The sequence below is a fragment of the Ochlerotatus camptorhynchus genome, unplaced genomic scaffold (genome assembly GCF_037179485.1).
Source record: "Ochlerotatus camptorhynchus isolate MF236.1 unplaced genomic scaffold, CSIRO-AGI_Acam_v1.1 ptg000248l, whole genome shotgun sequence".
Classification (NCBI taxonomy): Eukaryota; Metazoa; Arthropoda; class Insecta; order Diptera; family Culicidae; genus Ochlerotatus; species Ochlerotatus camptorhynchus.
Window position 1 is genome coordinate 499,411 of NW_027040738.1, and position 64,911 is coordinate 564,321.

General features: G+C 43.6%; 2 protein-coding genes across 2 annotated transcripts; one reads left to right on the forward strand and one right to left on the reverse strand.

The window, feature by feature from the left end:
- The first annotated feature begins 37,287 nt into the window (after positions 1–37,287).
- Positions 37,288–46,621, forward strand: LOC135704814 (UV excision repair protein RAD23 homolog B-like). Its single transcript, XM_065226332.1, has 3 exons — positions 37,288–37,413; positions 37,490–38,040; positions 45,531–46,621. The coding sequence occupies exons 2-3, from the start codon at positions 37,545–37,547 to the stop codon at positions 46,097–46,099; spliced, it is 1,065 nt and encodes a 354-aa protein (XP_065082404.1). The 5' UTR covers positions 37,288–37,413; positions 37,490–37,544; the 3' UTR covers positions 46,100–46,621.
- A 5,210-nt stretch (positions 46,622–51,831) lies between these two features.
- Positions 51,832–53,024, reverse strand: LOC135704799 (uncharacterized). The gene is made up of 2 exons (XM_065226298.1): positions 52,238–53,024; positions 51,832–52,169 (listed from the first exon to the last, which is right to left on the reverse strand). Exons 1-2 carry the CDS (start codon positions 53,022–53,024, stop codon positions 51,832–51,834), a joined length of 1,125 nt encoding a protein of 374 aa, XP_065082370.1.
- Between the last annotated feature and the right edge of the window lie 11,887 nt (positions 53,025–64,911).

The following is a 64,911-nucleotide window of genomic DNA, read 5'->3' on the forward strand; positions in this document are numbered from 1 at the left end:
GCAGATGAGTGTACTGGTCGAAAGATCATATATGATTACCTTTGTATGGGTCCCCTCACATTGCTCAATCCCAGGCAATGAGAAGGCGGACTCTCTCGCAAAGGTGGGCGCGCAGGAAGGCGAATTTTATGACAGGCAAATTTCACACGATGAATTTTACCATTTAGTGCGTCAGAGTACCCTTTCGAGTTGGCAAACCGATTGGGACAATGGAAATCTTGGACGGTGGTTACATTCAATTATTCCTAATGTTTCTTCGAGAGCGTGGTTTAAAGGCTTGGGCTTAAGTCGTGACTTTATTCGCGTGATGAGTAGACTTATGTCCAACCACTACTCGCTAGATGCGCATCTCAATAGAATAAACCTCGTGGACAGCAACATATGTCGGTGTGGAAACGGTTACGATGACATCGAACACGCAGTTTGGCAATGTACGGATAATGACGCCGCCAGAGAGCGACTTTTGAATACCCTCGAGGCCCAAGGAAGACAACCCTATGTTCCTATCAGAGACGTGTTGGCAACCCGTGATCTCTGCTATATGCAGTCCGTTTATGTTTTTCTTCAAATGTCTAGTATAAGAATTTAATTCCTTTTGTCTTTTGTCTCTCTTTATTAGTTTTTGTTTGTCTTGTCCCCCCGTCTCGATGAGTCTCATCGTCGCCCACTGGTCACCCACCATAGCCGGTCGAACTCCAGACGAAGCTAGAACAGCACTACCGTTCATACTGGCGACAACGCTCTGATGAGACAACGAAACCCTACCCCAAGCTCCTCCCCTGATCCTATCCTTCGAAAATGTACCCTTCTAACCTCGAGTAAGCCGCGAGTAATCGGCCCAACTCCTACTAGACATAGAATTAAGTGAATTTTGTTACAAACAAAGAACAATGAATTATCGGCTCCGTAAAGCTAACGCGATTGAGCCTTACAAATAAACGAACTAGATAAAAAAAAAAAAAACTAACTAACTCGTTCCAATCCGAAGGTGGTTCACTAAGAGAAAAGGGTCCATAAACGGGAAATTTACCCTACTTTACCTAGAAAAAAAACTGGAAGTCGAACAATACATTGCCAATTCAGAGAAAAATTAGCAGCATGCTACTTATTGACATCGCAACTTGGAAACCGTCCCAATTATCGAATGGCATTCGGTTGATGGGATGAAGTTGCGTCCCAACTAGTGACTGTAACACCAATTTCTATGATTTTCATCATTGTGTTAAAGCATTGCATGTTTAAATTCAAATTATATCCATCGAATACATCAGTTACATAACTCATTATACTACGATCCCTTTTCCATCCTAAAATTCCCACCAGAAAATCCTACAAAAGCTATCAAAGCAAATCAAAATCACTCACGGATAACTGACTGTTGGCAACTATCTTGGCCGAGGGTTCTGTGTGCACACAGTTGCCGGGTTGCCGTTTGCGAAATTCCTTCCGTGTACGAGCGCGCCCGGACAGGTACGCCGCAGCACCGTGGGATTCACAGAGACCTTCAAAGGCGGACTCCGTCCTGCTTCCTTGCCTTGCCCTGCCTTGCTGTGACCAATCGATCCGGTGGAATCCGTTGCCTGCACCGCACCGCACTGACTGGCTGCCGTTCAGCGTGCCTACTACCGATCGAATTACAACACTTCTTTTGCACCTTCTTCCTTCTCCCCCTTCGCGGCCTACTATACGTAATATGCCTACTTTGGCTTCGGCTTCAAACTTCTCAAATTTCGCACTGCTTCGCAGCTTCTTGATGGTTGCCGGTCGGTTTTGTGCAAATTGCAGTGCACTTTATATATTTTTTTTTCCGCTGCAATTCACGAACGCCACGAAATGCCACCGACTTGATGTGTTTGTTGTGTTTTCTAATTAAAATAACTCGCGGAAAGTGATCTCTTCTTTTTCCGAAATTCTTTCGTTGCTTTTTTTTATTTTGTTGCTGCTGTGAGTGTGTTGTTGGTTTAACGTTTCTTCTTCTGGCCTAAACACTGCACTGCCTGGCACTAATAAATTTTGACACTTTTTTCGTCGCCTACTGCTCGTTCACGGGATGACACTTGCGGAGCATTCCAAACTCTGCTCTGCTCCAGCGCGTTATTTATCTCTTTGAGTAGTTAAATATTTGAATAATTATAACATATTTTTGTTTTGCTCGCCCGGCACGTCACAGTGACTGCTGGCAGACACTCACCACTGGAGCGCGGAGATCTTCTTCATTCATGAAAACAATATTCACATGCACCAATTGAACCAGAGACCATGTGGTTGGTTATCGCAAGCTCTTAATTAAAAATAAGAAAACAATCTACCCTCTGTCACTCCCGCTTCGCTTGATCTCTCCCTCTCCGGACTGTGCGGTAAGAATTAACAATTTTTTATTTAGTTTTAATTGTACCCACTTGATAGATGGTAATTAATTAGACAGATTTGTGCTGGTTGTGTGTGATGTATTTACTTTTTGCGCTATCTCGCCCGCTGCTGGCGTTCTTTTGTTTACTCGCGAAATCACTTTCTGTCACTGATTGTCACTCAAAACAATAGAGAGGACACTACCGCAGCGTAATCTAAGCTACCTTGTTGCAGCCACCTGTTTCACAATACGTATGGTCGCCTACTGAGATCACAATTGCCCGCAACGGTAAATGATTCAAAGATGACACGTTTCGAATTCAAATAACCGGCTTCCGCTGAACGCGACGCTCAAACGTCAACTGCTTGTTATCGCCGCCTGCTTCTCTGCAACTATCACCGCACAGCAGACATTTCTCTCTCCCGAATCTCGGTCTATGTACTCTCTCACTCTCTCTCTCTCTCTGGCATATAAAAGCATGTTCTTCATATCGAGGAGAAAATTTCCCTCTGCCCCTATGTACTGCCCCCTGGAAAATGTTGCCTTTTGACACTTCACACCTTGCGCTCGCTTCGGATTTTCTCTCTCGCTTTCGCTCTCCGCAGCCTCCTTTGGGGGGTGGTAAATAAAGGTGTCGCTTGCTGCGATCGTGCGGTGTGGGAAAAGGACCAACAGCGTGGTTTCGGAAAATTCGACTATGTAAACAATTCGCGGGAGAGCAGCGCTGGATGCTCTGCGTGAGAAAAACCCGGAGGTGGGACAAATGCCGTAGAAGATGCTCTTCTGAGCTAGACAGAGCGCGAGGTTAGGTGACACGTGACATTGTCAGAACTCGCTCTATGCGATGCGACCATTATACCATTTACTTCGGAGGTGAAAAAAACAACGAAAACTTCGAGGAGGGATTGAAGGAGTAGGAGTAGTTGAAGCGACCAGCTGATGGTCGGAAGCGTGGGAAAGTGGGGTAATGCGAGATAGGACCGTGTCTGTTACATAGGTTGGATGTGTGTAGCCTGTATAAGTGGAGTCGATGATGGTTTCGTTTCGGTGAGATGAGATTTCGTATGGAGTGGCGTGGATTATTGGTTCTCATGGGTAATTAAGTTTCAAATTTGCAACATGCGTCCAATCTTGCGTGCTCAGTTTTTCGGGTGGATCGAGGTTTCATCATCGTACAACGGGTGATTGAAGGGAATCATTTCTGTTGAAAATCGAAAATTTGACAAAGTCTCGCACGGCATTTTGGCAAATTCCTGTTCATTATTTTCCTCGGGTACTAGCCTCAAAATGTATGGAATTCGATCTGTCAAAATGAGTTTGACAACGGTTTCGTATCCCGAATAAACAAGAAGCATTACAAAGTTATTACACTAAATTTTCGCTAACTGAAAAGGACAATTTGAATGTTTTAAAAATGGCATCGTATCGTAGCCAAATGATAACCACTGTCAAAGATTAGTCAACCGGCAACATTTGTCATTAAAGGGCTCAAACAGTCCCTTTCAGTTAGGTAATGTTTAGTGTATTGTTCTATCCAGCGTTTAACGCTAGTCTACTATAAAAACTGAATCACCCCCTTTTGACATTAGACGCTTACCGTTACAGCTCAAACAAAGTGACAGACGACTATCTGGCGAAGAAATCAATTAAAATAATTTGGTTCGCTGAAATAGAATTTTCTTAGAAGCTTGTGCCATCAACCGCCAGATGCGCTAGTATTTTTGTTCTGATTTGATCAAAGTTGGTTTTGTGTGCAATGATATTTGACAGTGTGCGAACAGTATTGCCAAATCAAAATAAGCTCCCGTGAAGAATAGCAGAACTATGAACGTGATGATGATTTCAACATTTTCCACGGGTGCAATAGGCCTGCACCACCAACGGAGAATGCGCTTCGTGAGTTCGAGAGGAAACGTCAACCAAACCGTTTGTTTACATCAGAATTTGAATTTTTCAACACGCAAATTAAAGCATTTTTCATTCAACATCTTGCCAATTTCCATCGGTGATTGTCTTATTGTAAAATTTTCCACTGATCTATACTAATTTGTAGTATAGATAGTAGATCAAGTTTTGGAGCATCTCTGATGAATCAATTTATCAGGAAAAATGAAAAAGTGTTCCGCTTCCTATGTCTCACGGCAGAAATTTCTGCTCACAACACTCTTTTTGACGTTCTCCTATTCACCACCAGAGGCTGAATCGATCGCATTCGGCTGAATTTAAAAAGGCGTATAGACGAATCCAATAGAAGCTAAGCGATCGTTTCAGCCTCTGGTGGTGAATAGGGGAACCCTCAGCCCATCATTATGATGTAAACAAATGGATTGGATGACATTTGCAATGCATTTTGAATTTTCTTCTGGATCAAATTCATTCTACAATGTGTAGTAAATTGCTATTCGTATAATTTTTTTTCCCGCTTAATAAACAGGGGAAGACAGTTCCCCAGAGTATTGCAGCTTTGAGACCGATCTATGTACATTGTATAGTTTCTGCGAGGTTTCCAGAGCAGAGCAGAGCGAGCAGATTCCAGAACCCTTATCCACCGTTCAACGGATAACACCAGATACTTCCGTCGAAGTACCCAATCCCTAATTCGATCATTCCATCGAAATCTGATGCTCGTTAGACCACCTAGACTTCTAGCAGCAGAACATCCCCGTTTCTAGCTGCTGGACTGCCCTTGACATGAGAAAGTGACGTAAGCGCCACCATGTTCAATTTTCGTTTTTCGCCATATTATTCATTCTACACATAAGGGACGTCCGTCATACATAAGTTCTGAAAAATTGAAAGTTTTTCTAAGCTTTAGCTTTAGATCATATTCCACAGGTCCAGTAATAATTTTAATAATCTTCGCAGTCATTGCGTGGTTAAACAAAAATATGTGTTTTTGCGAGGGGGGTGCCACATCTAAATCTCAAATCTAGATGCTCAACAAATTTCACACTAGCTTATCAATCTTCGAAAAATCTTCTTTAATTTCTCGCATCTACTTGCATCACGCATCATCTTTTTGCAGGAAATCTTCAGAATCTTCATCAATCTACTCAGCGTGCGGGCAGCTAACCACAGCAAAACACATTTTTTCCTGTTTCGTAGATAGAGTCACCTCCCTCGGATCATCCTTCAAGTAACTGGGACATCCCTAAGGACTTCCCTGAAGATTTCAGAACTGCAGTTTTTGGAAATTCCCGGAGTTTCTAAACTGAACTGAGATTCACTGACCATCTCTGATCATTCATTGGTCATCCCATGAAGTTCTCACCTGAAGATTTTCCCTGAACATTTCTTGACTTCTGTAACGTTCCCAATGTATGCATGAAGTTTTCTAAATTTCTCAGGAGTTGCCTGGACTTTCCTTAAATTTACAGAACTCTCAAAGTTTCTCAATTTTTTTCCTGGAATTCATGAAGCTGTCCAGAATTAATTGAAACAATCCCGTACAGATCTTCCCATACATGCTGCCCTGAAATTATTGGGACTGCCTTTAAGATCTCTGAGCTTGTCTGAAGATCTCTGGACCTAGTTTGAATTTTTATAAAGCATTCATTTGTGGATTGTTCTGTGGACTTCACTGAAGTTCTCATGACTTCCCTGAATTTATTAGAACTTCTCAAATGATCCAGCAGTTTTCTTGAAGCTGATTAAACCGCCTTGAAGTTCTCGAAGCTTCCCTAAAGTGGCCGAAGTTTTATAGAATCAGATCATACCTTATTATGCCGCTTATGAACAGACTCATGAATCTTCCCCGAAATCCTTAGTATTTGCTTTCATTCCTAGGATCTCATTTAAAGTTCCTAAGAAATGTGTGAAGCATTCTAATGTTCTTTAATCATTCTGAAGTTCTTGGAACATCCCTGAACTTTTAGTTATTCTTATGAGGATGTGTTTATTAGCCCTGAATTTAATGAACCTGCCCTGAAGATCTCTTAGCTTCCCAATTTTTTCCGCAGTTGGATTTATCAGACCTTCCGTGAAGTTTCCGAAAGTTTTTTTAACTCCTCTGATATTCTCTGGAGTATCTTTAATGTTTGAAACTTCTTGATATTTATCGCTGTTTTCCAGCGAAATTTATCTAAAGCTCTCAGAACTTTCCTGAAATTCCTGCAATTACCCTGTTAGTCATGGAACTATCACAGACAAACAGACATAACACTCGCAAGTTGTTCATCGAACAAGCATTTAACGGTCAATTTAAAAGTATCGTAGTTGGTAGTACCGCCACCTGTGGCGTGCATAGTCAATTCCCTTGCGTTTGACGTTTACACACTACCGCCCTCTGTTCAGCGTACTACCCACCACACTGTATTCAACAGATGGCGGTAATGTTTTAACGACGATGTTTTACAGTGAGAAATATTCAATGTGTTATGTCTGTTTGTCTGTGGAACTATGTTGAGGATTTCAGAACTACTTTCATGTTACATTCCTTAAAACCTTTTAACTCATTTGAAGTTTTGAAAACCTCTGTAAAGTTCCTGCAATTTTCCTAAATTGATTGGATTGCTTCTTGAAATCAGATCTTTAAACATCCCCGTAGTTTTGGACGTCCATTAAGGTCTCAGAACTACCTTGAAATTCTTGGAAGGTACATGCAATTCTCAGAATTTTGTAATGGCTCACACAATTTAAAAAAAGAGATAAAGCTTTCAATTTCAATTTTAATTTTTTTAAATTCTTGGAACTTCATTAAAGAATGTTCTCGAAACAAAAATGCAATAGACAAAAATGATCACCAAAAATTCATTTTGAGTTGGATATTTTGGAAACTCTCAGGGAATTCACAAACACATATTAGCTATGTTTTTGCAAAGTTGGCTTATGCACCCTCCTCTCCTAGGCGAAATGCCCGCACCTTGGACTAAACAATACCCATCAAATCTTGTGCAACACTTGCGCCATATTTCTTACACGCTTTAATCCACTCTTTCTTCAAATCCTTGTCGTTTTTGAAGACCTTCCCTGTTTTCCGGAGCTTGCCCTTCATAATCGCCCAGACTTTTTCTTTTGAGCGATGTTTTGGCACAAAAACAACATCGTTATCTTCGTACCACTTCATCACCGGTTTCGCGTAATGGCACGATGCCAGATCCGGCCAAAACAGAGTGTCACCTTCGTGGACCGGAGGAAGGACAGCAGGCGCTTCTAGAGGCATTCTTCTTTATATATTTGGCCGTTGATGGTGCCGGTCGTTATGTACGGCTTGCTGAATTTGCCGCACCCACAGATCGCCTGCGACACTAAGTACTTCTTGGCAAATTTGTCGACCTTCTTCTTCCGGAACTTCTCCTGAACATCTAGGCGGGACTTTCCCGTCGAAAAACTCCAGGCTTGGCGTCAGCTTTAATGTACGACTCGTCGTCCCTTACGATGCACGGCTGCACCAACCACTCGCCTTCCTTACCATGAAGACATTAAGTCCAGCCCGCTTCATTGTCTGCTGGACAAACCAGACGGAATAATTGACCTTCTTGGTCACGTCCCGAATCGAAAAGTTCGGATTGCGCTTGAAGTAATCCCTCACCTTCCTTGCGTTCACCGGATCGGTCATCTTATAGCGAATTTGTTTATTATTCAGTTCCAACCTGGATCGGGTATCAAGATTGGGCCGGCTTGTTTTCTGACAAACGTCAGTTCGATCGTTTGTTTCTAAAACCCAGCTAAGGTTGAGGTTCACACTGACAAAAAGTTCGGTTTCGCACTGGGTTGGAACTGGTTCCAACCCCGATAATAAACGAATTCGTTATTAGCTTTTCTTCCGCTGCCAGCTCGCCGCTCGGTCATCTGGGTGAACGATTGAACGATTTTACCACACGGCACATGATCGCATTGACGATTCCAAACTGTTTCGCGATCCACCTGAGGGACTGACCTGGATGTTCTACGACCACTCCCATAATTTTTTTGTCGAAGCCATCTCGATAACCACTTGACAGATTGTGACGAGAATTTGCACATGTAAACATTACACTCTAATCTAGTTTTACTAAATATTTTATCAATTTTTACCCATGTAATAAAACCAAAATAAAGTGTAGCATGGTCGAGTACAGTCTTTAAAGGCCTTGAAGCTTTCTGGACATTTTTCTTGAAGCATCTGTAAAGTTCCTACGATTTTTTTGAAATCTTCAAAATTGTCCTGAAGTTTTAGGGTTAAGTTTACACAATTTTTCGGATATTCATGGAACTGCACTGAACTTGCTCGATGCTTTTTGGACTTTTTCAAAGATCTTTAAAATTACGATAAGTTTTATTGGAGTTCTTTTAAAGTTCCTGAAATATTCTTGAAGTTATTGGAACTGTCGTGAGGTTCTGCAATCGTCATCAAGTTGACGAATTTTTCCGGGAGTTTATGGAACTACCCCAGACGTACTTAAAGGGTGATACGGTCAAAATTTGGTCAAGGGAAAACGCGTGTAAATCGGTGAAATCGTTTATTTAAAAAATCAAATTAAATTTCTTTTTCAAGTTCAATTAGTATAAAATTCAGGAAAAATATTCAGTTAGGCTTCCGCTTTTCCAAATCCGAATTGCCGGGCCTTACGCTTGACCCCTGCCATCAGATTTTGTACAGCCTTCTTCGCCGCAGAAAGCCAGTTTGCCTTGAACTGCTGCTCGCCCTTAGCAGTTTTTTTGGTCTTCTTTAGGTTCCGCTTGACAATAGCCCAGTATTTCTCAATTGGGCGGAGCTCTGGCGTGTTGGGAGGGTTCTTGTCCTTGGGAACCACCTGCACGTTGTTGGCGGCGTACCACTCCATGGCCTTTTTACCGTAATGGCAAGATGCCAAATCCGGCCAAAACAGTACGGAACAACCGTGTTTCTTCAGGAAAGGCAGCAGACGTTTATTCAAACACTCTTTCACGTAAATTTCTTGGTTGACAGTCCCGGAAGCTATGAAAATGCTGCTTTTCAAGCCACAGGTACAGATGGCTTGCCAAACCAGATATTTCTTTGCGAACTTTGACAGTTTCATGTGCTTGAAAACATCTGCTACCTTTCCCCTTCCTTTTGCCGTATAAAACTCCTGTCCCGGAAGCTGCTTGTAGTCGGCTTTGACGTAGGTTTCGTCGTCCATTACCACGCAGTCAAACTTCGTCAGCATCGTCGTGTACAGCCTCCGGGATCGCGCTTTGGCCGTCGTATTTTGTTTATCATCGCGATTTGGAGTCACTACCTTCTTGTAAGTCGATAGTCCGGCTCGTTTTTTGGCTCGATGCACGGTTGTAGACGATACACCCAGCTTATTTGCGGCATCTCGGAGAGAGAGGTTAGGGTTTCGCTTGAAACTACCGGCAACTCTCTTTGTCGTCTCAGCGGCTTCCGGTTTTCGATTTCCCCCCGATCCAGACTTCCTGGCTGTCGACAAACGTTCCCCAAACACTTTAATTACATTTGTAACGGTTGATTTGGCAACTTTTAGCGATTTTGCCAACTTTGCGTGCGAGTAGCTCGGATTTTCGCGATGCGCGAGCAAAATTTTGATACACTGCTCTTCTTGCTTGGACGGCATTTTGACAACTGAAGAGTGAATTCCAAAATCAAAATAGGAGCAACATTCTACACACACACACCTTCAAAATGAGGGGTGTTCAGGTTTTTTAAATGCAAAATTGAAAGAAATACGTCAAGTTGATATTGACCAAATTTTGACCGTATCACCCTTTCCCTAAGTTGTGGACTTCCTGTAGTCATTTTTTTCCGAAACTTCTCTAAAGAACACCACTCATCAGCTTCTGCATTCATTTGTCCACATTTTCTTAAAAGGTTCCACGTCTGTAGCTTGTTTTCCTTTCTTCTTCAAGTGACGCTTCATAATTGCCCAGTATCGTTCGATCGGACGAAGCTCTAGGCAATTTGGTGGATTGTCTTCTTTCTTGTTCAGTGATTGGTACAGCTTCAAGGTTGTGAACACGTAATGAGCGGACGAAAAGTCAGGCCACGATAGAGCCGAGTCAGGTGCTTCCTAATGCATTCTTCTCTATGCACTTCTCCTGATATTGTTCCTCTAGTAAAAAACGACTGGCTTTTACTACCAAACGTACAAATTGCTTGCCAAACAAGAACTTTTTGCCGGAACTTCTCAATTTGAACTGTGCGGATGTTGACAGGAACCGTCTTACCAATAATACCATTATAAAACTGCGGTCCTGGAAGCCAGCTGGGTGGCATCCCTATCTTGTTTGCCTTGCCTTGAAAAGAGCTAACATCGCTGCGGACCCGCGAATTGCGGGCCCCACTGACAGCTCATAATTTAAACAAATAGAAGATTCAAGCCAGAATTTCAAAAAAGGCGTGACTGATATTATGGATATTCTTAATATTTTTGCTTACATTTTGTGAAAAATAAACTTAGGACTCATAAAATTTTATTTTCTGATTTTCTACCATGAAGTCAACCATTTATATGGCATAAAAGGGAAAATAATTTCATTTGATAAAAATAAGACAATTCAGTCACGCCATTTTTGCAGTTCACACTGGAATTGTGACGTTTCAGATGTTGGTTTCAATAACATGGCGGCATGTCACCCAGCTGCTGGAAGCGCTCTTGTGTCCAATTTAACATAGGTTGCATCATCCATAAGCACACAACTGAATTTCTTCTCAAGCAGCTGATTATACAACCATAGAGGTAACTCTAAGACAAGAAGGTCCCGAAATAACGTGCTCAACTTTTTGGCTCAGCTCTGGTACTCTCTTCGGTCCCAAGCTAATCGATTCACCCCTCGAAACATAGGAAAAACCAATAACCCCTCATTTTATCTGTCAAACTTTCATAGCGAATCAAAACAAACATTGCGTAGTACTAGAATTTCGACTAGAATAGGGTACGTTAATCGTTTGCTTGGGACCAATAGGCTACTAAAGTGGTGAGCCAATTTAAAATCGTTAGTTTCGTATTGATTGTTGATACAACCTTGGGGAGCGTTTCATGGCACGAAGTTGTTGATATTATGTTCTTTTCAGTGCTTTCTGCTTCCGGTAGGAAGGAACAGGCGATGAATTCAACTGTCACACTCAAGGGTTTGTTTACTGAACTTCACGCTAATAGAAGATAAGACAAAATTAGGTAAATATTGAGCTTCGTATATTGAAATAAAGTCGCAAGGGAAATATCAACAATCAATACGAAACTAACGATTTTAAATTGGCTCACCACTTTAGTAGCCTATTGGTCCCAAGCAAACGATTAACGTACCCTATTCTAGTTGAAATTCTATTACTACACTATGTTTGTTTTGATTCGCTATGAAAGTTTGACAGATAACATCAGGGGTGTGTGGATTCATGCAGAACATGCAGGGGTGAGTGAAATAGCTTGGGACTGCTTGGGACCGTTGTTCTGGTACTGAGTGAGCCAAAAATAATAATGATTTTCTTCGGGACCCAGTGGTCTTAGAGTTACCTCTATGGAAATATTTCGTTTACAAAAATACACAATGAATAAAAATCATGAAATCATGAACATTTTTTTTTTCGTAAAATAAACGTAACGCATGCGTTTCGTTGCACCGGGCACCAGCAGTCATAGAAACGTGAACTCTATTCTGAAAATCATGATCGTGTTCTGATAAACGTGATTAAAGTTCATGAGTTGTGCTTGATATCGTGAACCTGTTCTCGAAAACGGGAACATGGTTCATGGATTGTAAAACGTCACCATTAAAATAACTTTCAATGTTTTGATTGGATAACACAGCATGCAAGTGGATCCTTCTGCAAACGACGGAAGACTAGGCTGGAACAACCGCACGATGCAGGTTTCACCCGCACCAGGCAGCAGGCATCTGTCCATCAGATGGAGCGGGCACACTTTCAGTTCATCCATTCAGTGGATGAACGCAGCTGCCACCATTTTCATCCTCGTCATAGCAAGTAACAAGCACTGATCACATCCCCACCGACGATAGCCGCATCGGTGCTTGCTCACCTTCCCTCCTATGTTATTTCTAGGGTCCAAACTAGCGGAAAACATATCCACTGCCTCTGGTGTAGGGTTACCATATGGTATGGTAACATGTCCTCCTTTTTCAACAATTTTTCTACATCCTTCTTTTGCCCGAAAATGTCCTCCTTTTTCAACCTTGCATTTTTTCCAGTAACATATTCATAAAATTGTTTGCAGAGCTTATTTGTTTAATTATGTTGCAACCTCATCTTATATAGCAAATGCCATTCGATGGTGGGACTAGGAATATACTACAGCTGTCAACATTTAGGTTCATTTGGTGAATTTTAACTTATATTTCACTGATGGAAAATTTTCAAATAAACCTGCTATTCTACCGGACTTATTTCAAACAAACCAGCAATCAATTTTGATAAACAATTTCTCGAAAATCGGACAACAACAGAGAGATTTTCGAACATTATAATTTATTTTGCTAAAATTTGACATTTTGAAATAAATTAAAATGTTCGAAAATCTTTCTGTTGTTGATCGTGTGTTTTTCGTTACATGTCTGAATTTTGATTTTTTTTAATGCGACCCCCAGTATAGAAATTAAAGACGTAGTCCTACGTCAAAAATAGCAAGTTTATTTGGAAATTTCCTATTCGTCAAATTTAAGTTAAAATTCAGCAAATGGAACACAGTCACACAGATTGAATCTAACATGTGTTCGATTTTGACGTTCTGGTTCTATGGGATTTTAGGTATTTTGTTTAGGCCGCTGCCATGCTGAATCAATGATAAAATTAACAGGTTGCTTAGATGCTCCATGTTGGTTTCAATCAGCATTGACATGTATCCTAATTTTTGTACATGATAAAAGTTGGGATGGTTTTGAGGCTGTAAAGCTGTAGTTTTCATGCAAATCAGTTAGACTAGATCATTTGCAAGTAGGGTAAATGACAGCTTCGGCAATACCTTATTCTATTATCGTCAGGGGGTAAACAACGTCATTGAGAGTTCAATTTTGGCATGTAGATACATTGTGTTTCAGAGCATCTATTGGCCAAATTTGAGTGCTCTAGGACTTTCTTTACCCCCTGACGATAATAGGTTAAGGTATTGCCTCCTTTTCAAGTTTTTGATATGGTAACCCTACTCTGGGGCAATTTTCAAAGTGTTCTCCACAACTAGTACCGCTTTCACGTCGCTTTTTCACTTTGGAACAGCGCGTTCACTGGTTCACTCTTACCTTCAAGGATTACGGCCAGCTTGATGAACTTCACCACCATTGTGACAATACGGCTCAGCTACATGCACAAATAATCAACACACTATTCTCAACGAATCCGAGCCTTCCGAGGTTCCGAGGTTTGACAACAACCGGAAAATGACAGCTGCAGCTTTGCATGTGATCCAAGTTCACTACGCGTCGTAGGAATCGGAAAGGTCCCTCTTTCGGAAAATACCCTGATATTAGAGTATTTGACACTTGACTGATTTGGCACTGAAACCTGATGGCCACCATATTGGATTCCAAAATGGTACCTGATACCGATTTTCGGCATCTATACGTTGTCCCCGTTCCGAGAATAACCATGTAGTAGGGTATTTGAAACTTTTGATGAAACCCGATGGCCGCCATATTGGAGTCCAACATAGCGTCGGGTATTGATTTTCGGCATCCACGCGTTGTCCCCGTTTCGAAAATACCCACACACTTAGATTTTTTCTCCGAGATGGGCACCACCGAGCAGCTCGGCATTTTATTTTGCTGGTTCTCAGTGAAAAACTTGCCGAGATTCAGCTAACAAACGGGAATTTTGCCGAGATCTCAGCTAACAAACATATTTTTTGCTGAATTTCCAGCAAAATAAAATGCCGAGCTGCTCGGTGGTGCCCATCTCGGCAAAAAATCTAAGTGTGCATATCTTAGAGTATTTGTCACGTTTTATGAAACTTGATGGCCACTGTCTTGGATTCCAAAATGGCGTCGAATATCAGCTTTTGGCTTCTACGCGTCGTCCCCGTCCCCTCAAGCGTGCCGTGCTGTGCCGAGAGTGCCAGCCATTGGACTGGCTTTGTTTGGGAATAATTGTATTTTTGGCAACCCGACATTTTTACAGTTCAAAATTGTATGTTTTGTTTTGATATGTCAAATCGTACGAGCTGTCGAAGACAATGGTCACGTCAACGGCAGGTCAACAGAAACTATATTCGGCCGTTGGAAAGCTTTCGGTTCCGTCTGGACCACGCAAGTCGATCTATTCGGATGGGAAGTACATCGGGGAAGTGATTCAGTACGATGGCAACGTGGTGCCTCCACCTTATAAATTGGGACGGTTCATTTTATAAGGTGGACGTTCTTTTGAAAATGTTATAGAGAGCGAGATAGAGAGTTGGTATTTGGGCATCAAAATCTGTTTTACTGATTGTACAAGCTCAAGTTTTCGGTTAAAGTAATTGTAAGCGTTTTGCGGTAAGTTGTAAACAATGTTACATGCACGGTAATCCGGATATATAGAAACGTCAACGTAATCCGATGCCAGATGAGTAGTTCTGAAATGATAATATTCAAATCAGTCGTTAAACACGTGAACGATGATCCAGAATTAAGCTAAAGCTAAAGCCCAAGGGGTGTTCAACTCTGCACACCTTAATCCATGCCGAGTAATTGAGCTGTGCCAAGGCCTGTGCCGAACAAAGTTTCAATCAAAGTGTGCCTATCAATGTGTCACTATTCCATGAGTTATGACTTATTTTATTGCGTTTACATTCTTAATTTCTCTGATGAATCGAGCCAAGAATTCAGCTTCTCTTCATTCTCATTAGAGCGTTTGCAAATCGGGAGGTGGAAGAGGAAGTGGAAGCCATCAAATCTGTACGGAGTTCAACCCGTCCACCGGATTCCAGCTCGATGTCCCGTTGAACTGCTGATTCGTTGCAGATGTACAGAAACGAAGGCGTACCCGATCGATGATGGATGAAATTTGCCACCTGCTCCCTGTCAAATTCTTCCCGACTAAAGTAACCCGAAACTTTAATGAGCAAGAATTCAATCCCACCCTAGGAGCAACATCATCGAGCCAGTTTTTAATAAAACCTCAAATCAAATTTTCAGTAATGAGAACAGAAGACTGGCAACCCCATATCAATCCTATACGTTTGAAGATCACGGGCCTTATTTAAATACGGCCCGCCTGACGTACACATGGTGGAAAGAGACGCAAAATCGTGTTGTAAGCAAGAAGACAAGAGCAGATGAAAGCATCAAAAACATGGCCGCCAGCCAGGCCCCTGCAAAAGAAGGATGATGACAGAGATGCATCTGCAAAATGACTGGATCTGGTGACGGGGATGTGCTTGATATGGATATCCCATAGAACTCTATATCAATTGAGACCAATGACTGGCAAGAATATACTAGGGAAAACGTAAGGGAAAATGTTAAAATTTTCATCCCGGATGATCCCTGCCAAGACCGGTACACGAATCTAACTAACGTTCAATGTCTCCAGGTTTGTTTTTGATTTTCATGATCACGGAATCCAACCAGTTTTTACCATAGGTAGCTTTTGATCAACCGTCGGTCGCTGGAGGCAACCCGCTGTAGCTGTTTTGACTGCCGTATCGACAAGACCCTCTCGACCGGCCATGGTGTGGATGAACTTAATTGAAGTCAAGCCCGAATAGAAGCAGTTGTGGATGAAATCACGAGCCACAGGGTTTTTTGCTTTGAATGGATGGAGTTTTGCTAGATTTAAAGCGATCCATGGTTAAGAGAATACTTACAGATTTTTTTTCGAGTGATCCTCGCAACCGGTTTGCCATAAAGGTAACTCTAAGACAAGTATGTCCCGAAGAAACGTGCTCAACTTTTTGGCTCAGCTCTGGTACTCTCTTCGGTCTCAAGCTAATCGATGCACCCCTCGAAACATGGAAAAATCAAACTTTCATAGAGAATCAAAACAAGCATAGTGTAATACTAGAATTTCAACTAGAATGGAGTCCGTTAATCGATTTGCTTGGGATCAATAGGCTAACCAAGTATTGAACCATTTTGAAATCGATAGTTTCGTATTGATTGTTTGGTTTGCCGTTCTTAAATTCTTGATTGAATCGTTGTTTTACCAGTTTTATGTATGACAACAAATTCTCTCACTAGCTTCACTTTTGAGTAAACAAAGTATTCAACCGAGTAGTCAAACTTAGCAACGATTTGCAAACCGTCTACACTCAGCAATGATCTCGGCAGTGATGCCGTTTTATATTATATTGTGTGTGTCTTACTTGTCAAAGTGTGATCTAAAGAGCCTGAATTTATAAAGAGACGACTTGTCAAAATTGAAACAATCGATTATCTGTCAAAGTCATAGGAAAAGTTATTCCAATCAAGTAGAAGACCTGTCAAATGGATAAGATGTCGTCTCTTTATAAATTCAGGCTCTTTAGTGTGACCTATCGTGCCGAACAGTGTGTCATGCTGTGTTTTGGCACAGTGCGTAGAGTTGATTACCCCTTGCCAAAGCCAAGAAGTGGGCCTAGGCCAAGGGGTGAGACAGCTTTGCTCTGAGTTGCTTTTTTGCAGCGAGTAGCTCGCGAGACGTTCATCGATGTTTTTGTCTGGTTACTCCTTGGCCTACTCCGTTTATCCCTTTCACATATTAGACGAAATTCTTGTTTGTAAACAAAATAGAATTGTTCGGCTATTGAAACGATGTGAATTCCAGATATTGTTCAGAAAATGGCTTGAACGATGCTGGAAAAGCGTGGCGTGGATTTGCATCTGCTTCTCTATGCCGATTGGCTGCTATTACTGATGTTATTGTTTTGGAAGTGCTTTTTGTTCGTATTTTTCCATTTCAAAACGTTGAATGCGAATTAACTGAAGGTAGGTGGACATATGCGATTTGTTCTCGTAAAATAACCACAGGAATCGTTTTCAAATGTCTACCGAGGAGAACGTGAAATCACTGGCATACATAGGAAATATCTTCCCTGTTGGATAAAAACCGATTAACATCCGATTCCCAATGCCAACTCCGAAGGAAACGCTGCCAATCACTACCCCAGAATTTTCAGCCAGAGCATCAACACAGTCGACACTGCTGAAGTCGAATAGGAGGAGAACGATGAAGACACAGCTGCCAATGTTTCCGGTGAGTACGCTCCTCATCCGGACTTCAAACCCATCATCGATCTACCCGATGAAATCGAAGTGAAAACCGGTGAGGATGACGAAGAACAAAATTTAATGTACTCCAAGCTACTGCAGATGTTTCCGAAAGACTTTGCTGACGAGAAACCGAAGAACGAAACATGCTCCGAATATGATTAATAATAGTTAAAACAAACTTTTTTTTTTGCTACTGGATGAATTATTTTCTTTAAAGAAGTTATGTTCAACTTCGACGGAGACTTCCTTCGACGGCCACAGCAGGATCTCGGTGGTGTATGGCAGAAAACGGCTCATTTCACGATCGCAGTTTCATCTAGCGGCAGGTTGTTGAGCGATGGGAACGGGATCGCTTCGACAAGTATCGGAGGACGGCAGGGTACATATAATTTGCCGGATCTGGAGTATTTGGTCAGGCGGATCGAGTTCTTCTACCACATCAAGCCGGTTGTTTGTTGTTGTTTTGCTTAACAGCAGCTTTTCGGCTTCGCACCTTCATATGTTGCTGTGATGTGAAAAGTGGGAATGCAAATGACAGTGATCTTGCTCACTTAGCAATGTGAGTTACTCGAGGTGCCTCAAAAGCAACTCTAAAATTGCTCATCGTTAGGAGCTGTCTTACCCCTTGGCCTAGGCCTAGCAAATCAGACTTTTCGGCTCGCACTGTCACGCATCCGTCCTTGCATTTGCCCCAAAGTCCCTTTAGACCAGATTACCGAGTAGAATTCACTGTATGTATAAGAAATCTCCATTCCCCGCATCCTTTGTCATTGTGCCTACGTGATTGACTATGCAATCACTGGCTTTTCCATTCATGAATCCAACCGACACGATACCAGCCAGCAGCCGTCGACGACGGCACCCGCCACCGACAATCCCTTTCCCATAGACTATCACTCGACCACATCAAGTTAATTTCCAGGGTAATCTGGTTCTAATGGCACCAGCTCAGAGCCTACTTGTGCCGTTCCTTTTCATCCTCCTCCTCCTTTCATCTGTCAAAACTCAAACCACGCGCCGAAAGCACCAAAAATAAAGATAACAATCTCGTCCCTCTATGTGCAAAGATGACGAAGTCACGTGGATGGAAGATATGTACCTTGTAACTCTATAAAAACTATAAATTGAAATTTTTGTCAGCGAAAATTTCCACTGCTATCTTGATGAAGCAGATGGAGAGAGGAAAAAGAACGGCACGCGTGTCCCGTAATGCATCATGCAATCGGATTTAAAAGTTACTTCAATAAGCTACAGCAGCGTGGCGTGGCCACTAAAAATCATATGAATGGAGGAAAATTTTGAATCTCAACCCGTAATTGCCAAACTGCTGTGGTGAGAGACGCAAGGGTGTGCCACACACAATAGAAATGAATTCGTTCATTTGGTCGAGAGAAAAAAAGTTTAACAGGGGTCAAGATTTCGCGTGCATCAAAGGAAGCGGGGATGGGGTAATCAACGTAACTCTGACAGATTCTACAGATAACCCAAATTAATATAAAACATGCACAAGTGGGTTCCAATTTACGAATCGCTTCAAAACATATGTGGGTTAGGTTTAACACAATTAATTGTGGCATCATAAATATGAGGGTAAATTACAAACAAAACAAACACAACATTTCCACGTACTTGCAAATGTACGGCGCAGGGGGTGTTGTGAAGCCTGTTTACCTAGCGCAGGAAAAAAAACAGCAGTGATTCCATTTTTACGCGAAGGAAATTGAAGCCAACCAAAACGGTTGCTCCCCTCGGGCGTCTGATAAGGAACGACAAAATCAGACAACAATAAAACGCTTCGATGATTTATTGTCATTTTTTAGCTTCTCCGACTCTATCATCATTATTCATTTCATTTGGAATACGAGAAATCAGTGGCGGCGGCCGGAGCAGGGGGGTGGGTAGAGTATTTTGGCTGTGTCAAAGCAGGCTGGGGTGGAGATAATCAACGTAAACATTGCATTTTGCGTGTAAAATCAGTCAAATCAGGTGAAAACTTGAGTCAAAGCATGCCATGCGGGACTGTGTGTGTGTGTCTGTCAACCAGCAATATGTCATTATGCCGCCGCGGGCAACAATGACCGTGTAATTATCGAATTTACGCATTCCAGACATCAATCAGTTGGGCAGGCACCCTTTCCCAGTTAAGGCACACAAGAACAAACAATTTCCTACCTTGTAGCTACACTTGCCTCTACGGTAGATTGGACTGCATGCCACCAAGGAGGTTAATTTCCTGTTCGCTGGAAGTAAAATTACTGGATCTGACTTTTGAGAACCATCGGGACGGGGTAAAGACATGTGTATAATTTAAATTCACCACCACCGCAGACCACGAACCGGACGGCCGGCGAAGGGTTAACTGTCAAATGGCACGAGAATCGCCACGCCACACGCCGCTGAATTAGCATAAAAATGTGATTCGCCGTCCGGCGTGGCACTCCATGATGGCATGGCATGGCATGCTAGATGACGTTTTTAATTAAATTTAACAATGCCTCACACACAAACTCGTTTGAATAAAATCACGTGTTTTCTAAAAATGGAAATCCTATAATTGCTAATTTTACGGTCAAACTGAGAGCGGTTGAAGGATGGTAATTATATCTTTATCGATCAACTAAACGTCATAAGTCACACAAACTTCCTGCCCGAGGAACAGAAGGAGGAGAGTCGCGTGGCATTTTCGGTTGGGAGAAAAATTGAATTAGCATCCTCCTCGAACGTGCCGTTCCGTTGGAAGAATAAATAAAAATGCATGGTTTACCAAGTTTGTGTGTGTGTGTGCGTGCGGCTTTTATCTTAATCAGAAATCTCCACAGTTTTCCTCAAACGGATCATAGCACGCTCTGGCATTCGATTCCATTAACATTTGCGCTCGGCAAACGGCACGTGTTTCTGATTTCGATCTCTGCCAAAAGCTATAAAGCTAATGAAAATGGTGAAAATAATCAGTTCACGACCAATCGCTCTACTTTTTTGCCGACAGTCGGTAAAATGTTTCCAGTGATCCAATTAATATGACCCGCAACCGGTTTCTCGAGTGAATTCAATTACTCACCCGGATACTTATTAATGCAGAACAAATAGACAAGAGGGACACAGACAGCTAGGATCCTCCAAATCCTTTCATCCTTCGTTATTATGTTTTCTCCTTCTGCGCAGGGGATTCGTCCTCACATGCACTTAATCATCCACTTTTTCAGTTCATGCCCTTGCTACCTTCTTCTTCATCTTCGTTCACTATGAATAAAAACGAGGAGGGTTTTTTTTTATTTGGTTCCAGCTCTCTATCCTAACCTAACTATTTCAGTTTTCTGGTTTGTTTACCATCCGAAGGTACCCGTCCTTCGTCGTTTTTTCCCATCATTTAAATAAAATATCAATTAATAAAACTTAATCCTCCAGACAATAAATTACACCCCTAGAAATCTGGCATTCCATTTACTCATATTCGAGCTTTGTATTTTTTTTTTTCCTTCTCAGATGATGGCAAATCCTTATTTTATTATTCTGCCTCGTTGGCTGCTCGGCGTGCGACGCATCTGCAAATTCCTCTTCTCTTCCATCAATTAAACCGCATTCATTTCGTGCCCCTAGCTCTTAGCAATTACCTACCCTCCCTTCCATTAGAGTCCATGATAAATAAACAACAGAAATGCAAGAAACTCGCTGCGGTGCATGGCTCATGGTCTACTATGTTGCAGCATCGCCTACCGTGATTGACATCAAATAAAAATATTCATTTCCATCACCCACTTATCAAAAAAAAACAAGCGAAAGGAGAAACCAGTCCAAAAATTATTCCGTTTTACATTTTTCCAATTTATCGGGAAAACCGTCATCATAAGAACTGAAGGACCTCTTCATCACCACCATCCAGTGATGATGCCGTTCGTTCGAATTGAATTACACCTTTTTTGTTTGGCGATCCCTCCGCCGCAATTCCAGAGCATTGTAGCGAGAGCTGCTGTGCCTACCACCTTCAATTATATTCATAACCTCAATCACCACCGTATTCTGTCGGATCGGTTTTTGGGAAGTGACCGACCCCTCACACCCCTCGCCATACGCATAATTGGTGACAAGTATTGCTTTTTGTGCGTCCAAAACGAGGGATACGATTCGGAAAATTGAAGGACTCGTCGCTGTCGCTCGTACGGGTCAACGTGTGCGAGGATGAAGAGGTTATGATGAGTGCCATGTGAGCCGCTGGAAGTGATTAAGATGAGAGCTATAAAAGCATTTTCCGACACTTGGTTCGCGTCTGCCGATATTGGCTTCATATGTGGAAAAAATTGCAGAATAGGAGAATTTGTCATATCTGTTTGACGGATGATATGGGTCAGCATGGACAATACCTTGACAGATCTAGTTGTTCGGCAGCACATGGCATTATTATGATAGAATGATAATAGGATTTTGACGTAGACTACGTCTTAAGGGAAGGTACAGCGGGTAAATCGAAAATCTTAAATTACCACCGTCACGAAAAGATGTTAGGCTTTGAACTCTTATAACTTTGTCATTTGTATATGAAATTAAAATCCAAGTACTCCAATCGATAGGAAATAACTCCATTTCCGTAGAGCTAGACGTTGTTAGTTGTTGCAAAATTTAATCACCAAATGGGTATGTGCGACTCTTAATAGACCTTATTTTGTAAGACAAAATTTAACCTTCGAGATTAATTATCTGTTCGATCCAGCTGTGTCCAACACAAGTAGAAGGGTCTGTACTCAGGGCACAAACGGGAGCTTGACGTAGGACCGCTAGTGGACGGAACAAATATGTAGAGCCTTTAGTTCTTTTAATTGATCGATAATCCATTATCTTAACTCTTTCCGTTTTTTGAATTGGTGGCCCTGAGTGTAGTGACAGAATGAATATTTATTTATTCCAATGATGACTAGATCCTATACTATAATCAAAGATGGTAGCGGTTGTCCAACGGATGTGAATCGTTAACATTTATCTTGGACACAACCCTCCGTATATCTGACTCACCGAAGAGCATAAGCGTTTTGAATTTTTCATCATGATCAACTACATTTGTCCACTCAAGATAGGCCTTGAAGTGCTCTATCCACTTTTCCCACCGTACAGCTGCGGGTCCTTCATCGTTTTCAATGAACGGTGGAACGATTTGATTAACCTGTAAATCACAGTAGGCAGACAAATGATAAATTTGACAGAAACAATTTTCATGCATGAAGTTACAATCCTTTTTTTTTTGACATCATCCCATTTATCGGGCCTCTACTTTTACGTACTTCATCCTACGACTCATAAATTTACGATATATCTTGTGAGATCCATCCCGATTTCTCCAGGTCTCACCAACTCTCTGAGGGCCATCCCGATAATGTCGGGCCTCAATTCGGATTCTTCTGAACCTTGTGAGATTCCTCCCGATTTCTGCGGGTCTCTCGTGATTCATTGAGAGCCATCCCGAATCTGCATCGGGCCTCAATACAGAATCTTGCAATGCTCATCCCGGACACTTCGGGTTTTGCTTATTAAATTGAGGGCCATCCCGAGACTAACGGGCCTCAGTTCAGATTACTTTGAATCCTGTAAGATTCATCCTGGTTTCACGGGTCTCATAAAATAAAGTTGAGGGCCATCCCGACTGTTTCGGGCCTCAAATATTGTAAAATTTATGATGGTAGGTTCCGTATACTCCAAAATTTCCTCGAGAAAATTGCTTCAATCAGATTTCTTTTTATACTTTATTTTATACGTACCATGGAGAACGCCATTATTTTGAAAAAAATTGCTAGATTTTCATGAACAGTTTTTTCTCCTGTCGTCGCCAAAATGTAGTGACTAAGACAACTGTTGGAAACAGAATGAATATTTATTTATTCCAATGATGACTAGATCCTATACAATAATCAAAGATCCTACACTGAGAAGGGCCGTCATTTGTTTTTTTTTTTTTTTTTTTTTCTGGTGTCCTTTTGACCGTTTGGGACGGCTACCGTGTAGCTGATGGAAAAATAGTGATTATTGATACCTGTAATTTTAAAATTTTGTTTGTGACCATACTTGTCATTCTCCTCTGTGAGAGACAAGAACTAACATTCTAATCTTCTCGCTCTGTTCATTCTAGAAAGAACACTACATGCAGTATATTATTCACCACACCCTTACTTTGTGTGTAGTTTTTTGAATGAACTGCGCGGTGAGTGTAGATCACTCTACACTGATGGGAACTAGTGAGCGACATAAGAGCTCAAGAACACTCTGCAGTGAACTCACAGATGCTCACTCCAGACAACACTGGAGTGGGAGAACTGGTTGGTGCTCTGTATATAGAGCAAGTGCAATTGTGAATGATTTGACGCTCCGTTTCAATTTTCCTTTCCATTCGATATTGGCGTTGACGACTGTTTTTGAGCCGGGAGCCATTGATGTAATATTGTATCTGCTTTTTGCTATTACATCATTATTTCATACATCAGCTTGAATTACATTGATCGGTATTACATTTTTTTTTTTTGCTGTGTACGTCCAGATCGGTGACCGGGTGGAGATCAACTATCTTCTATCAACTCCCGACCCAATAAACCCCAACCTGTGCGCTTGGCTCTTGACCTCCCTGGAACCGCCCGAAGGCATTACTTCGTGGGAGGGGCCTGTGCGCTATAGCGCTCCTCTAGCCATACTCTAACGCTTTAGTCGGGCAGTAGGCAACTGCTGCTCGGCACGCCACACTCGTTGTAGTTCCGAAACTATGTGGGTGACCGCAGTCACCACCGCGCTCCAGATCTCGGTGGTACCACACATCATAGGGACGATGTTATCCGGACTGGTATCCGCTCCGCATATCGCTAGCATAACGCTCATTACTGGCTCGAAGCGTGGACAGGCGAACACAACGTGTTCCGTCGTCTCTTTGACACCAGCGCACGCGGGGCAGGTTGGAGTACTTGCATGTCCGAACCTATGCAAGTAACTCCTAAAGCAGCCATGGCCTGACAGGAACTGTGTCAGGAGGAAGTTTACTTCCCCATGGCGCCTGTTGACCCAGCTTGATACGGAAGGTATCAAGCGGTAGGTCCACCTCCCCTTTGTGGAGATTTCCCACTCCAACTGCCACCTCGCAATCGATACCGCGCGCGCGTTGTTGCGCACCCCTCGAACGGTCCTCGTGTCATAGCACTCCACATCCTCCTTGATGATGAGGCCGATTGGCACCATGGCGAGATGGTGCGGTATGCACTGGCCACCCTCAAGCACATGAGCCTATGTGTACTCTCTAATTTCCACCTGTGGCAGTCAGTATCCAGTACCGCAGCCCACGCAGGACCTCCTTATCTGAGGATAGATACTACGACCCCGGCGAGGAGCATGCGCTTACTGGCACTCACCGCCGAGCTGTTTGACATCATGCGGGATAATTCCCCCACAGCCGTAGACGCTCTCTTGCAGGCGTACTCGACGTGGCAGCCGAAGCTGAGCTTATCATCGGCATAATCCTCCAGAGTTTCAGAGAGCGCACAGATCTAATTGTGCTCTCGCTCACTGTCAGACATGCGATTATTGACTACGACCGCCTCCGTCTTGTGATGGGCGAGCTCCAGTTTCCTGGATCTCATCCATTCCTCCACAAGCTTAACGGACTGAGCCGCTGTCAGCTCTGCCTCTTCGAGGGGTTGGCAAAACCAACAATTTCCACGCCTACTGGGAATCTTATCCTCAACACTCCGTCGTACATGACGTTCCATAACACCGGGCCCAGGATGGAGCCTTGTGGCACTCCTGCGGTGACTCTAACGCGGTTTTCGCCACTTCTGTGTCATACTTCAACACACGATTCTGGAAGTAGCTTTCCAGACTCTTGTACAGCCCTCCGGGGATTCGGAGTTGGTGTAGCGAGCGGACTATCGCCCCCCAGCGCGCACTGTTGAACGCGTTCTTCACGTCTAGAGTTACCACCGCGCAGTAACGAATACTCCTTATTTTCCGATGGACCACCTCTGCCGTCTGGATGACGTCGCGGATGGCTTCCACCGTAGATCTGCCTTTTCGGAACCCGTACTGGCTGCTTGACAGGCCGTCTACACCTTCGGTGTAAACCGACAGCCTGTTGAGGATGACCCTCTCAAGCAGTTTACCAGTTATGTCCAGCAAACCAGGTGGTTTTCCTGACTTCGGGCGAAGCACCAGCCTCTGCCGCTTCCACGCATCTGGGAAGATGCCTACGTCCAGACAGGTCTGAAATACAGACATGAACATGTCTGGATTTTCCGCAACGGCCGCCCTCAGAGCCACAACCGGGATCCCATCCGGGCCCGGGGCCTTGTCCACCACCAGCGACTTGGCAATGTCGGTCAGTTCACTGTTAGTCACTCTAGACACTTCTCCCTGTTCCGCGACTGGGATACCCCGCGGCCAGGAGTCAACGTCCCTACGTGGAAACAAGAACCGCACCAAGACGCCAGCATTGACGCCACGGCGAGCGCTACGGGTCTTGGCCATGATCACTTTGCAGGCATCCCCCCAGCGGTTCGTGTTCGCTTTGGCATAAGCTGTCGAAGTACGCGCGCTTGCGTCTGGCGATCTCGTCTCGAGATTCGGCCGTACGAGCCCGTTGCATCCTCCTTCTCGCCTGGAGGCAAGACGCCCTGAGGATAGCAATCGACTCGCTGTGGCGTCTATGGCCATGTCTGGGATAGGCTCTCCTAGGCATGGTTGTATCGCACACCCTTGTCAGCGATGCTATCAGTTCTTCCCCCGTCAGATCAAGGGTTATTCGCTCACGCCTCAGTGCTTCGCTGAAGACCTCTTCATCGAAGAACGACGTCCGCAACCTCGAGCGCAGGAGGGACTCCCTCCTGCCACTCGCCTCTCACCTTGCCCCACACTGTAGCGAATCGCCTGATGGTCGCTGTGGGTGTAGCCCTCATCGACCCTCCAGTGTAGGTTGCCCTCCAAACACGGGCTGCAGTACGTCACATTAATGACGGATTCTGCACCGTTCCTTCGGTAGGTACTGACCGAACCGGTGTTGGTTAGTACAACGTCCAGTTTGGCGATTGCCTCCAGTAGGATGCATCCTCTCTGGTTGGTGTGGTGGCTACCCAACTCCACCGCCCATGCGTTAAAGTCGCCCGCAATGACCACCGGTCTTAGGCCGACAAGTACCGCAGTGAGTCTGTCCACCATCTGCGAGAACTGCTCGATGGACCACCTGGGCGGAGCATAACAGCTGCTTAGATATAATCCGTTGATCCTGGCAATCACGAATCCCTCGCTCGAGTTGGACGAGACCACCTGCTGAACGGGGAAGCTCCCCATCGTGCATATCGCTGCCATCCCCAACGCGTCCGTGACCCAATTCCCGTTGCCGGATGGGACCCGGTACGGTTCGGAGATGATTGCGACATCCACTCCCCATTCCACTGCCGATTGCCACAACAGTTGCTGGGCAGCCGCGCAATGGTTCACGTTCAACTGCGCTACCTCGAACATTTCTGAGCATTGCTCTTGGCCGGGGCAGCATTGCTCTTGGCCACCTGCCATGTGGTTGGTAGGGGATTTTCCATTCTCGGCGCATATTGTGCACTTCGGTGGCCTTTGGCAACTTTACGCCTTATGGCCCTCCGAGCCGCACCGTCTGCACAGCTTGCTTTTATCGGTGTTCTTGCAGTCACGAGCCAGATGGCCCTGACCGAAGCACCTGAAGCAAGCCGTAACCGGTCGGGGAATGTTCACGGGACAAACCGACCAGCCCACTAGCACCCTCCCTGTGGCTGCCGCCTTTACGGTAGCCATCAGCTGCCGGGAGCTTGACGGTAGCCACCTGGGTGGAGAACAGTCCCTTCCTCAGGGTAACCGCTATTGGCGGTACCTCGATTTGGCACTGCTCCCTGAGCGCCGTGACTAGTTCGGTCGCCTCTGTCACCTCGTCCAAGTCCTTAACCTGGATAGTGATTGTCGAGCCTAACGACTTCACCTGCACCTCATTACCAACGACCTCCTTTGCCAGTTTCTGGTAAGCCGGTCCCTGGTCTCTAGCGCCACGCTGCAGTTTTTCCGGGGGTTTCGGGGGAGCACCTTTGTTACCACCCTGCTTGGAGTCAAAACTTTTCTCAATCACTTTATTTCCTATTTTGGGCCACTTCTGAGGCTCGTCCGCTGCTGCATTGGACTGTTCGACCAACAATCAATACGAAACTAACGATTTCAAATTGGCTCACTACTTGACTAGCCTATTGGTCCCAAGCAAAAGATTAACGAACCCCATTCTAGTCGAAATTCTAGTACTACATAATGTTGGTTTTGATTCGCTATGAAAGTTTGACAGATAAAATGAGGGGTCAGTGGATTTTCCTATGTTTCGAAAGGGTGAATCGATTAGCTTGGGACCGAAGATAGTACCAGAGCTGAGCCAAAAAGTTGAGCACGTTATTTCGGGACCTTCTAGTCTTAGAGTTGCCTCTATGGTTCGACCACTGCCACGCACTCTACCTGGACACCCTTTACTGGCGAGGGTCGGTCGTGCTTCTGGCCTTGCGTCACGGCAAAGTGGAGGGCCTCGCTGGCCATCGTACTGTTGCCTGCGAAGTTGAAGGCGTCCGTCTGGGTAGACTTCGGCTCTCTCTTCTCCGCCCTCTCAGCGGCTTCCAGTCGCCTCTTTAGCCGCTCGTGGTCGCCCTGAGCCTCGTCCAACGTTGCGCGGAGCTGTCGCAAGGCCTGCTTGAGGTCCTTCGCGATATTGTTCCGCGTGCTAGTGAACTTGATGATAGCATCGAGCTGACCCGCGATAGCCAGCATCCTAGGGAAGGCCCCAAAGCCACTAATGACTTTTATTGACCTGGGCCCATCCATAGGTTGCTCCTCCGGCTGTCCACCGGTCCCGTCGCTTAGTTCTGCGTCTTGCAGAGGTATCGGCCGCTTAGTGTCCTTGTTCGGATCACTGGGTGGGGGAGATCTCGTAAGACCACCCTTCGCAAATGGGTTCGCGGTCGCCTCCTTGGCGACTTGATCTCTAGATTGGGTTTTTGACTGGTTTTGATGGTTTTCCATCATTCTGACTATTGGGTTAGACCGCTATCCTAACCGTGCAACTGGAATAGTCGCTGTTTGATCCCCATGGGTACCTATGCAAGCAGTGAGGTCCATGGCGAGGGTTGACATAGGTCTTCATTGTGGTTACCATCTCCGTCGGAAATGAAACTGCCATTTTGGATCGAAGCGAACAAACTGGTGTACTTGGGTATCTCCAGAGACAGCGTGCTCAGTTGGCTTTCTTGGCAGCAGCATTACGCAGTTGATCATTGTAGTCAAACTCAGCTGTGTAACGTTCGAAGGATGTCGTTGCCGTTGGTAATGCTTCTCATTCCGATGTCCGCGTCCACTTTCTGGGTCTTTCAAATTAGTTGTGACGACTGTCGTCACAGTTAATGGAATTGCAACTGATCACGTTCACTGAATTACAGTCTGTTTTATACTTGCAGAATAACTAATTAGGCCCCTCCCTTTTGGAGTATTTTTTTTTCAGAGCGTTCCTAGTCGCAAGTATATGGCAGCATTCACACCAGACCAAAACGTGCTCCGACCAGCATTGAATTGTATTGTTGTGAAAGAACATCTAGCGCTACTTGACTCTTTCACACCAGTGCAAGTCGATGCTGACCGGATGAAGGCGGCCCAGTCATGCTGCCTATTGCGAGAAGCCTTTCCTCTGGTCGATGTTATAGTCGCTATATTCAAAGTCTGGCGGATAGAATCTCGGGAACCAATTGAGCTGGCAAATAGCGGAACCAATCGAGCAAATCACGATCAACAACAGAAAAGAGCACTTCAGCTATTGCGAACAAAACTTCGGAAACTCTTTTCACGTGACTCAAGTCTCGCCTATGAAAACTAACACCATATTTGGGTTGGAAAAAGCTTCCTCTATCCGATATTGCTAGTAATTTGCGTTAGGTTGGCGAGGAAAGAATAATCAACGTTTTTTTTCATAAAAGTTGATAGTACCTACACACAAAAAACAAAAATTGTATCTTTAAAAATTTTAACATTTCAAATTAAAAGTTTCTCGAATTTGGTAGTTTCAACTACGAATATTTTCAAAATGAATTGTTCTTCTTTGGTTTGAAAGTTTTTCTTTCACTATCGACATGTTATTTTAAAAGTTCATACTTTTAAAACAAAAATTATACAACTGTCAGAATCACCTCTTGAAAAGCTCATTGTCATGGTCCAAAAATCCAATAGGGCATATAGTATGAGAATCAAACCGCAGAAAATCAATCGTGCATCGTGCAGTTCCGGGAACCGATTCCGGTACCGGAGGCAATGAGAAAGAGTAAAGTTTTTGCAGAAGGTAAGATTGCAACTACTGTCTAGATATTTCGAGAGTGGTTTTGAAAAACTTAATGATTATTTTCCAGCTCGCCAGCATATTTGGACGTTAGAGCACACTGCAGAGATTTTCGGTGGCTATCAATAGAGTTTGCAATGTATCGCTGGAGGGATTACAAATTCCGTTCATTTCTATGGAGACTGGTAAGATTTAGTCGCACCAGGTGTCGCTGCTTATCGTCGGCCAACAGTGTAAATAAGATGCACTTTCGTTCGACCAAGTCCATGTTGTTGTATGGCAACACAGATCATATCAGTTGTTTTTTATGTTTGAAAACCATGGAGTGATTTTGTTCAGTGCATTTTCTTTTGTTGACATTTTTCTTTTATATTCTCGATATTATCAAAATGTGTTCGCGTGCTTTATTTTGATCAAAACGTTTCTGATAATATAATCCGTATTTTCATCATAAACTGCGTGTTTTCTTATGAACGATCCGAAACCTGTCTCTGCCCAACAGGTTATGGGCCCAGCGGAGCAGGCGGATAAAGTGCGTGGAACTGTTTTTTGAGCTGTATTCTCATCGAATTGTCGTTTCAATTGTTTTTTTTTTGCGATGGCTACCGGTGAGAAAATGCTGTCTTTCCCCAAGCTGAATGGGTCGAATTACGACAATTGGAGCTTCCGGATGAAGCTGCTCCTCTTGAAGGAAGGTAATTGGGCTATTGTCAGTGAGGAGAGGCCTGCGGGAACGTGTGCGGTGGCAACAGCGGAATGGACTAATAAGAACGACCAAGCAATGGCCACTATTGGTTTGGCAGTGGAAGATGGACAATTGATCCACATCAGGAAGGCCAAATTAGCGTCGGAGGCATGGAAAAACCTGGAGAAATTTCATGTCAAGCGTACACTAACCACAAAGGTGTCACTAATGCGCAAAATCTGCCGTCTCCGGCTCGAAAGAGGCGGTGATATGGAAGTGCATATCGGTCGTCTTACGGAACTTTTCGAGAAGCTGAATGATTTGCAGGAGGTACTCGATGATCACTGGCTCGTTGCGATATTGTTCAGCAGCTTACCTGAGGAGTACGAAACACTCGTAACTGCGTTGGAAGCACGCCCAGATGAAGATCTGACCTTGAACCTCGCCAAAGGGAAGCTGATAGATGAATGGCAAAAGCGGAAAAATCGCTCTGAAGATGATGATGATCTAGAGGCGGCGTTGCGTGCCGGTCCGAGTAATAATAGTGGAAAGTGTTTTTTCTGTAAAAAGTCCGGGCACAAGAAGGTCGACTGTGATAACTTCAAGGACTGGAAGAAGAACAGGGAAACGAAGCAAAACGAAGAAAAAGTTCACAGTGCGGTGAACGTTCTGAATGAAGATTGTCAATGGGCATTTCTTTCTGCGGGTTCTGAGTCAGCGGAAAGACTGTGGATTTTAGATTCTGGTGCTACGTGCCACATAGTGAATCACCGTGATTTTTTCGATACAATTGACGAAACTGTTCGGGAAGTAGTGTACGTAGCTAACGGTGCCAGAGTGATGGCAAAAGGTCGTGGACACGGTAAGATGAAAGTGTTAGATAACAAGAACAGAAGTCGTGTTATCACAGTGGAAGAAGCTTTGTTCGTTCCGGAGATGAATACTAATCTTCTGTCTGTGAAAATGCTCGTGCGTAAAGGCTATGTGGTGACATTTGATAGCAAAGGAGCTGGAATCGCTCGTGATGAAGTTGTCGGTGCATACGCGGATCTGTAACGCAATTTATTTGTTTTGCGAGTATATGGTGAATCTGCAGCGTTGGTACAGAACGACAGTGGTTGCATTCATGGTTGGCATCGTCGATTGGGTCACAGAAACTGCAACGCAGTTGGGAAGATGTGTAAGTTGGCAGACGGTTTCGAACTCGTAGAGTGTGAGTGTGATGATGTTTGTGAGGTGTGTATAAAAGGCAAAATGCACAGAAGTTCCTTCCCGAAAGAATCAGAGTGCAAGTCGTCGGCAGTGATGGATCTGGTGCACACAGTTATTTGCGGACCGAATCGAACGGCGACGTTGGGCGGTCGGAAGTATTTTCTTACTTTCATTGACGACCACAGCAAATATACGGTGGTGTATATAGTGCGAAAGAAATCGGATACGTTGGAGAAGCTTAAAGAGTTCGTCGAATTAGCAAAGACTCAGTTCGGATGTAAACCGAAAGTTCTTCGGTCTGATCGAGGTGGCGAATACATCGGCAAACAGGAACGAGAATATCTTAAGTCTAACGGTATCATTAGTCAGCTTACTGCGCCATACTCACCTCAGCAGAATGGGATAGCCGAACGAAAAAATCGGTATCTCGTTGAAATGGCACGATGTATGCTGATTGATGCAGGGCTGGATGATCGTTTTTGGGGAGAGGCGGTGGTCACGGCGAATCATATGCAAAATCGCTTACCATCTCGCTCGATCGAAGGTACTCCCTATGAACGATGGTTCGGGCAAAAACCCAATCTGAATTATATTAAACCATTCGGTATCGATGTTTACTGTCATGTACCCAAACAAAAACGAGGCAAGCTGGATGAGAAGGCTGTGAAGTTGAAGTTCATGGGGTACAGTGAAGGGACCAAAGGGTACCGTTTGGTGGACGCTAATACCGGGAAATTGACGATAAGCATGGATGTTAGATTTCTAAATACGTTCGATCCTATTACGGAGAATCGAGAAGATGAAGTTGTTGTCCCGTTGAGTGTTCCACCTGTCGCTGTATCTGAAGGTACTGCATTGCTGGATGATGACCCTGATGACATGTGGGTCGATACCGATTGTTTTTTGAACGATGACGTTAATGACGATGAACCTAATGGCGATGAATTATTTCAGGAACCGTTAGACGATCCTTTAGAGCTGGCAGTTCGTCGTTCAGAGCGAAAAACCAAGGGTATTCTGCCGCAGAGATATGCCTGTGTAGCGGGACTGCTAGAGATGGAGCCCCGGAATTACGCAGAATCGCAAGCTAGTCATCACAAGAATGAATGGCGGCATGCTATGGTAGAGAAGTTGGAGTCTATTCAAGTAAATGACACCTGGGAAATTGTTGACCTGCCACCAGGAAAACGAGCACTTGGAAGCAAATGGGTGTACAAGTTGAAGCGGGATGCGGAAGGAAAAGTCAAGCGTTTCAAGGCACGACTTGTTGCTCAAGGCTTCAACCAGCGGTACGGGACTGAGTACGACGAAGTTTTTGCACCAGTTGTACGTTTGACCACATTTCGTGCTCTTTTATCGGTTGCGGCGAAGAGAGGTATGATAGTGCAACAGTATGATGTAAAATCAGCGTTTCTCTATGGCAATCTTGAGGAGGAGATTTTTATCCGGCAACCTCCCGGATTTGCTGTGGATGGTGCGCAAAACAAGGTGTGCCGTCTGAAGAAGAGCTTATACGGATTGAAGCAAGCGGCGCGATCTTGGAACAATCGGCTCCATGAAGTTTTGGTTCAGGAAGGGTTTCAGAGATGTGATTCGGATCCATGCCTATATCGCAAGCAAATTGGAGATAAGCTCTGCTTCGTTCTTGTCTACGTTGACGATCTGATCATTTCAAGCGACGACAGAACTATCATCGATTCTTTGGAGCAGGCACTGAAGAAGAATTTCGCCATCAGCAGTTTGGGAGATGTACGACAGTATCTTGGTGTTGATGTTATACAGGATGCAGGAGGAGATTACTTCATAAGTCAGCAGCGTTATATCGCCGATGTCGTAGAAACAGCTGGTCTGGAAAACGCTAAAGTGTCGGCGATTCCTTTGGATTCAGGATATGAAAAGCAAGAGCCGGATGTAACCTTACTACCGGACAACCATGAATATCAACGGTTGGTTGGAAAGTTACTGTTTATAGCAGGGAATTCACGACCAGATATAGCTGCGCCTGTATCTATCCTTAGTCGGAGAACAAGCAAGCCCTCTCAGCGAGACTGGAATGAGCTTAAACGGGTCATACGCTATCTTAAAGGTACTACAAATCTGCGGCTTCGTCTGAGTAACATGGATGACGAATCGGGATTGGTCGGATTTGCAGACGCCGACTGGGTGGAAAGTCGTGATGGTCGAAAATCGAATAGTGGCTTCGTTTTTCAGTACAGTGGTGGAACAATTTCTTGGGCGTGTCGCAAACAGTCTTGCGTTTCACTTTCGACAGCTGAAGCCGAGTTTGTAGCTCTTTCAGAAGCTTCGCAGGAGGCACTATGGCTTAAGCGATTACTGGTTGACTTCGGAGAGAACGTGACAACCATTCGGATGAACGACGATAACCAAAGCTGCCTGCGGATGCTGGAATGTGACAAGTTCAGCAATCGCACTAAGCATATAGATACCAAATATTATTTCATCAAGGATTTGAAACAAGCTGGAGTGATGGAGTATCAATACTGTCCGAGTGAGATAATGCGAGCTGATCTTTTAACGAAACCGCTCTCAAGAATCCGGCTTGGCGCGTTGAGAAAGCTGTGTGGCCTTGATGTCATGAACTGAAGCAATGATATGCGTTGAGGAGGAGTGTTGTTGTATGGCAACACAGATCATATCAGTTGTTTTTTTATGTTTGAAAACCATGGAGTGATTTTGTTCAGTGCATTTTCTTTTGTTGACATTTTTCTTTTATATTCTCGATATTATCAAAATGTGTTCGCGTGCTTTATTTTGATCAAAACGTTTCTGATAATATAATCCGTATTTTCATGATAAACTGCGTGTTTTCTTATGAACGATCCGAAACCTGTCTCTGCCCAACAGTCCACTGCATGTTGGAGCCCCGGGTCTGCGAGAAAACCTTTACCAAAGCCATCCGCCAAACAAAACATCCCTGATATTAACAACCGTGCTGTGAATGAAAAATAAAATATATGTATATTAACAAAATATTTAAATAAATTTAAATATTGGTTATGTTTCCTTTCATAAAACCAATTAAATTAAAAATAATTCGTATTTGAGATGAAAACTTATACTAATTGCTGTGAAATAGCCTTCTTTTGAAACAAAACTTTTCCAACGTCAATCTAAAAGTATTTGGTTTTTAGTTTGATAGTTCTACAATTCGATTTGAAAGTTTAAACTTTTAAAATTAATAATATGCTAAACTTTCGTTTTGACAGTTGGCTGACTTTCATTTTGAAAGTTAGATACTTTCTACCAAAAAGAACCAATGCATACTTTTAATTCTATCAACGGTTTTTTTTAATTTTATCAATGATTATTTTTTGTGTGTACACGCAGAAAAAACTATCGTCGAAACAAAAATATTTGAGATAAGACCCAAGCTCAATGACAGCGGAAGCGGAACGGCAGCGGAAAAGCCCGATCTGAGTAAGTCTACTTGTCGTATTGAAAACTAGTTAGAACCAAATCGACTTCGGTTAGGCATCTTGATGTCCTTTGTGACAACTGTCAAACTTTCCGTTTCCGTTCCGCTTCCGCTCACATTGCGTTTGGGTCTTTAAACGTAAACTCAGTTTGTTCTGGCCACAAACATAAATTAGGTTGATTTCAAATGTATTCCATGTTTGAAGTCATGTGAAATCAATGTTTAAAATAAAAATAATGTTACGTTTATTTCAAAAAAATCGTGTTAAAAATAAACGTATTTGTTTTTGTTTGGTTTGACAGCTATGCGAACAATAATAAATATGTTTATTTTAAACATGCTTCTCATGTTTAAAATAAACATACATATTTTGAAACTATGTTAGTAGTTGAGTGCAGGGTACAGCAAAATAAAACGGTTTGTAAAGAAAGGAAAAAAAATCTTCGGGCAGGGCATCTAAATTCCTGCTCTTTTCGGGTGCGGTTAAGGGTGACCTGTGGGTATTGGGATCCTGGTCCAGGATGCGAGGACCTGTCGGGGTGGGTGTCCAGGGGTTCCACTTCAATGGAACCGGTGAAAATTTGTGATATTAGCGTCATTTTGTCGTTTCTGCCTTGGTGAACATTAAACTTTCTAGTTCAACTTCTTATCACACACCCTCACGAAAAATGAATGATTTTCGTTATAGGGTTTTTTTGATCTATTTATCTGTTGCATTTGAGATGAAGTTCTTTAGCTATGGTGTGCATACAAATATCAATCATGAAAGCATATAGGGGAAATGGATGTAATGTCGGCCTAAGTGCCTCTAATTTGGGCCCATACATAAATTTAGCAATCGACTAAAATTTCAATAGCGACCAAAAATATCCATAATTACCGTCCCAATAACGCGTTCATCTAGATAAAATTGATAAATAGCACAATTTTAGCGATGGGCCCAATCTTAGATCCATAGGCCAATATTAGAGTCATTATCATATGCAAGCAGGATGATTCGCATTTGATATAAATTATCTGTTTAGTTTGCTTCTGTTGTTTCGAAAACGAAACGATGGCATCAGAGAGCACTTTGAATGACGATTAATTTGATTTTTGGCATGTAATTTCGTTCAGTGAGTGAGCCATCGATGAAAGTTTCCGTGTTCCAAACATCCAATTATTTGTGTAAGTCTGGCTGTATTCTCAGTTCGTTCACCTAACCGTGCACACCTTCTGACCACTCCCTCGTCACGCGAAAGTTTTTGTCACGCAGTCAAGCAAGAGCAAGACAATACATACGCATCAACATCACACGAGCACCCGTTATGCCGCATCAATCCCCTTGGGCAAGAGCGAGAAAGCAACAATCCAACTACGGCCGTCTGTCAGTCGCCGTGCGCCGTGTTCCACCGTTCCAGCGCTGCCATTTATACAGATTTATCTGTATTATACAGATTTTTTAATCTTAATACAGACCCGATACAGAATACAGATTTATCACAGATTTTTTAATTACAATACAGATTTATACAGATTTTTATAAAATGCTTGAGAAAAAAAATTCAAAATTTATAAAAACAAAATAACTTTTTTGATTGTATGGGGATTTACAGTATTAATTGAATATTTCCAATATAAGCATGTATGTTAAATACAAGAAAAGTGCCCGAGCACATTAAAATGGTACAAATACAAGCACTCGTAAACATTTTACTTGCATTGAAAATGTATTTCGTAAGAAATTGCGGATTTTCTGATATTCTCCATACTGCAAAAATGATTTTACCAGCACTGGCGGGGCGACATCTCTCGACTTTTCGGTGTAACTACCACACAAATGATGTAGTTAATTGTATTCATCTATATTAAAAATATCAAATAGTAATGAACACGTGCACTTTTTTGCATTTAAAACTGCTTATCAGGAAGATAATGAATAGAAACTAAAATCTCCATACATTTTCAAACGGCTTCATATCACTCTTATAAATAAGTACGGACGATATCACAAATGGTGCAATTATATCCCGTATGGTTAGTACGATAGCCCGAATAGGTGGTTAAGCACTTTTTATGGTTATTTTGTATGTACTGTATTTGTAAAACAACAAAACATGATTAATTAAGAAAAAAATCGTCAATACAGAAAATACAGATTTTTTAATAGAGTGGATACAGATTTTTTATAAAACCACCTGGCAGCTCTGCACCGTTCGAACAGCGAGCTGTCAGATTGGAAATATGAAAATCATTTACGAGTGCAAATTCTGACCCAAACTGCGGGACAAATAAAATTGCGTTTCACCGAGTCACCAATAGCGATATTTTCCCCGCGGAAGGTAAGTTCTAACTGTTCCGCCGGCGATGCGATAGAATTCCTCCGCGGAAGCTAATGGGACATGTGCTTTTTTGCAGAGCATTATTTCCAGCTAGCGCGATAAAGGAACAGAATAAACTCCGGAGCAGCACCATGAAGATCACCATCAAAACATTGAAGCAGGAGGCGTTCCACATCGAGGTGGACGTCGAGAAGGACACCGTCAAGTCGCTGAAGGAGAAGTTCTTCCAGGTAAGCAAACAGGACTACCCGGTCGAGCGGCAACGGTTGATCTACCTGGGCAAAATCATGGAAGACGAACAGCCGCTCAGCCACTACAACTTGGACGATAAGAAGTTTGTTGTGGTTATGAACAAGAAGCCCACGACGGCTCCGGCAGAACCGGCTGCTGCAGCGGCATCCAGCTCCAGTACGGTGGCGACGCCCGCAGCGGCCAGTGCCGAAAAGGCAACGACAGTCAAGAGCGATTCCCAGCCGGCTGCCGCGGCTACGGCAACGGCTAGTACTGCTGCTGCCGCCACGAAAGCAACCGAAGAGAAGCCCAAGGAAGAGGAGAAACCGAAGGAGGACAAAAAACCGGAGGAACCTCCCCAGGATGATATCCAGATCAAGATTCAGCGGATAACGGGTGAGTGGCTTTTGGGGGATGAGTTTTTTGTTTGTTTTGGCTATGGGTTCGGACCAGTTTGGACGTGTTTGGTCACGTTGTTTCGGGTTGTGAAATTGGGAGAGTGGTATATTATAATAGAGTCAGAATTTGATTAACAAATCATCATGGAAATTACTTAAATACCTGATTACGTATTCAGCTAATGGAAAAAAAACCTAAATCTCGGAAACGTTGAGTGGAAGTTTTGCCGAGTCGATGAAACGAACCGCATTGAGGTAAAAGTGAAACAATGAAACAAAGAATTCATCCAAGTTTTTCCGACCGACCAACACAAAGGACAAGCATTTCAAATTTTGTGCTACAAAGGAAACCCGTGAAAATTTGTTTTGTGCCTCAAACTAGTTACGCTCACTTAAATATTCTGAGTATCTATACAGTAGTGCATAGGACCAACGTGAAGGATTTCCATCATAAGCGATTGTTTGCTTCTTTTACTTCTTCGTTGAGACTTTGTCGTCATAGGACTGTCTCGGCTGGCGGGTTCCGATTTGCAGAATTCGTTTATTTCCACCCGTTCTTACTTTCTCCAATTTCCGTTGATGTCTTCTGCTGATGACATTGACGAAGGAGCTCCGCATTCGAGATCCAATTGTGAGACCACTAAATCACCGTTTTCCCCGTTTTCCCAAATCGAGCATCACGTCCATTCTTAGTCATGTTATGTCGGGTAATCAACCTGCAATGAAGGTGAAGATTTTACGGAGTCGTAAGACAATCGTGGGACATTCTATAGAATCACACAAGAAGATGGACAACCACGCGGATATCCGAACCCGATTGATTACGAAAAGAGAATCAGGCGAAGCAGTGTTCCCGAGTAAAGTGCAGCCAGCAAAGTCACGTTGGAGAAAAGAACCACCGAGTCGTGAATCACAAGCAGAATACTCAAATGATGGAAAGTAAGTAGGTAGTTCCTTGATTTGTGTTCGTCCATTGATGAAGCCGTGAACTACTTTGTCGAGATTGTGAGCCGAGCAATATCTGATTGTGTATGCTTCTGCATGGTCTAATGCTCGCTTATGAATGTACAACCGTTTTCTATGCAAGACGTTTGCAGATCAATCTCCGGCGTAATCCTAAGCTATTCTGGACGACAAGAAGGAACGAGGATGGGCTACCGGTTTCGAAGCGAAAAATTTAACCTTCTGGCAGAGCATTTCAAGAGTGTTTTCAACGACTCAACGGCATCGTTAAGCCAAGTTGCTGGAGGGGGGAGTATCTCTGATCCCTTGAAATGTGTTCAACTTTGGTATTTTCACGGTCACATTGGACCTCGTCCACTCTGCCATCCTGAAGCTGAAATTCTCAAACGCTGTTGGTCCTGACGGCATTCCATCGTGCATACTCAAGAGATGCTCAACAGAGCTTTCAACCCGCTTTCAAAACTGCTGTTTAATATTTCATAATGACCGAGGAATTACATCGCTTTGTGCCTGCTCGAAAGTATTCGAGATAATCATCAACGACTTACTTACTTATCCTGGTCCGACATCGCTCAGGATTGCACCTGCATCACAATTTAACGCCAATTCACTCGGCCCGTGGCTGCTTGTCTCCAATTTCTTGACCGTCCCACACTTCCAAGATCCTGCTCCACTTGGTCTAACCACCTTGCTCGCTGTGCTCCTCTTCGTCTTCGTACCGGCCGGATTCGAGGCAAACACCATTTTTGCGGGGTTGTTGTCCGGCATTCTTAAAACGTGTCCCGCCCATCGTACCCGTCCAGCTTTCGCAACTTTCTGGATACAGGGTACGTCATAAAGTTGCGCCAGCTCGTGGTTCATCCTTCGCCTCTGTAATAATCGAGATGCTGTGATAAATAATAAAGGGACTTCAATTTACATACGCTTTACAAAGTGTTTATTCTCGACGTTTTCACTACACTCCTCGCGTACCTTCACTGCCCGCTCTTTACTCACCCAGGCCCGTACGTTACTAATCAATCATTTTACATTTATACTCTTTTTATTAGGAACCATAAAACAGGGCCGCACTCGGCACCACATCTCCCTTTGTTTAAATTTAAGAAGTTACATGTAGTAATCGTTGAGTCGGGCCGGTTTCTTCTTTGATCTACGCTGTCGGCTTGATATGGTCAGTCTTGATGCTTCAGTCACTTCTTCTGACTCAAAGCCAAAGAAATCTTCTTCTGATGATGCCTGCAACTGCGCCTGATCTTGATGGTTGTCATCGGATGCTACATTTGGCTCAGCCAAGGTTTCAGCCTCAAGGTCCACAGCCTTTTTGAGATGTGCAACATTCCTGTCATAAGATTTTCCGTTCTGAGGGTCTTCAACTGTTACACGATCGTGAGATAACTGTATACTGCTTTGGGTTGAAGGTCGTGGAAAGCTTGTTACTTGGCGTTAAATTCTGCATCAGAACAGTATCACCCGAATCGATAGAAGATCTTCTAGCTCGACGACGGGTATCTTCTGCCCCCTTCCCTTTTCCCTTCGATTCTTGGTCTCGATCACGGAATTCTGTGTTCTGTGGGGTTGTCTCGATGTCTCCGATCGTAGGTAGCTTCGAACGAATCGTGTGTCCATACATAAGCTCGGTTGGTGTTTTACCAGTAGTCGAGTGGGGCGTTGTATAGTACATGATTAGGTAATCATGCAAGTCCTGTTTCCAATCTCTACCAAGCGCAGCGCTGATCTGAAGTCGTTTCACGAGAGATCTGTTTTGACGTTCGACGAGGCCGTTTTCTTGTGGCCAATACGGCGTCGAATGATTCAAAGTGATTCCGTGTAGTTTGCTGTATGTCTCTAGCTCCGTGCTGACAAACTGCTTGGCATTTTCCAGCGTTATAGTCCGAGGATATCCCAAGCGAGTGAAAATCCTGTCAAGCCTGCTTATTGTCTCTTTGGCCGTTATTTTGGACATTATTTCCACTTCTTTATAACGACTATAATAGTCGATAATTACCAACAGGTACGAACCACAAGGCAATGGGCCGAGGAAATCTATCACGGTGTCGATCCATGGACCAGATGGTAGCGGACGGCGACTCATTGGTTCGGGTCTGCTAGGTAATCCTACCAAACGACAGCCATCACAGGTCTTCACTCGAGTCACAGCCTCATTGTCCATACCCGGCCACCAAACACGATCACGAAGACGACGTTTCATAATAGACTCTCCCGGGTGTCCTTCATGGGCGATATCAAGCATCCTTGCCTTCAATTTACTCGGCACGACGAGTTTGTTCCCACGGACCAACAAATCTCCAACAAACCCAAGTTCATCCTTGAACGGTAAAAACGGTTTGACTTCTTTTTTTCCCAGCTTCCAGAACGCAAACACTCCTTAACAATGCCCAGGATTACATCAGTATTAGTCGCATCTTCAAGCTCCTGAATGTCAATTGCTGCGGACTCCATAACTGCCAACACCATGAATTTACTCTCAGCGTCAAAGGTCTCGGAAGACGGTTTTTCAACGAGACGAGACAAGGGATCAGCCAAGTTGGACGATCCTTTGCGGTACTTTACTACAAAAGAAAAGGATTGGAGACGCAGCACCCATCTTTCAATTCGAGCACATGGTCGAGAAGTTGGTTGAAAAATCGCTTCCAATGGTTTATGGTCCGTTTCCAGCTCAAATGTTCTTCCGTACAGGTATATTGAAAATCGCTCAACCGACCAAACCAAGGCCAACGCCTCTTTCTCGGTCTGGCAATATCTGCGCTCCGTGGATGTTAAACTTTTGCTAGCGATCGGACGAGGCTGGCAATCCGTTGGTCCTTCAAATTGAAACAACACAGCTCCAAGAGCCACTGTATGTGTATTATCGAAAAAGTACAGATGCTGAACGTTACCAATCATATCCTTACGTTTAACGAAAGATTCCTCTTGGTCTTTACCCCTCGAGAACTTAATGCCGGATCGGATCAATTCCCGAAGAGGAGCCGTTATTGTTGCTAGATTTGGAAGGAATCGTCCGACATACGTAACTAATCCGAGGAAACTTCGGACTTCTTCTGAGGTGATTGGTGTACGAAAGCATTGAAGCGCTTCAACCTTACTGTTCGAGGGTTTGATACCATCTGAAGAAATTGTGTGTCCGAGAAAGTCTAAGCGGTCCACCTTAAACAAACATTTCTCCTGGTTCATGAGAATTCCATGTTCGTTCAAAACCGATAACACTAATTTTAGTTCCACATCGTGCTCTTCCTCGGTGCTGCCGAAAACAAGGATGTCATCAATAAAATTTACCGTTTGCTTACAGCTGCTCAAAATTTGTTCCATGATTCGTTGGAATATTTCTGGAGCAATAACAGTTCCGTACATCAGCCGCTTGTATAGGAAAAAACCTATGTGGGTTATGAAGGTTGTTATGTAACGACTCTTTTCCTTCAACTCCACTTGATGGAAAGCCTCCTTGATATCTAACCGGCTAAAATATCTTGCTGACGTGAACCGTGGCAAAAAGTCCTCAATTGTTGGCATGATATGGCGCTCACGCAAGATCGCAACGTTCGCTCGTCGCATATCGACACATAGCCGAAGATCCCCATTATCTTTAACCACAGTTACCAAAGGTGAAACCCACTGACATCCACCTTGAACAGGTTCGATAATATCACTAATAAGCAAAGACGTCAGTTTCTCTTCAATTTTTGATAAAAGAGCAATAGGAGGACGGCGAGGATGTTGACACACCGGAACGACAGACTTATCAATAGGAATCTCAACTTGAACGCCTTTTATCTTGGGAAACGGGTGTTTTTGTGTGTACTCAACCATACTAACTCCGTGTGTACTCGGTAATCCAATCACCAAAACACCCAGACTCATGGCTGTGGCACGACCCAGTAAGCATTGCTGACCTCCAACCACAACGTAGACTGTCGCAACCTGTTCGATGGTTTTTCCTCCATCGTCTACGGAGATATTTGCGTCAAATTTGCCAAGAACGGACAACGGTTTTGCTTCCTTGCCATATGGTAGAAAAACTTCGGTACAGTGCTTCTCCTGGTTCCAAACCTTTGCTCCATCGTTCTTCATGTACACCCAGGCCTTTTCATTGATAATATTCTTCTTACAGCCAGAGTCAATCAATAGTTGCAACGTCACTCCCCCAAGCTTAAGCCACAGAAATTCTCCTCCATCGTTTATGCTAAATATGAAACTCCGATCTTTCCTTTCCTCCTCGGTTTCGATCTCATGTATGCGTTGTCACTTGAATCCTTTGCTAGGGCCGGGTCTAGGTTCTTCAGCATACTTTCGTTTTCCTGCAGGGGTTCGACATCGTGCTGCAAAATGACCAATCCGTTTGCACTTTATGCACTCTCTACCAGTCTTGTAAGCGGTCACGGTAGTCGACACATTTTCTGTGATAATTGACTGCCTCTGCCTCCGACACTTGCAAAACAAGCTATCATAGTACAGTAACAAACTAAAATGTAATATGACAGGCTCTGTCATACGACACTGTCGCCGAAGACCGTCACGTAGGTATGTATGTTAGTTTTTCTCATATTAAGAGCTGCTGATGTTGTAATTGTGTGAATTCTGAAAATAGCAAGCGATGATGTCCTAGTAATAATATTTCTGATCAGAAATGGTTTGATTTACACCAATTTGAGGAATTACAACGAAATCACACATGTCATATGATAGCTATTTTGATAATTTTCTTTTAGCTCGAATGTTATTCTACCGCTCGTGCTGCGTGAGAGAGACGACGGTAGAGCATGAGTTTTCGAATACAAACAGACTGTCGCGCACGACAACGAAGCGAGTGTAGTAAAAAACGTCAACTGTTTCAACCCCTGCTCTCTACCACGTGCAGGACAGTTCGGATCATTGGCAAAATGGCATCTCTGATCGGGATGTTTCGAATTTTGTTGACGTTATTTCTTTCGCCAGCATTGATATCAAAAGACTCCGAAAACCCAGTTGATGGAAGATTCATCAGCTGTGCCTGGTGTTTCACAGATTCGAACGAACTAACGATTTTCGCGACTTCATCTATGTTGAGAGAATCCTTTTGCAAAAGCTGCTCTTTCAAATCGCTCGGGGCAAATAAGATGACCTTATCAATAACACTTATTGCCCTGCTCTCCTGCGCAGTACTTCCGAAATTGCACTTACTGGCCTGATCCTGGCAACGCAACATGAATTTCTCCAACGGCTCTTCATGATTCGGTTTAAGCGTCCAGAAAACGTTCCGTTCGAACGTTTCGTGCTGCTTAGGTGAAAAGTAAGCGTCTAGCTTCTGTATAGCGACAGCGTACGGATCTATATTCTTCTCCTTATCTGCAGTCACATCCGCGCCGGGAATTGAAGTAAACACCTCCTGAAGGTCCGGCCCAGCTCTAGCTAGAAAAAGATTCTTGATGCGTGTTTTATCGGTCTCCCCCGATGCCGCAACTATATACTCAAAGTTTCGTTTAAACTTAACCCACTCATTAACCGAGAAATCAACGAGAGAAGTCATTGTTTACAAAGGCTGTTACGCTCTAATTCCAGCTCTATCTAGAATTACTAAAAAAGAAGCGACCGAAGCAGAAATACTATGGTGCATCGAAACCGCCATGAGCCATAAGTCGTTACGGGCAGCGGAAAAGGATGAGCTAGTCTTAAAAAGAATGTTCGGAGATAGTAATTATGTATGGCATTGCTCCGTTCTTCAAAGCTGAACTCATAGAAAACGTGAATAATTGTGGCTGGGTTCGATCAATCATTCAACAAAGTTACAAAAAAAAACATGGATATCAATAACCGATATTTGAATACCACCACCGATGAGATTGAAACTAGATATTCACGTCACGGTTTGTGGCCAGATCCCGAGCAACTGATTTGTTGGATTCTTTTCGAGAAGGCATAAATACGCTGAATACGGATAAGATTATTCAAGTATCTATTGATGGCCCCAATGTTACCTGGGCGTTTATCTGGGAGCTCAACTTGGAGTTAAAGAAGGGAGATACAAAATTTCTTGATTTAGGCTCTTGTGGGATTCATATTATGATCTTTCAAAGATGGGATTCGAGCAACCGAATGGCCAGTTGTCTCATACTTGCGTGCTATGCATAACTTATTCAAAGATGTTCCAGCTCGACGAGTGTTGTATGTGCAATATTCGGGAAGTGATGTGTGCGTATTCATAAAAGGGATTCCAGATGGATAAATAGAAAAAATAATAACGTTTGTATGCACCCTAAAATTTCTCTGATTGAATTTGATTCAGAATGTAAAGTAATAACGAAATTACCAAAAATATGTTGTTATGCAACATGTGCATTTGCAACCTTGCTCTGAACTTACAGTAATATTAACAATTCACCTCCCACCCCGTACATACAATCATGACATGACTTAGAATAACAGTGGGATACGACACGTGATATTTCTCGACAATTCTTTAGGATTTCTCTAATGCCGCAAAGCTTCTATAAAACTAATATTTTTAAATCATCTGTTCCTTCCCCTTACCAGAGATGGGCTACTCAGAGGAGGAGGCCCGCATCGCGCTGGAGATCTGCGACAACAATCCGGACCGGGCCGTCGAGTATCTGCTGTCGGAGATTGCGACCAGTTCGATGGGAACGGGAGGTGGAGGTGGCGGCGGTGGTGGCAGTGGTGCCCTTTCCAGTGGCGGTTCCCAGGAAAGCCGATTGGCCTTCCTGCGGGAGCATCCGACGTTCCTCGAGATGAAACGGCTCCTCCAGGACGATCCCAGCCTGTTGCCGCATTTACTGCAGAAAATCCAATCGAGCAATCCGGATCTGATGCGCATTATCTCCGAGAACCAGGTGGAATTTTTGGCCCTGATAAACGAGGGCACCGACGAGCCAACGGGCCGGATGGGTGTCCCCCGGGAGCTGGAAACGACGGCCGCCGCCATGGTGGACAGTCTCACCCAGTCCGACATGGATGCGATCGATCGGCTGAAGGCGCTCGGCTTTCCGGAACATCTGGTTATCCAGGCGTACATCGCCTGCGAACGGAACGAGTACCAGGCGGCGGAATTTCTCGTCTCGCAGACCTTGGACGATGATGAGTAAGCAAAACACAATTTTTCGACTCTTTGCCTCTTTCCATCTATTAAGCGAACAGAAGTAAGTTTGGTTTCGATTTGTTGAAAAAAAAAAGTCTTTGTCACACTTTGTGATTGATTCAGCTCCAAGTTTCTCCGCTATCCGGCCCTTTTTTTCCTTTTTATCGTTGGTTGATAGTAGAGGTTACGCGTTTCGGGTTTCTCGCCAAATAGGAACATTATTTCCAAGTAGCCGCTGCTGCTCGAAACTATGGCGACGGAAAGAGTGTCTTCTTATTTTCCATTATCCTTTAATTATTCCTTCCTTTTTGTTAAACACAGTTTGCATTACACAACTCAGCGGTTTTCAGCTTAATTGTACTTTTTGAGATGATAATGATGATCGATTAGCTCTGCTACTATAAATTGCTAAAAAAAGGAAAACAAACAACTAAACTAAACATTAAAGCACTATCTACGATTATAAAAAAAAAATGAAAAATTATCCATTCTTGAAATTTTGCCCGAATAAAATTTAAGGATTATTGTACTTCTCGGTTTGTGGTTTTCTACGCTTGTTGCGGCCTTGCGGGTAGTGAACGGTATCACGGTCCAATAGCATGCATCGGTCTGCATAAGGTGGATCGCGCCACGGCAGGCTGCGCAAAGCCAACCTCAAAAAACTCTTTTCTGAACACGTTCTATTCGGAGATTCCACACTAGCTCATATGGAGACCAGACCACAGATGCATTCTCAAGTATGGGCCGAACTAAAGAGCAATATAGGGCCTTCAAGCAGTGAGGGTCTTCGAAATAAATCCCAGTTGACGATTCGCCTTAGAGATGTTGTTGTTTATTGTTTATTGAAAAATTCAACTGACAATTACTGTCTAAATGAATAAAACTTAAACTAAATAGTTACGGTCAACGGTACGGAAAAGGCCAAGTAGCCGATGACGAAACACGTCAGCTGATACATTGAAGTCGAACATTATAAAAAAAGTTGTTGAATTGCCGGCTGATTGCTCGAATTGGCTCGTGTTGTGTATAATTCCGGCTCCGTGGTTCCAAAAACAGAAAGTCGCGTTGACGAAGAGACCTCTCAGGGGCATACATATTTAGCTGTGACAGCAGTGTTGGGCAGTCAATGTCACCTGTAAGAACATAGCTTGAGCGACCGTCCGTCTCACCTCTAATGGCTCGATTCCCAGGAGACGGCAACGCTCCTCGTACGGTGGCAAGTTCGTTGGGTCACGCCAGTTGAGGAAACGAAGAGCATATCTCACAAACTTGCGTTGAACGGATTCAATTCTAGTGATCCAGCTAGCATGGAAAGGGCACCAAACAACTGAACTTGACTCCAATAAGGATCGCACAAGCGAGCAGTAAAGTGACCTGAGACATAGCGGGTCACGAAACTCGTCGGCAATTTTGAAAATAAAGCCCAATTGTCGATTAGCTCTGGAGATGATGTCATTGTAGTGGATTCTGAAAGTGAGTCTGCAGTCCAAGGTAACGCCGGGATCCTTTATGTGCTCTACACGAGCAAGACAGCGTCCGTTGAGAACATAGTCAAACATGATTGGTTCGATTTTTCGGTGATAGGAAATAATGTTACATTTTTCTATGCTTAGACTCATCAAATTTCTGGAGCACTAGTCAGCAAAAATACCTAACATATTGTGGAGATCCCAGCAGTCCGACAGGCTTTTAATAATTTTGTAGATTTTCGTATCGTCTGCATAGAAAAGGCGGCATCCTGATGGTATCAGCAAGGCGACATCGTTTGAAAAGATCGAAAATAGTAGCGGTCCTAGGTTACTGCCTTGCGGGACTCCCGAGTTGTTTGAGAAAACATCCGATTCCGACGCGCCAATCTTGACATGTACATAGCGATTCACCAAGTAAGATCTGAACCAATCCACAGCAGTTGACGAGATGCCAAGTATCTCCAGCTTGGCCAGCAAGATATTATGGTCCACCGTGTCAAATGCAGCTTTTAGATCCATATACGCCGTATCGACTTGCCATCCTGAATCCATGCATCGCAGACAGTTAGAAGTGAACTGCACCAGGTTCGTGGACACGGAGCACTTCGGGTAGAAACCGTGTTGTTCTGTATCGATATAATTTTTGCAGCGTGCGATCAGAGCACCATTTATGATAATCTCGAACAGTTTTGAGCAGGCACACAGGGAGGTGATTCCACGATAATTTATGACATTCCGTTTATCTCCTTTTTTGTGCACTGGGAACAGATAAGAAAGTTTCCAGCGGCAGGGGAACTCACATTGCTGTGCCGAGAGATTGAATAGCCTCGCAAGTGGAAGGCAGAGATTGGCTACACAACGTTTTAGAACTGATGACGGAATGCCGTCAGGTCCGGAGGCGAACGATAGCTTCAGTCTGCGTGTTGCGGCTATCACCATGTCTTCTGAAATGCACGGAATAACGAAACTAAACACATCACGTGGCATCTCAACAGCAGCATCCAGCACTTGTGTTGGCGAAGCGGAGAAATCGTTGAACACTTGCTTGAAATGACGAGCAAACAAGTCGCATTTTTCTCTTTCACTATTAGCCGAGTCATTCCCGAGAAACATGGAACAAGGCAACCCGGATTCCTTCCGTTTTGAGTTGACAAACGACCAAAAACTTTTCGGATTCGTGCGAAGGTTCGCTTCCGTGCGTCTCACGTGTCGATTATAGAGAAAACTATTGTAATTTCGATAACTACGACTCGCAAAATTGAACAGTCGTTTGTAGTACGGCGAGCGAGAGTTACAATACTTTCGGAGGGCGGCAGAGCGTTGACGTTTTAGCACGCGTAGGCGTGGGTTAGACCATGCAGGCTTTAGCGGAGGTCGTCGAGCTGGGACAATGCGGAAAATAGCATCTTCCAGTGCAGCACTGAAAAAATCCACTGCATCATTCACGCTAGCGGCAGTTTCGATAAATTGCCAAGCAATTTCCGCAAGTGCATTGTTCAATGCAACATAATCGGCCCGGCGAAAGTCCCAAAGAGTAGCACTCAGATGACGGCGTAAAAAGAATCGGCGCAGGTAAACTAAATGACACGACGAGAGCGGGATGATCGGCATCTAGATCAATCAGTGGCTCGACCGGCAAGGAAACAGAAGTGCCCGGTAGTGCGGAATCATTTGCCAGGACGAGATCTAGCAAACGTCCATTTCGGTTCGGAAAAGTATTCACTTGTGTGAACCCGTAAAAGTTAAAACCGTCCAAAAGAACACAGCAAGCAACCGGCATATGCGAAAGCAGTGGATCAATTAATGGTGTGCCACTGTCTGTAATGCGCCACTGCAGACCAGCTTGATTGTAGTCACCAAATACGAAAGCGGGAGAGCAGGGACTTAATTGTGACGAAATTGACCCTAACGATTCCACATGCTCACGGATGATCGTGCAGTCGTTTTTGCGGTCGGGAGGCAGGTAGATTGCGCCTACACTAAGCTTGCTTTGTGGAAGTTCTACGACAATCCACAGCTGTTCCAGTTGACTGGAAATAGGTGACGTACTTACGTAGCTGGCTAGTCTAGTAGATACTGCAATCAGGACTCCGCCACCGCGCGATTTTTGACTGTTTAGGGCAGACCGGTCAGTTCTGAAGACGGAATAGAGTGACCCGAAAAGTTGCGATGAGTGAATTCGGTCGTCCAGCCACGTTTCCGTCAGCACAATCAAATCATATTCGGCCTCCGCAACAGCCAGGAAAAACGAGTCGATTTTAGTCCTCAGCCCACGCACGTTTTGGTAGTAGATCCGGAGACCATTCGAGGAGCAATCACGGGAACTAGAAATCGAAAGGACATCAGGAACCGAAAGCTCGGAATCGCTAACATACTCGCCTGAGGTTGCAGGCCGGAAGCCCCCGATACCATCACCGACCACAGGACCGGGACGATGACGATGGCGGATGTCTGCAGCAAGCGCGACTGGGTCGGGAGGTTCGGAAGCTTCCTCAGTGCCTGTTTTAGGGTGTCCCGGATCCGAGGAAGAGCAGGTGGCGGCATAAACTTGCTGGTAGTTGGCAGGACGGATGCATGGACATGATGTGGCTAGTGTGGAGATCGCAGAACCGGAAACACAGCTAGAAGTTGAAGCAGTATCAGGCAAAGGAGAAGCTGAATCGTCAATATACTTGCCAGTAATAGCTGGTTGGAAGATCCCCGACCTACATCTACACTCAGGGCCGAGACGACTATGCAGAGCGCTGGCTGGAATAAGCGCGACTGAGGCAGAGAAATCAGGGGCTTCCAAAGTGCTATCCACGATGTAAACATCATGAAGCGTTGCACGGGAACACGGAAACTGATCAGGCAAATGACTGTAACTAATGTATGCATACTTGCCTGACGACGATGCTCGGGAGACCTCACCACCGAACTCGACCGCAGGGCCAGAACGACTCTGATGGCAGGAAATAGAACGGCTTTGATGGCGGGAAACAGCTAGCGCGACTGGATCGAGTGGTTCGAGGTCTCCCATAATGCGACAGGCAGTGCGTTCTGGTCTACAGCGCTCCAATTCACAACGCAAAATCCAATTCTGAATCAGCAGACTGGGTCTAGTCCGGAAATGGGAGTTGAAAACTCGGAAGGTCCCGGAATAGGAGAGATCGTGATGGTAGGCGTGTTCAAACGAGGCAACCACATGTTTTTTTAACCGTCTTCAAATTCACGGAACAAAATTCCTTTCGGCCATGTATCCGATCTAAAAGCAGCTTCGCGTAGTTTGGGATCCATTCCGACTTTGTACGAGATGAAGCTCATACGGCTGATGTCGGATCCTTTTTTGACTAGCGGCACAACCTTAATCGGATCTTCACACTGTACACAACCTTTGACCAGCTTCTCGATTGATTCAGATTTCACGCTAGGACGAATACGAGAAAGGTAAAAGCCAAAACAGCCAAGAATAGTGAAGATTGAAGGTCAACTTTGGGTCCAAAAGAACACCAAGATCAGTAATACGTTCTACTCTGCGAAACGTTACATTGTCAATGCAGTAGTCGTAAAGGATTGAACTCTTAGAGCGGTGAAACGTCATCACTGCACACTTTGGAACGCTGATGATGAGCTTATTGCGACGGCACCAATCCACAAACAAATCTAGCAGAGCTTGAAGACGATGACAATCCTCAATCGAGTGAACTATGACGTATATAGCTTAAGATCCTGCATAAACGAGCTTGCATTTAATTCCCAACGAAGCTGCTACGTCGTTGAAAAATAACGTAAACAAAAGTGGACCCAGGATACTTCCCTGAGGTACTCCAGAGGTAGTTCTTCGAGCGATTCAGGACAAATTCGCTCAAGATGATCTCAAACAGTTTGGACTGGCAGTTTACTCCTATGGTAAAATCCATAAGCAAACGTCAGACTGTGCGAGAAACATGGCGGACTTCGTACTATCCTTTCACTCCACTAATAATTCCCATAAGAATCTGTCAATCTTTACTAGAAGAGACGATGTTTCGGCGGTGCCGTCAACGCCAATAGACCTGCCGATGTAGAATAAATTGAATTTGCAACCTCATTTGTTGCCAGAGTACTAAGCGTTACTACTTAACTAGTTGTAAAATACTGGGTAATTTATTTCGCTTCGTTCGTACACCAATAAGTTTAAATATAAATATAGTTGAACTATGTACTTGAATTTCGATTATTTCAACGTATGTTTAACATACAGATATTTTTTTTTTTTTTTCGAATAAAAGCTTCAATTCTGCAGTCAACCCTAGTACCGTCTATTGTAGTTCAACAGCGGGCTAGGTCTGAAGATGATCCGCGTACGTTCCGCCACATCGTCGTCGTACCGCCGCAGGAACCGATCACCAACCGAATGCGCCGGATAGTCGTACTGGTACTCGCGCGGATCTTCGTACACCGTGATGGGTGCATGCGGTGCCGTCTTGAACATCGGTCTCGGTTCGTGGAAGGTGCGTCGCTGAAAAAGTTCATCGTAGTTGCGAACCGGAACCATCGGCGGAAGGCCCGGGTAGATTTCCTGCCCATAGTCGTGCACGTGATGATCGCGATCGTCGCGGAATCCGTCACGGTAATCGTGCAGGTTGCCTAGTAGAACAACATACTTGATAAATTTCCTAGATTTCAACAACAACAAAAAACCAAACTTCACAAACCTCGATCGGCAGCCGCCTGATGATGGAAGTCACGCACCCCGCGAAGATCGAATCCTCCGAAACGATCGTCGTATCGATCCCGCAGCTGATCGTTCCTCAGCTCCTTATTGTACAGATGATCGTTATAGTTGTTCCGCAAGTTCTGCCGATTGTCGAACACCTGCTTTCCACCGCGATCGTCCGAGTCTTCGTAGAACGAACTCTTGCTGCCCGATTCGTCCTTGTGATACGAATTCGTAAATCCCGACTTCACCTGCTTTTGATTGTGGGACTTATCGGCTTCATAGTTCTCACCAGCCAAGTGCTTCACCTTATCCTGCGATACACCCTGGGAGGCATCCGCTATCCTGTGCCCATTCACTTGGTTGTCCAGTGCGTGATATCGAACCGCATCGGTCGCCGAGTTGATCTTGCCACCTTCATCGAACACATGATCACGATTAAAGTTACGCAAATCCTTCCCTCCTTCGGACGTTCCCCTGCTGGATGCACCCTTGAGTAGTTTCGATTCCGACACAACTGCCGTACCGTACGGATACCGGTCCGCATAGGGATACGTTAGGCCACTTCGCACCGATCCGACTAGGATCAACACCACCGGAACACAGTTTAGAATCATATCGTTTAGACACCACGCGCTTAAAGCAACTAACTTGTACCAGTCGAACAGTGTCGTATATATACGGCAGCGGTGATCAATGATCCAGAAATGAAGCCACAAATCGATCGTGCGTCTTCTCTTGTGACCCTCATTGTATGGCGGGGTGGTCGGGTTTCGCCCTGTCATCGCCCGAGAGGGCGTATTGACGTTTCGTCACAGTTTCGTCGCTTTAATTCAGGAATTTCCGCGACCACCAAAGTGTCATCATCGGCTTAAGACGTTTAGGTGGAAGACATGACCCTTCGGAAAAGGGATCATGGTATTTTTTTGGGACAGTTAATTCGAATTCAATCTAATTTCTTCGAACAAGCTCAACGAGGAATTAGAGGTCATTAACAGAGCGCGATCGCGGTACAGTCAGTGGTGTGTTGACGTGGTTCCACTTGATCGAATGCAGCTACGATCACTGGCTTCGAGCTGTGTGACCAATGGATTTGGTCGGTCTAATTGATCAAGTCTCACGAGGTGGCAGATCATCGATGCGTACCTATCGTGAACTGTCTGTTCGCGTATCTAGCTGTAAACTTTAGTTGTTAGGAAAATATCAGCAGAATTGAAATCGTTGAACGCTTGATTTGATTATAAAGTCATAAATTACTGAAAGCCTTTCAACCCTAATATCCATTCTGTTCGACATCGATTTAAAATTAAAAAAAAATGTGGGAAATAATGGATTCTATTGATTGCACATCTTGACTGGATCAGAGCAGTTCCAAGCCAAATGATGAATCGGAAAAACTTGACATTCTCCGATTTGCATAATTACAGGGGATACTCAAAATAACTAGGATAGGCAAATTTTTCGTCAACTTTGGAGTGTTGTAACTTCGTCAAATGAGGTCTGATTTTAATTATTTCAAAAGCATTCAACTGGAAAACTAATATAATTTTATGGTGTTGCCACGAAAATAATCATGGTCACCAGATACCGCAGATTTTCCGGTTTTTCGGAGGGCTTGTCTAACTTTCTAAATTTGTGTTGTGATCTTCTATAGAATGCTGGTTGAAAATCGATATAAATTCACAGAAGCAAGAACCATTTCCAAAGCGAATGATACATCAAGAACTAAAATTGGCATATAATCAACCAAGATATGGCCATTCCCCTGAAATCGGTTCTGTTGGAAGGTTCTGAATGCGGTCAGATATTTTAAACACTCAAAACATACCGAGTGATTTTTTAATCACTCAAAACATACTCATTCTACATGGTTTTTAACCCACAGGCTTTCGATAGACTTTAACCGAAGACTACAAATCAAGAAAACTGGCAACTGTTCCCTTCTCCCATACAAATGTCAAACGTCACTGATAACAGCGCCTCTGACAATCAAAGGTGGAACTTTAAAGCACAAGTGTTAGCGAGACTGCTTATTAACAGTGACTGTGTGTGTGACCTAATGTCACCGAAACAAATAATCATAACACGGTACTCGTTGTTGTTTTTGTTTTGCTCTATAAAGTTTCACGGGAATTTGTATCCTAATCACAGCAAGCCGGTGGTTTTTCAACTCCAACCCGAAAAACTTGTCATGGTGGTCATGGTAGAGGATTGAAACTCGGGAATATTGTTTACTGTGCCTGTTGGAAGCAATCAAATATAAGGAACTACCGTCATTCGAAAGCTGCTGAAAATTCAAGGATTCAAAAAGAAGAAAGATCCGGTTCCTACATCACGATCCAACGGAAGGCGTAGCAGGATCATATGTTGGAGAAAATGAAAATTAAAGGTTGAAGGACTACAATCCCAAACGGTACATATTTCCATTTTAGATATTGTCAGAACATGAAACCACCGGATAGTGATCCTCTGTATGCATTAACAATTCTTGGAATCGACCAACCACTTCCAGAGAATGATAACAACAGTGTCGGATTGGCCAGTGACATTCAAATGGTCAGCGAGTACTAAGCCAAGTTGCCCTCCATTATGGCCAGGTGCCAATGCCATGCGGAACGGGCATGCATTTTACTAATGCACCATACGAATGCTCATAAATGCATCACTAAAGGGCTTAGGAAAAGAGGAAGATAATTCTGAGATAGCAAATTAATGATCGAGGAAGGTCCTACCATCATTGTGCATGGCATCATTGCCATAGTTTTAATTTTCAAAACAAATTTACTTACGTTCAATTTCAGCTGGATTTCTAACTCGTTGTCAGCATAAAGCAAAGAAAGATACGTTTCACTTTTTACGACAATCATAACAAAACCAATAATTGATAGCTAATTATTTCTACCTATGCGTGTGAATGCACTCGTGAGTTAACACACACCATCATACACAGGTTCCACTTTTGCTCGGAAGAGGCGTTGCCCTTACTGTCTCCTGGTTTTTGCAGAGTTGCCAGTCTTCTTGATTTGTAGTCTTCGCTTTAACACTCCGAATACGATGCCTCCAAAAAACGTGTAACGGAAAGTTTACAATGGCATAACTTAGCCATTTCTTGATGAATTTAAAAAATTGTGGTACTTCTAGAATTCCTAGGGTCTGTAGATTATTTTGATATATTGAAAATAGAGTCGTCTACCTTATTCAAAAGCGAAAAGAGTCGTTACCAGTGCTGTTAATTTCCATATCATTCGATTGAAGATGAACCAATACAGCCATTCAATCAATTCTGTGAAAACGAATTCTCACATGACCATATTTTGAAGAGCCCCTTTTTCATTCCATACTCTTCGTCACTGTCAATTGAGTCACTCAGGCTGTGTTCCATTTGGTGAATTTTCACTTAAATTTGACAGATGAAACATTTTCAAATAAACACAGCCTCACTTTAATTTTATACACGACAGTGGAGTATGGAAGAAACCCAGCAAAATAGTCCCGAACAGATAAGTCGACCCCGGTGTAGCGGTTGGCATCCATACCTCTCACACCACAGTCTCGAGTTTAAATGTCACCCCCGGACAAGTCACGAATGACCCAAGAGCGTTAAAGGGACTATAAAGGTCGATGTCGGCCCAATGTCAACATCTGGTTGGGGTTTGTTAAAAGTCAGGTTGGTGTTTTTCGCCGGAATGTCGACCAGTTTATGTGTAGGTTACACTCAATTGAATGACATCAAGCGTTTCTCAAATGAGAATGAACCATGCATGCCTTCGTCAAATGGCTAAGCAACTGATATCAACCATTCGAAGGAGGTCCCCTTCGATAGCGGATAGCTGCTTTTATCATTTTCTTCAAAAATGTTCAATTGATTTTGAGAATTTACAGTACTGGTCGTTACACTGTTTTTTTTAAAGGAGTGTTTATGGGTTTTGTAAGTGGCCTAGGATCCATAAATTACATTAATGGGCACAAATGTTCATAACTACCCAGAATACAGTCATGGTTCCTATATATGGATCCTGGAGACAACGGAACGGTCCTTCGGAAGATTCGGAACATCCGTAAAATTGATCAATCCACGAAACTGATCCTAGAGCTCCGCGTTTTTTTTTTAAACATTAGAAACTGTGATATAAGAAAGAATTTGGGTTCATGACATAAACACGGACCTGGATGGTCATGGGAGCGTGCTCAGGAAGATCCGAAACATCTGTAAAAGTGGTCAATCCATAAAACTGATCCTAGAGCTCCGCGGTTTTTTCGAAAACACTTTGAACTGTGATATAAGAAATAATTTGAGGTCGTGACATAAACATGGTCCCAGATGGCAATGAGACCATCCTTCGGAAGATCCGAAAGATCCTTAAAAGTGGTCCATCCATGAAACTGATCCTAGAGCTCCGCGGTTTTTTTAAACATTAGTAACTGTGGCGTCGCAGCCTGTTCCTCAACCTCCCCCGCTATGTCTGGAGGGGGATATGGAACAAAATTTTGATTTTCTCAAGCGTAATTGGGAAAATTACGCTAGTGCAATTGGCATGAATCAGTGGTCTGCCGAAGATGAACCGAAGAAAGCCGGTTTTTAATATCAGTGATAGGATTTGAAGCGTTGCGAAAATATTTCAACTTTCAATTGACGGAAGAACAGCGTCGCATGGTGAATGGTGAGCAGCAGCTCTCGCTGCTATCAAAGAAAAAGTTGTTCGTCCGCGGAATATGAACCTCACGCTTATTCTGGTCAACTCAAAATTGAGTCGAATGTACTCATCTCAGTGGCAAGTATGGCTACTCAAAATTGAGAAGCCTTATGTTGACTCACTTTTGAGTAAACTACGTTCTCACGTAGACTGAGTCAAATCCTAAGAGTTTTTGTTTTGATTTTTATTCAAGGAAATGGAAATTGCCTGCTCCGGATTCATTCTACCGGAGCAAAAAACGGTTCAACACCGTTTCCCTAAGCAATTCGTACTTAGGTACCTGAAGGCATTTCAGCCGGTTTTGAGTAACATTTTCTATGAGGTTTCCTCCGACATGACTGGCATTTTCTTCCAAGACCAGGATTTTGCTGACTGAGTGGCTTTTACTCAGTTTGACATTTCTCGTTTACTCAATTTTTGACAACTCGATACATCGGACGAAAGTGAGTACGATCGACTCACCTGGTGAGTAAGCAGAAGTTAGCGTGCTTGATCTGTTGGAGTTTCTCTCTGTGAAACAAGAGCTGGAAACGATTGATGAATTCCACACAAAGTTGAAGATGTTGGTGAAGCCGTGTCAGTTGGGGGAACTAGAAGATCGTTTTATTACATACAAAATCGTGACGGCTAATAGATGTCCACACCTCCGAAAGAGGTTAACAACCAATAGTGAAATAACTATCGAAAAAGCCGTTAATGATTGTCGACTGGAAGAAGTTTCTGCAAAGCGGATCCAGCAGCTCGGTTGTGAAAGTGCCTCTGAAGTGAACAAAATTGAGCATGATTGACCGCCCACGGTTGCTACTCTGTTACTGCCAGATCAGCTGTAATTACACAGAGAACCAATAGACGATGCTTGGGACTAGCAATCATCCTCAATGTGTAAAAACTGGTGATCTTAAATTAGGCAATACCAGCGCCGGCCGCGCCCGAACACAGGTCAAGAAAGGAATGGGAAGGATTGTGTTGACATGACACTCGCTTTGATGGAAGCCGAGAAATCCTCTGCACATCCACGAGGAGTCACTGGGATGTTGGGTAAGAGGGTAGGGTTTGCAGCAAGGTTCGTTTTGGTAAACGATAAACTGAATTGATGTTTAAACGATAGGGAGGGGTTACTGTATAAATAAATAAAAAGGAATGATCTCAGCCAAATAACCAAGTGGAGCTGCACCAAAAGCAACCGGCCAAATTCATATTATATTATAATAAAATAAAAAGTAAATAACAATGATAAGCTATTTGATACACCTTCTGGTCCTTCAGGATCTACAGGACAACTTTTTTCTAGAAATGAAAATTATAGTTATATAATGATAGTTATATAGTGATATAATGAGATTTTAAAAATGTGAAATAAAACTAATTTACTAGTCATGCAATATATAAAATAATGTTAAATAAACAAGTATTACAAAATACAAATAAGCTCGATTTCAATTAACCTCAATACATTTAACTGATTTCAACTTCTGATATTTTATTGGAATTGAAACAAACACTTTATTATGCACCATGGAATTTCTTAACGCAATATGGAATGCTTTTTTTAAAATATTGGTAAACTTTCATAATGCATCAATAGTCAGAAAAATCGAGGTTATTTGGACAGTTAACAGTTTTTATGCAATTGTAATCATGCATTCCAATGTTTTTTGTATTTTCCTGAACGAAGGCTGAAAATAGTGAATCATTATAATATTAATCTAAAAATGTCGAAGAGCTGAAAATAAACTTAAAGATTTAAATCAATGCATCCAGCCTAAACGGAGGGCTCGCGAACACAATAAGCTTCCTCATAACTCATATTCAGAATTTGATTAAATAAGTATTTACAAATATACAAATAAACATATCAATAAGTTATGTAAGGAAAGGAAAAATTAAATGGTTAATTTCACTGTCATATAAACGTTAAACATACATTAGAGAAATTCAAATGATGTTACGTTGCTTCTTCCAGTTGTGTTTTGACCCTGTTATAAATATTTATCAATGAATATTTAATAATAATATAATAGGACCTAGGATGTATTCAAACTCAAACTATATCAAGATGGAAATAAAATCATAGTGAATTATTCGTATACACCTAACCGTAAAAAGCCGAGGAACATGCATCATGCGACCGTGGTCATCACTCTGACAAATGAAACGATGAACGATGAACATACATAAATCTCGAATACTCCCCCGAAGGGACGCATCCACTCCCGCAAACAATGCATCCCATCGTCAATCCGGAGCAACCAGCATCCCGCCCACGCATGCCAACACCACCATCAGATAGGAGAAATTTTCCCCTACCTGATGGCGGCGCCACAACGCGCGGGCGAGCCACCAACCACACCAAACCGACAATCAAACGCACTGCCCACAAAAGCAGACACGACCCCTCGAAAATGCAATCGAGAAATGTGTAAGAACAATCTTCAACTGGAACATACTCACCAAATCAATGCATCCGGGAGCGCATTCCTGATGCTTATCTTTCTCTAGTCATCTCTAAACAACCACAACTAAACATCTTTCCACTCTGTGCACAAAGTAATGCATTTTGCAAAAACCTAATAATAGATCCACGCGGTCAAGTACCAGCTCCACCGTTACATTTCTTGGGTCGATTCTAAGCTACAATAAACTATCAAACATGACCAAACACAATCACGATAGTGAAATCGAAACTTAAACACACGAAATCTTTCCAATTCAGACACAATAGTTAGCTCCAAAAGCTCTTTCTACACATCAGCCAACACTACTAATAGCCTCACAATAATTATATTTAATTTTCCTCCCGCCGATTCTAGCCGCACAAACCGCCAGAAACACAAAATTCATATAGAACCGATCGCTTACTTCCACACGGTAAGAAAAAATACTCAAAATTAAGTTTAAAAAAACTCAACGTTGGGTTCTATCATTTGAGGTCCGCCGTTGAGTGAATCAGAAAAGCGGCGTTGGTTAAAATTTACTCAACTATTGAGTAATAATAAATAAACTCAAATATAAGTTTATTTTCATTGAGGTTGCTTTTATGCGCCTTTAACAATTTCATTTTCACAAGCGTTGATAGACGAGTGGTCAACACACGGGCCCCGTAATCTCAACGTCCATGGTTCGGTTCCAGTCTGCTCCGTTTTATAATTTTTTTGTCAACGCCAGGATTACTCAAAATTGAGTTTTTTTCTTTAACTTAATTTTACCTAGCCCCACGGAAGCCACGTGATGAGTGAAAGGAACTCAATTTTGGGTACTTTTTTCTTACCGTGCAAGCTCTGCTTGATAGCAACGATCCACACTACACCCACAGCCTTTTTTCTTTATTTTTTTTCCGTCATCCCGTCCGTTCCCGATGCTTTTTCTCACTCGAATTTTCTGAGGATTATCCATTCACAAAGCCAATGCTGCTGCTGGCTGAAAAACAAGATCCAGCAGAGCAGCATGCTATATGCGCGCGATCTTCCAACTTGCTTCTCTCTCTTCTTTCACCACGCTCTTCTCGCACCAGCTGACACGAATTCCGCGACGGACGACGAAATGTGATTTTTCTCATCATAGCGCACCTCCTCTTGCGGGCAAAATTAAAGGGGAGAAACAGAGAAAAGAACACATTTCACATACACTACAACGCGCCCCGGCCGGTGAAAAAAAACCAAGCAACCGATCGAAAAAAAAACATCATGGTGGACGAAAGATTGTTCTAATTCGCGACACAAATTAGGACCACCGATCGAGAAATTACGGCTTTTCTCAAAAATAATTTCTATATCCTATGAATTCTAATACTATAAACTAATACTTGACAATACATTTCATATTTAAAGCCGTATAAATCACTCGAAAAAGAACAAATTACCGGACGCACTTAAGACATCAACCGATCACGAAGGCAGTGTGGCCAGATTTCTCCCCTCTGAAGTGAACAAAATTGAATCGAAAAAGGAAAGAATCGAAGGAGAGAAGAAGTGTAAATTCTGTGGAGGACGTCACGTCTTCGAAAAGGGTTCTTGCCCTGCTAATGGACAAAAGTGCAGAAGATGCAAAAAGAAGAACCACTTTGAGAAGATGTTATAACTGATGTTAGAACTCAGCACTCACCAACTACCTACTCGGATATCAAACATACAGCACCCGGTCGACTCAGGCGACAAGAGCAAGCTCCGGAACACCCAGGGTCGGCTAGCTACCGGGTAATCAGAGGGTTTCGCGATACAAAAACGAAGAACTTTCACTTTTCTTCAAACGCATTTATTCGCCACTTTCTGTATTATGTGCGTGTTGTTCTGTGTTCATAATTTCGTGTAATATGTGTCGTGTAGCCTAATCGCTGTTCGCTGTACCGGTACATACCGCTGCTGCCGTTAATGGTGAATCGGGATGGCCGACACAGTGACTCCTGTCCTACTGTGCGGCCGGAACTCTCGCCAGATTGGCGAACCGAGCGGATGACGGGCCAGCGGGCGTTGCTGGACGATGGGATGGCAGGCGTCGTCCTTGGTTGGCACGATCGGCCGACCGTGGCAAGGCTACCTTGGTCAAGCCGAGAAGGGAAAACAACTTTGCGATTATGGCCTACGTTTGGCCAGATAATATTGTTTGGTCCTTGACAATTAGGCTCGGAAACTGCTGTTCTTGCACAAGAAACGTGAAGGTTCTGAATATATAATATAAATGATAAAAACCTATGAACTTGTGACCAAACGGTTACAATGTGCCCGAAGCAAAAGTGGGAGAAAATAAAAAGGTCAAGGAAGTGCTGGAAGACGATGACGCGAGTGACAGTAGTGAATCGTACGAGACCAGCGCATCTGAGGAATGCAATGCATCCAGTGGTGACCATGTCTTGGCAGATTTGCACCTAAAAATCAGTGATCGCTGGAAGACGGTGAAGTGCGAGCTTTTTTCAAACTACAGAGTTTTGGTGGAGGATCGATTCCGGTAATCGGCGAAGTGAAAATTCCGTGTCGCCATAAAGAAGAAAAGTACAAATTAGTACTGCAGGTGGTTGATGTTGACCATCGTCCGTTGCTATCTGCGAACGTGTGTTACAAGTTGGGGTTAGTGAAATTCTGCAACTCGTGAAGTGTTTCGTGGCTACAGAAAAATGGAAGGAACAGTGTCATTGGAGATCGACTCTACTGTACAGCCATAGAGGTAACTTTTAAACCAGAAGGTCCCGAAGAAACGTGCTCAACTTTTTGGCTCAGCTCTGGTACTATCTTCGGTCCCAAGCTAATCGATGCACCCCTCGAAACACAGTAAAATCCACGAACCCCTCATTTTATCTGTCAAACTTTCATAGCAAATCAAAACAAACATTGTGTAGTACTAGAATTCCGACTATAATGGGGTAAGTTAATCGTTCGCTTGGGACCAATAGACTAGTCAAGTAGTGAGATAATTTAAAATCGATAGTTTCGTATTGATTGTTGGTACAGCCGCAGATCCAACAACCTCGGCGCATACCGATCGCGCTCCGTGAACAACTTAAAGAAGAGCTGCTGAAACTGGAAAAAGACGGTATCATCATAGAGGTAACTCTAAGACCAGAAGGTCCCGAAGAAACGTGCTCAACTTTTTGGCTCAGCTCTGGTACTATCTTCGGTCCCAAGCTAATCGATGCACCCCTCGAAACATAGGAAAATCCACGAACCCCTCATTTTATCTGTCAAACTTTCATAGCGAATCAAAACAAACATAGTGTAGTAGTAGAATTTCGACTAGAATAGGGTACGTTAATCGATTTGCTTGGGACCAATAGGCTAGTCAAGTAGTGATCCAATTTTAAATCGTTAGTTTCCAACTGGTGGTATCATCGTGAAGGAATCCCGTCACACGGACTGGGTGAGCAATATACTTTTGGTAAATCGCTCATCATCATGTGAGTCCTTTAGAATCTGGCTAGATCCTATACCTTTGAATAAAGCTATTCGGCTATCAAATCTTCAATTCAATACACTCGATCAGATCATGCCGGAATTGGGTAAAGCAAAGGTATTTTCAACGGTGGATGCAAGCAAAGGGTTCTGGCAAGTTGTTCTTGATGATGCCAGCAGCCTCTTAACCACCTTATGGACTCCCTTTGGCAGATACCGCTGGATAAGGCTGCCATTCGGAATATCATCGGCTCCGGAGATCTTCCAGTTAAAGTTGCGGGAGGCGATTGGAGATTTGGATGGAGTAAAATGTCTTGCGGACGATTTGCTGATTTTTGGATGCGGTGAAACCTTGGAAGAGGCGATGCAGAATCACAACCGTTGTCTGGAGAAACTCTTTGAACGTCTTAAACAGTGCAATATAAAGCTTAATCGTTCGAAACTCGTGTTATGTAGACCGTCTGTTAGGTTCTTTGGACATGTCCTTACTGATAGGGACCTTCAGGCCGATGAGTCGAAGATATCAGTTATTAAAAACTATCCAGCTCCAGCAAACCGGAAGGACCTTATGCGGTTTGTAGGAATGGTGAATTATCTGAGCAGATTTCTTCCTAACTTTAGCGCGCAAGCACACTACGCAAGCTGATATCCGAAAAAGTTCAGTGGATTTGGAGTTCCGTTGAACAAAAGGAGTTCGACAAGATCAAGGCAATGGTGTCCGACGTCAAACCTCTTTAGTATTACGATGTGAAGCAACCCTTTTGGATCGAGTGTGATGCTAGTTCTTTCGGGCTCGGAGTAGCAGTATACCAGGACAACAGGATCATCGGTTATGCATCGCGAACACTGACACAAACGAAGAAAAAAAAACTACGCTCAGATAGAAAAAGAACTTCTAGCGGTGCTATTCACTTGTATCCGGTTTGATCAAATAATCATCGGAAACCCGAGGGTAGTTGTGAAGACAGATCATAAACAACTAATAAACGTCTTCCAGAAACCGCTTCCCAAGGCTCCGAAGCGGTTGCAGCACATGCTACTAAATCTGCAAAAGTACAACATCCAGCTCCAAAAAAAGGTTATCTTCCATTTAATTCCACTTTTTTTTCCAATTTTGGTATCCAAGAAGGATAAGTATTTCGACTACAATGTGCAGTCTTCATCAGTGTCATTCCCACTAAAGAACTTATCAAAATCTAACCCCCTTAAGTACTCATCTCCTAGGTAAAAAAGTACTTAAGGGGGTTAGATTTTGATAATGGGCCCAGCCATCCTGTAACCCTTGGATACGGAAGATTGTTCGTCGAAACAAAAAAAAATTTTTCACGAAGAACCAGAAGAATGCAAGCGGGACGGGAAGAACTTCCTGGAGTTTCCGGATGGAGACGTTATTGGAACAGCGGCAGCTGATCGATTGCATCCGGCGGGAAGCGGACGAAATTCCGGAGATCCAAGCGGCTGAAACGGATACGGCACAGGTAAAGGCGCAGAAGGAGACGAAGCTGGTGGAGCGGAAACTTCTGGAAGCTCGTTGCAAGGCGTTGCTGGTGGAGAAGATCGCAGATTCGCAGCTGGAGTACATCAAGGTCAAGTCTACTCCGAAGTCGGTCTGGGCAACGTTGCAGAACTTGTTCGCGAAGAAGGGAATTTCCGGCCAGTTTTACCTACTGAAGCAACTGGCCGTAATGAAGTACAGCGAAGCGGAACCGATGGAAGAGCACCTGCTGCGGTTCGAGAGGATCATCCGGGAGCTGGCCTCGGCGGACATCGTGATGCACGAGCGGCTGGTGGTGTTCAATTTGCTGCAAACCATGCCGAAATCGTTCCAGCAGCTGGTGACAGTCCTCGAAACCCTGCCGGCGGAGCAGTGCACACTCGAGTTTGTGAAGGCCAGGTTGCTGAGTGAAAACGTGAAGCGTCAGAACAACTGCGAACCGGAAGGCACTCTGGATGGTGAGTCGGCGTTTTTCAGTGAGCGGCCCAAGATGAAGTGTTTTTCCTGTGGCAAAGTGGGTCACAAACGCGCAAACTGCCCCATGAAGAAGGACTTGGCCCAACGGAAGCCGAAGAGGAAGGAAAAGGCCAACGTCGCTGGGTCC

Coding starts and splice junctions, on each gene's coding strand:
- LOC135704814 (XM_065226332.1), top strand. CDS start 37,545: ATGAAGATCACCATCAAAACATTGAAGCAGGAGGCGTTCCACATCGAG. Junction 38,041..45,530: donor CAAGATTCAGCGGATAACGG/GTGAGTGGCTTT, acceptor TCCCCTTACCAG/AGATGGGCTACTCAGAGGAG.
- LOC135704799 (XM_065226298.1), bottom strand. CDS start 53,024: ATGACAGGGCGAAACCCGACCACCCCGCCATACAATGAGGGTCACAAG. Junction 52,170..52,237: donor TCAGGCGGCTGCCGATCGAG/GTTTGTGAAGTT, acceptor TTGTTCTACTAG/GCAACCTGCACGATTACCGT.